The 71,075-nt window shown below is 50.5% G+C and overlaps 1 protein-coding gene across 1 annotated transcript; it reads right to left on the bottom strand.

The window, feature by feature from the left end:
* Positions 1-29,143: 29,143 nt before the first annotated feature.
* LGI2 (leucine rich repeat LGI family member 2) lies at positions 29,144-57,457 on the bottom strand. The gene is made up of 8 exons (XM_041753379.1): positions 57,217-57,457; positions 55,480-55,551; positions 53,433-53,504; positions 51,325-51,396; positions 46,097-46,168; positions 45,206-45,375; positions 39,203-39,367; positions 29,144-30,933 (listed from the first exon to the last, which is right to left on the bottom strand). The coding sequence occupies exons 1-8, from the start codon at positions 57,414-57,416 to the stop codon at positions 30,116-30,118; spliced, it is 1,641 nt and encodes a 546-aa protein (XP_041609313.1). The 5' UTR covers positions 57,417-57,457; the 3' UTR covers positions 29,144-30,115.
* Between the last annotated feature and the right edge of the window lie 13,618 nt (positions 57,458-71,075).

The raw sequence follows: 71,075 nt of genomic DNA, 5'->3' as shown, positions 1-71,075 counted from the left end.
CTAATAGAGTCTCGAAGGGACTTGTGGACAGCCTCAAAAACAATGCATTGGTCCATTGTATCAATGCTATCATGCCAATTGAGCCCAGTTAACGAGAAGTAGAATAGTATCGTGGGACACCCCAAGAGATGGGAGATAAAACCTATAAAGCATCAGGGGCTGCCACATTGGTGAACATTACCAATGTTCAGTGATCTGAGGCAGGATGGGACCTCCTGTCACTAAGGAGGAAACACAAACTTGTTAGGCCTCTTTGGGTTCTGGAGGCGGCATATTTCACACTTGAGAAAACCGATACAATCCAATTCATGACATGAGCTGGAAAGCTTCTTGCGTTGAGTGGAGCCCAGAGCATGGCGGGGTTCTGAAGAAGGGCCTGCCCTGAAGTGTGAGCACCCCTGCTGTTCATGCTATGTAACCATGGAGAAGAAGTCCCATGTCATTAGAGGGACTTGTGCAAGAGAAAGATCTTTGTGGAATCTCTGGTCCTGATGGCAGGGACACAACACAGACCCCTAGGGTTCTGGAACAAAGCCATGAGGTCTTGGTGACGTTCAAAACACAGCTGCTCATGTGTAACTGGGCTCTGGTGGAAACTGACTTGCTGGCCGTGGGACATCAAGTGACTGTACGGCCAGAGCTGCCTGTCATAAACTAGGTCTGTCAACCAACCAAGCCATAAACCAGACAGACCTAGTGACAATCCACTGTAAGACAGCAGTGGACCTCTGGGGGCAGAGGGTACAAGAAGCTTCACAAACAAGTGGCCCAGGTCTCACATCGCCTATCCGTGTTTCCTCGGTTCTCCTGCAGCCCCCACCTCAAACTTCGTGTAGAGTCTCTACAACTTCCTGAAAGAAGAGCAATTAGTCCAAGCCCAGGCCACTGATGCACTGACTTGGTATGGACACGTTGGCTTAAAATGGACCATGGCCACAAGACAGCCCCACTCCGCAGTGGCCCTGCAAGTGGCAAGAGAAAATCCTCCCTTGGCCAATGTCGCTGGCAATAGGAGACGGAGTCAAGGGGACACATGTTCTCATTGACTTAGATCACGGCTGCCACCGCTAGCCCGGAGGCCAAACCCAGCCCCATTGCCTGTTTTATAATAAAGTTTTATTGGAAACCAGGCGCACCACTCACTTTCACAGTGTGTGTTGGCGCGTCTGTGCTACGGTGCTAGAGCTGGGTGCTTGTGACAGAGGCCGCGTGCACGGCCTGTGAAGTCCATGGTAGGTACTCTCGGGCCCTTTACAGCAAAAGGAGCCGACTCCTGACTCGGACAGTTGAGAAGAGGACTGGAGGGGGCAGGACTGGAAGACAGGGAACAGAAGGGTTTGGGGAAGAGGCAGGTGTACGGAGCCCTGAGAGCGGACACCAAGTGTAGTATCTTTGAACAGCCCCTTAAATTCCCCGAACTGCAGGACCCACTGCGGGAGAGACAGCAAACAGCCACGTGGACCAACGTCTCCGCCATCAGACTGCAAAAGTCTGTCCTTGGTCAGACTTCTAGGGATATCGTAACACCTACGACAGCCCCTAAGGAAGGCTATAAAAAGATTTGAGTCATATCGAGTAGGTTCTCTGAGCACAGATTCCCAATCTTTCACAGATTTGAAATCAATCACAGAAGCATTCCAGGAAAATTCTCAAATGTTTAAAACTAAATTGTGTGGATCAGAGGAGAAACTGAGTTAGGAATCTTTCGAAGGGATTGGAACTGAAAACACGACAGAGTTTGTGACGTGTTCCTAAAGCAGCTCTCCGGGGGGGGGGGGGGCGATGGGGGGTCGGCGGTGGGGAGACCCATAGCACTCAGCACGTGTGTCCGACGGAAGACGGGTCTCAAATCAATGATCTCAGCTTCTTCCTTAAGGAACTTGAAAAGCAAGAGCCAATTAAATCCAGAGTAATCCAGAACCCTCCCCTTCCCCCGAGGAGGTAAATATTTTAGGATTCTATTTATAGAAAACTCTAGAATATGCAAATGAATCTAAGGTGATAAGCAGCAGATCAGTAGTTACTTGGGGGTGGGAGAAAAGGGACAGTAAGCGGAGGTGTATGAACGGGCACAAGGCAACTTTGGGGGGTCATGGAGACACTTGCTACCTTGCTTGCGGTGATTAGATTCGTGGGTGCAAATGTGTGTGAAAATCTATCAAATCGTGCACTTTAAATGTACGTGGTTTCCTGTCTATCAGCTATCCCTCAATAAAACTAATTATCAGGAGAAAAGGCCCTCTTTTGGTTGAACTTGGCGCTGTGGATATGGAAGCCAGAGCCTACTGACAGCCAGCTTGACATTGTGGGGCGAAGACTTGCTTGAGGGGGAAGCCAACCTGGAGGGGAACAGAACTGAAAGGCCAGACAAAGACCCCATACTGGTGATCCATCCAGCACCTGGATCCAGCTGTGCCTGAAACCATCCCTGGAACTTTTGCCCAGTAGACATTACATCTGTGCGTGTGTCTGTGATGATGTCAGTCTGAGCTTACTTCACTCTGCTGCAACCCAAGAGCTCACCACATTACCCTCCAGGGAAGCCAGAGCGGCCCTTCCTCATAGGCACACGTCTGGGGGGGGGGGGGGGACTTTCGTCTGGGGCCTCAGGGAGGGACCGGTGCCACCTGTCTTCTGGCTGGGACACCTCCACCCCCCACCCCGGCTTCTCCTGGGGGCCCACAGCGGAGGCCTCAGAGTTCGTGCATGTCGCTGCTTCCCCGCCGGTCACGCATCTGCCTTGGAGGAGTATTTTTAGCGACAAATCGAGTGGTTTGCAAGTAAACAAACGCCTGGAACAAATCCTGGGAAGGAGAGCGCCGCGCAGCCCGCTGTCAAACTAGGTCAGCCTCAGGCGCCGCTACTTTGGACAGGGTCCCGAAGGTGGCGGCAGGTGCTGGCTGCTTCCCCGCTGATCCCCAGCTGCGGGTGAGCCTCACACCCCAGGGGCCCGGGCCTCCGCTGCCTGCGCCCCCCCGCACCCCCCTGCACCCCCATCCCCACCCCAGGACCCGGGGGGACAAAAGCCCCCTGCCCCCCCCGGGGGGCACCCCCGCTGCTTTGCCCCATCAGTGAGCCCAGGAGATGCGGTCTTTGCAGGTGGCAGTCGTGTGGGCTGGAGGGCAGTGACCCCTTCCGAGTCGGGGGACCCGGAAGGCCGCCAGCTGCCCTGCTGTGCCCACAGACAAGTGGACTTTCTGCCTCTCCCTGGCTGACTCACCCTAGGGACTTAGGGATCTAATTCCTGGCCGCGGGGCGCACTCCTCTCCCAGGGTCTGAGCTGCTTAAGCACCTGAGGGCGGGGGAGGGAGGTGGGGAGCTGTCGGGTTGGGTCTACACCGCCTGCACACAGGGGGCGCCCAGGAAGGGAGTGGGTGCCCGAGCCGCATCTTCTGGTCTTGGGCTGCAGGGCTGTGGGGCTCGGGGTGTCCCCGCCTCAGAGGGTGTCCAAGGCCGTCGGCCCACCAGGGCCTCTGGGAAGCTTCCCTGAGTCTCTGGGGATCTCCAGTCTCTGGGCTCCCGGGCGGCCCCCCGGGGGGTCAGGGCTGGCATCTCAACAGAGACATCGAGGAGCTCAGGAGGCAGGGACGACTGATGACACCTACCCGCTGCTTGGAACCTTCTGGTGGCTTTCCCTGGCACTTGGGAGGAAATCGGGCCCTCACCACGATCTTCAGAGCCGGGCACCTGGCCTCATCCTGCCAGTGGTGCTGCCTTCAGCACCGCCCGCCTCCACATTGCTCAGGCATTGATTGCTCTGTCTCCCGCTGGTTCCTCAGTCTAGAACATTCCGCCCCTGGCTTTTTGTAGGGAACTGGCTCCTCCTCTCACTCAGGGCTCAGCCGGGCCCCTGTCTCCTCCGAGAGGCCCCCTGGTGCCCCCTGCCCAAGGGGGTGACCCTCCCTCCGTCTCTGACCTCGCTAAGCCTGTCACCCTCCGAAATGATCTTGTTCCCTCGTGTGCCTCTCTTGTCTGTCCCCCAGTCCCAAACTCAAACGCTTGTCCATCTTAGGGGAGGAGGGGAGACGGGCGGTGACAAGCAGGGGAGCCCCCCTGTTCAGCCCGTGCTAGCGTTGGGCTTTTCAGTCCTCCAGGACCATAAATGACCTTTTCTCTAAGGTCAGTGTGATGTTCTTTTTTTTTTTTTTTAAGGTTTTTATTTATTTATGAGAGACACACAGAGAGAAGCAGAGACATAGGCCGAGGGGGAAACAGGCTCCCTGTGGGGAGCCCGATATGCGGGACTCGATCCCAGCACCCCGGGGTCACGCCCTGGGCCCTAGGCAGGTGCTCAACTGCTGAGCCCCCCGGGGGCCCCAGTGTGACGTTAAGAGTACCTGGTACTCAGAGGGATCCTGACTCACGTCGCGGGCCCCTCAGAGTCATCCCAGGGCCTGCTGAGCAAGCGAAGCGACACGGGGAGCCGGGCAGTCCCTCGCGGAGCCAGTCTGCAGTTACCATTCCCACTTGGGTCCCGTGTGGCGTCCGGAACTGGGTCTGGGAGGAGAGAAGTGTGACCCTAAGGAGGGGTGGGGGGAGGTGGGAGTGGGTGGGGGTGGGAGGGTCACCAGGACACGCTTGCCCAAAGTGTGCCATCATCTGGCCTAGGCTGGTGCTGTGTCCTGCCCCAAGGTGTCACCAGCAGCATCGTCAACTGTGCCGTGTGGTTCCCACGGGCCCTGAGGCACGGGGGGCGTTTGGAGGTGATGCCTGAGTGTGGGGGCCTCTGGCCGCCGAAGGAATGCGCGGCCTGTCCAGGCTCGGGTTCACTGAGGGCCCAGACCAGGAACAAACCCCTGTTTTAATTGTACAACTCCGGAGACAGGCATGCGAGCTCCGCAGGACGGGAGCTGTGGTTTCTGCCCACCTGCCCCTCATCACTCTCTTTTTCTTGGGGGGGGGGGGATCTCTGTGCACCCCTGTCCTGCTCTCTAAAACCCCAGGGGTGGACATGTGCCTCAGCACGGGTGTCAGGTTACTGGGTCAAGGGTGGGCATGGGCCCAACCAGGCGAAGGGCGATCCCTCCACAAGGCTTTTGCTGTAACTATCAGGAAAGCGGTATTCTTCTTCCCTTGGGAGTGTCAAGCTGGCGGGATGGTGATCCTCTTTGCCATCCCGGGGGGCGGGGGTGGGGGGACAGCCTCCCTGAAGGTGACACCAGGCACAGACAAAAGCCGAGTGAGAGGCAGAAAACATCAACATTTACTCCTTGATCCAGCTATTCCTGAAACCATGTTCCTTCATTTTATAAACCAATATCGTCTCTCTCCCTCTGCTCCACCCCCCCCCACCTTCTCTCTCTTTCTCTCGATTTAAGCCATCCTGAATTGAGTTTTGTCATTTGGGGCCAAAGAGATCCTGAACAATATCATACAGGAATCAAGACACATATTTAGCAACTACTTGGTGTCAAAGAGGGGAAAAAGCAAAAGATGATGGGGGCCCAGATGAGACACAGGTGTGGGACGGAAGCCCATCCCACACTGGTACTCGGGGGCCAGTCCCACGAACCCCGAGGGGTAGAAAACAGCCCCCATACTACTGTCCCTAAGGTAGAATCGATGCGGGCACGAGGACCCGCCGGCTCGGCCTCGCAGGAATGTTGACCGAAGGATGACACGCACACGAAAGCATCTTGAAATTCTGAAGGCCGAGGCGTTTGCAACGCCAGTGGCCTCCCTTGTGAGGGACGGGGTGTCGTTGGGAGGGAGGCCCGTGGGGTCTAGAGCAGTGCGGAAAATCAGATCAACCTCGAACCCGGTGATGGGCTGCGGGTGGGAGGTCCCAGTCTTTTTTGGCTGCTGCCTCTAATCTGCTCTGCAAGTAAAACGGCGTGTCCTCCCCTTTCCCACGATGCCCCCCATTTATGACCCACTGCCTTGCACGGAACGGGGTGGGCTCGGTGGCCCGCGTGCCCACCGCCGGGGGAACCCTGGTGGCGTCGCTGCGGGTCCCGCCGCTCTCCTTCCCCGGAACCCCCCACACGTGAAGGGGGGCCCGCTGGCTTCTCTGGCTTCAGGATTCGCGACAGAGTGAGATTTGCCATCTGCGTCCATGTCCCCCTTTCTGAAAGCAGTGAGCTTTGTTCTTAGCCTGGGCTACCCACCCCCCTCCCAAAAAAGAGATCCCGAGACAAGGATTTGGGTGCAAGTGATCTGGGGGAGGAGGGATTCCAAATAGCCCTGTGTGGCAGTGGGGTGAGACCATGAAAGCACGGATGCCCCCACAGAGCAGATTGATAAGCTCGCTGGAGGTCATGGGGGCTCAGAACCTGGGGGTAGCATTTTGAGAAAGGGTGTGGAGCATGTCCCAGTGGGTGAGTGAGTTGGGACATCTATTAGCTTTCATTCCTTGATGTTGAGGGTCGATCTTGAGATACAACCCTCTGGTATTTCCAGCTTGTTAAGGACGCTACTGGGGACAGAGAATGCCCTCAGGTGGAAAGACATGAGGAAATGTTAGAGCACACGGGAAACATCTGCAAGGGACCCTCAGGAAAGATAGGAACGGGGGAAATGGGCGGAGCACAGGAAGTGGGTGGCACATAGAAGACAGAGGAGAGGTGGAAGGAAGCAAGATCTTTGGTGATGCTTCTGATCTGCTGGATCAAGCCTTACCTGAAGCCTTACCTCTAGGCTTCTTATTGACCTGCACCCATAAATGTCATATACGTTTAATCTGGTTTGACTTGAGTTTTCTCTTATTTATAACATAATTCCTCCTAACTCATTTCTTTCCCAGCTCTGTTCCCGTAACTGAGAAGACTCCCTGTGGCTTCAAAACCAGGAAACCAGGCCGATGGGTAAGCCATGCTGTCTCTTCCTTCCTGAAACCGGAACGCAATGGTAGGGGAGCGAGGAGCTACACGAGCCGGTGGCCGAGTTGTTTCTGTGACCCGGTGGCCACGCCAGCGAAGGGATCTTACGCGAGGACCCATCCAACCCTCTGTAAACGCGCTCAGCTCCACGTCCCAAACCAAATTCTACGTCTCACGCGGGGCTGTTTATGCCAGAAAACGAACTTCACACCAAGAATCTCCCTCTGGGAGCACAAAGGTTTTAAAGTTTTCTTTATTTTATTTTATTTTTTTAAAGTTTTCTTTAAACAACAAAGAAGCATGAAGGCGTTCGCTTATGTGCGACGTGAAATGATGACTCCCACTAATGAGTTACGAGAAGCATCCAAGGAGGAAGGTAAAGGTGGGGTTTCTCCCCACGTTCACACTGTCACTGAGCTTCGGGATCGGGACATCCAGACCCAAGGCCACCCTGCGGCTCCCGGGAAGCCTGCCTCTCTAGTAACTGATCCTAAACCCACCAGCTGGGGTCCAAGGCCGCCCCTGCTGGCTTTGGGGGTAGGTGGGAAGGTGGGAAGGCGGGAGGGGACCCGCGCATCCATCCTGGATGTGGCCATGAGTGGGAGCTCCCACGGGTCGGCTGTTCCCAGGAAGGGACTCCAGTCCCGGCCCTGGAAACGGACCAAGAGGAGTGGATTTAGAAGGCGTCCTTCTGGGGAACCTCAGCATCTCCTGCCAGCGCACCGGGAGCCACCACCGAGCGCCTTTGGTCCGCTCAGCGCGTCCCTCTGGGCTCCGACAAGCACGGTCCTAGTGAATCTAGGTCATTCGATCCGGCCTCAGTTTATCTCGGGAGCTGCTCCTACGTTTTACAAGGTGAACTCTGGAGCCACGATATTAAAGATTCAGAAAACGGGGAGGGCGAACAGGGGGCCCAGGGAATCGGCGGAGCCCCAGTACCGACTGGCCAGGCGACAGCTCCGACGCCCGGTTCGCCCGGTTTGTGAAGATGCCACCCTCCACTCCTGGCCCCACACTCGTCTTCGTCTTTCCAACCCCCCTTCGAATTGATTCTCTTGCTCTTTCATTAGCATCATTTTGCCAGGGACTTCGCATCATGACGAGATTGCGGGTGATGACGGACTATAATTAAGCTTAAAACGGATTTTTCTTGTGGGGGGGGTGGGGGGAGAGAGCGGGGCCCTTCTCTAGCCAAGACTCCAGACTGCCTGGGCTGCAATTTGCGCTGCTGTCCCAAGGGGTCCTTTGTCGGCGTGTGCGCCCTGATGATGAGCACAGAGCCCACGTCGGGGGCGGATGCCTCGTCCCACACCCGGCCCAGAACCAGCAGAGCGGAGGCCCGAGCAGCGGAGTCTGGCCTGACGCCGATGACAGGCCGCACCCCGCGGTCGTGCCCCTCAGTGTCAGTGTCCAGGCCGCGATGGCGCCGGGGTGCATCTCTTTGTCGCCTGCGCCACGCTCACTTCCAGGACACGGAGCGGAACGGGGGTGAGTCAGGCCGGAGGTGGGGAGAGTCGTTCTCCCGGGGTGCCGCCCGGGTAGGCCTCGGCAGATCTTTGGAGACGGAAAGCGCAGCCCTGACGCCCGGAGCCTCGGAATCGGGACGATCCCAGACTCAGGGATAACCTCTAACAGAGAGGGTCCAAGTCACGCGGGCTGTGCGAACCCAGGCCACCAGCCTAACTTCTCTGGCCTTAGTTTTCTCATCTGGACAATGGGACGGCTACGCTTCCCTGCTCCCGAGGCAGATGGGAGGACTGATGGCACGAAGCGTGAAGAGCCTGCAGGTACATATGCGCGTAGTAGATGCTCACACATACCCCTGCACACGCACATATACACATACACACTTGTAACACGTGTATTTATTACTGGGGGACCCGGGTGTGTGTCTGCAGTTTCTTAGAGGCCGGGAGGTGACATCCGGGCTTGACTGGCTAATAATAATAATAACAACAATAAACTGACGGTGCTCCCCATGAGCCAAGCACTGTTCTGAGCACTTTGCACGTACGAAAGCCGTGGTGCTCACCAGCGGCACTACTGGCAGTCAGCAGCTTCACCCTCCTTGCGAGCGTCCTGGCCTTGTATGACCATCCGGGGGCTTCCAGGCCCCCAGTGTGTCTCCTCGCCAAGCGCCGGAGCACACCCCCACTCACGACTTCTCCGACCCCCCCTGCATCCTTAACCAGCCCCCCCCCCCCCGGGCGAGAGCCGGTTTCTCCAAGTCCGGGCGGGCGGGGGCTGTGCAGGACCGAAGCTGGCCGCAGTGTGGCTGCGGGGCACGGGAAACGAAGCTCGTCCAAAGCGGGCAGTGTCATAGGCTGCACTAGGGTGCACATGGATCTTGAAGTCTTGGCGTGAAAAGAAACCCCTGAAGAAGCTCATGAATATTTTAAAATATTGATTACACGATGAACTAATGATGCTCCAGATCGTGGTATTAGCTAAGATCTTTAAATTCATTTCACTTATTTCTTTTTACTCTTTTTTTTTTTTTTTTTTTAATTTTTTTTTTTAAATTTTTTATTTATTTATGATAGTCACAGAGAGAGAGAGAGAGGCAGAGACACAGGCGGAGGGAGAAGCAGGCTCCATGCCCCGGGAGCCTGATGTGGGATTCGATCCCGAGTCTCCAGGATCGCGCCCTGGGCCAAAGGCAGGCGCCAAACCGCTGCGCCACCCAGGGATCCCTCTTTTTTTTTTTTTTAATGCAGCAACCAGAAGGCATCTAAGTCGGCCTGCAGGTTGTGCTTGTGGTTTGTGTTATATTCCTATCTGGACGGTGCCGCATGGACGGGGGCACATTGTGGGAGGGTTGTGAGCCCCACCGGTGTCCGAGCAGCTGCAGCAAACACTGCTAGACCAGCCCAGCCAATATCTGTGTTTCTTCTGTACTCACAAAATCCTGAATTAGCTCTTCCTTGGCCTCCCAGGCAAACCGGTTCTTGCCAGAAGGGTACAGAGGGAAGCTGACTGGGTGGGGCCTCTAGGAAAGCCATCGGTAACGTGAGCACAAGGGGACTCGGCTGGCGTGTGCTTCTTACCCGTTGCTCTCCCCCCTTTTCCTACCTGGAATGCAGACACCATGTCTGGAGATAGAGCAGCCTCCTTGGAACCAGAAGGGTTGACAGCCACACTCTAGGAATGGTGGGGGAGGAAGGAGAAGGGTCGCTCGAGCAGCATCACGGGCCCACCCTGCCCACCCCCCAGACTCCTCTTCATGATGTGAGCGGAATGAACACCTCTTTGGAGTTGGCCCTTGCAGTTGGGTTTCTGTTCCATGAGTTGACCACGAGCCTAACTGGTCATCATCGGTACATTGTGGAGTCAATGCCACGGATATTTAGCTGTTGCCATCTTGAAATTCTCAATTTTTTATAAAGATTTATTTATTTATTTATTTATTTATTTATTTATTTATTTAAGAGAGAGAGAGAGAGCAGGGGGAGGGGCAGAGGGAGAGGCAAAGAGTCACAGCAGACTCTGTGCTGAGCGCCGAGCCCAACACGGGGTTGGATCTCCCCACCCATGAGATTATGACCAGAGCTGAAACCAAGAGTCAGACGCTTGACCCACTGAGCCACCCAGACACCCCAAAATTTTCAATTTTTGGACAAGGGGCACTGCATTGTCATTTTGCACGGGGCCTTGCAAATTATGTAGCCAGTCCTGCTCCTCCATAAAATGGGAGCAATATTTACCTCTGGGGGTTGGGGTGAGAATTACCTGAGAAACCGGCCCTTACAGGCTTAGCCCAGTGCCCGGAAGTAGTATGCTCGCAGCAGCTGATGGCTGTTCCCCGGCGGTGCAGGTGAATTTTCTCGCAGCATCTTCCCCGGCTGGCAAGCTGGATCCTGGCCCTGCCTCCCTCACCTCCACGTATTCAGAGCCCATGTAGGGACCAGTCTGACACCCACTGCAGCGTCAAGGTGGTTGGAAACCCTAGGCAATCAAGAATTCCCAGTCTTTTCCAAATATAAAGGCACGGTGAACTTTTCTATGACTTTGACGCTGTGGATGGAATTTCCTAGAGGACTTGGTGGTGACAAACCCGGGCGACGTGATTAGCCAGAAATGCCCAGGCTCGCAGCAGCAGCTCTGAGCTGCCTCCGCCCGCAGGATCACTGACCCCTGTCTGCACTAGGAAGAACTGAGGTTTGCAGATCCAACTGAGCCCCCCTGAGCCCTCCTGATTGTACCAGGGCCTCACCTCTTATCCCACCTACTTCTCCGTGGCCCCCTGAATGGCTTTCCATGTGTGCAACGGGGTATATCGGGCAGGATTCGCCCTGCACCTCTGTCCTCCTGCCTTGGGAGGACATGCATCGGGAGGCCAACCTACAGGGCACCCCCAGAGGCTGAGCGCCCCCAGGAGTGGGCAGCGGTGGATGCCTGTAAGGCCATCACTTGGCTAAGAGTGTAAAGGCTTACGTTTCATCCCCTGGGGAGGCGGCCACTTGGAAGGATCTAGTGGGGCAGGCAGCAGCCCCCAGCACACAGCGAGCTCGTTTCCTCCCCCTGCTCCTCTCTCCTGCCCCTGTGGGTCATGCTCCCTGAGAGGAGCCCCTTGCAAGGAAGGCTTTGTCTCAGGCCCTGGGGAACCAGGGCACCCGGCTTAGCCAACCCCCCCACCCACCTGGACTCTCCTGAAATTCATTCATTCATCCATTCATTCATCCATTCATTCATAATAACTTACCTCTACATGTAGTATTTTTAAAACTCAATATAATGTTCTAACCGTATTTTAAAGGAGAAATAAAAGGAAGTTATATATATATATGTATATATATATATATACATATATATATATACTCCAGCTCCATATACATATATATAGGTATACACTATTTTTCGATTCGTATATGTTCAGGCAATTTTACCAGGAGACTGAGGGAGCAGTGTAGATACGGCGCCTTTGTATAGATTCACCGTGAATGTGACCTAGCTCTAAGAACCGTGGAAACAGGGTCAGGGGACTTGGTGCTCTGAGCCAGGCCTGCCATTAACCTCCTGTTAGGTCCACCCAGGTCCCTTTCTCCGGGCAGCTGTTCTCTCAAGGATAAAATGTGTCATTGAACTGTAGGCTCACCAAGGACCAGTCCTGCTCTATTTCTGTATGGTTTTCTGACCTTCTGACCTTCTCTGGACACTTGTTTTCTCATTCTGGCCTCCCTGCAGCTGTTAGATGAGCCATACCCAGTTGAAATAGTAAAGTTTATATGGAGCATGCAGTCCTGCCCGTCACTGATGGAAGGGACAAGGGCTTGTCGTCATGGAGTTCATACCTGGGAAGGAGGTGCAGGGTGGGCGACAGACAACAAGCAAACAACTAGACACAGTGTGTGCCAGATAGTAAGAGCAGTGGAGAAATGCAAAACAGGTAAGGGGTTTTGAACCATGGGGGGATAGGGAGCAGGGGAGGGCTGCTAAGGAAACAAATTCCTTAGGATCTGCATCCCATTGCGTTGTCTCTAAGGGGCAGCGCTCTCTGAACTGGCTCCCATTTGGAAGGCCGACTGTTTCAGTTCCTGCTGCGTAGAGAAAGGCCTCCACAGATAGTGGCTGAACACCATAATTATTTTATCATCTTGCATGGTTTCTGTCGGCTGGGAGTTCGGGGAAGTACTCGGCCAGGTGGTTTTGGCTTGCAGTCTCATCAGCAGTGTAGTTGGATGGGGTCTTGGAGCTGTAAGAGCTGTAAGAGCTGGAGCCTGGAGCATCAGGTGTGGGGGGGTGCTGCTAAGCACCTCTGTAATGTGGGCTCCGGGTCTCCCCAGGGGGCTTTTCTATGTGCGAGGGTGTGCGCTTCCTCATGGCTTGGAGGCTTCAGTCACTAATATGATGGCACAGGGCTCCAGGTGAGTGTCCCAGCAAACTGGCCAGAAGCCATAACACCCTTTGTGCTGCACATGCCTTAGGGAGGCTTCAGGAGTCTTCTCTCCTCATGTGGATCTACTGTGGTATCCCCCCCAACTTGAGATTGGTAAGAGCTGGGACCAGATTCCAACCAATGGAATATGACAAGGCAACGGTCTTGGGCATGGGTCGTTCCCATGATTATGTTACATTGTATGGCAAACTGTAGGGATTTTTTTCAGATGCAGTGAAGGTCCTTAAGCCATGTGACTTTGAGTTCATCAAAACGGAGGTGATCCTGAATGGGCCCTGGCAAATCATGTAGAGTCAGCTCGGAGGAGACCTATACCTTCCTGGAAGTGAGAGACCCTAAGGGACAGAGACTCTCTGTCCATTGCTTGGTGTTATGGGCTGAACTGTGTCCCCTAAACTCACAAATTCATACATAGAGGTTTGAACCCCTAGGACCTCAGAATGACTATTTGGAGACAGGGCCTTCAAAGAGGTGATTATGATAAAATGGGACCATTAGAGTGGTCCCTAAATCAATTCATCTGACGATCTTTTTTTTTTTTTAAAGATTTTATTTATTTATTCATGATACACACACACACACACACACACACAGAGAGAGAGAGAGAGAGAGAGAGAGAGAGAAAGAAAGAGAGAGGGAGGGAGAAGCAGACTCCATGCAGGGAGCCTCATGTGGGACTCGATTCTGGGACCCCAGCATCACGCCCTGGGCCAAAGGCAGGTGCTAAACTGCTGAGCCACCCAGGGATCCCTCATCTGACGATCTTATGAGAAGAGGAAATTAAGACACCCAAAGAGGACCCATGTGCAGAGAGAAAGGACCATGTGGGGACAGGGCAACAAGGCAAACAGAGGGCCAAACTTCAGAAGAAACCAAGCCTGTTGACGCTTTGATCACAGGTTCCCAGCTTCCAAAACTGTGAGAAAATAAATTTCTGTGGTATAAGCCACATGATCTGTGGAATTTTGTTACGGAGGCCTTAGCAAATGAATAAACTTGCCTCGGAAGAAGTCGGCTGCCATAAATGCTGCAGTCACAGGAAATGAATTCTGCCAAAAACCCGAGGACGCTTGGAAGCGGATCCTTCCTGAGTTGAGCCTCCAGATAAGACCAGCACCCAGCCATCGCCTTGGCTTCCTCTTTGAGAGACCCCCAAAGGGAGAATTCTGCAAAGCCCTGCCTGGGCTTCTGACCCACAAAGTAAGTGTGCGATGGTAACAGATGCTGTGGGAAGCCAAGTGTGTGGTCATTTGTCATGCAGCATGGAGACCACACCCACCTTTTATGATCCAGCCTTGAAAGTCACAGCACAACCTCTGCTGTGCTTTATTTGGGTGCAAGGGAACCAACCATAAGCCCACCCAGATTCAAATACTGGGACTGGAGGTTTTAACTGCAGCCAAATTTGGAAAACACAGCCTGTGGCACCTGCATAATTGAATTTTAATTCATGGCTCATATTTGAAACTGTGTAGCCTGCTTTCAGCGTCCCTGTCATCTTCACTGACACTGCGGGTTTTCTCCAACTGGTCCTCACATGGCCTTCTCCTGAGGCCCCTTTGAGCCTCCGTGGAGGACGTCTGTCTCTGTTCCTTTGAGGGGACACACACCAGCTGGCGTCACAATACCTGCATATATTATAAAGCAGGCTTTTCGAAACACACTGCCTCCATTTGATGACACCTCAGTCGGACATTTTCTCATGATGCCTGGATAGAAACATTTTTTTAATTTTTATAGATTTTCCTTCATCCCCAGTTTGCTGCTCCTGGTGGCTGGATCCATTGGTGGAGCCTGGGAAAGCCCCATCCTAGTGTGTGCCTTGGTACCCGGGGAAGCGGCCTTGGAAGTAGGCTCTCCATCCACGAGGCCCCTGTCCTGGGGGTGCGGGGGGGAGGGGGCTCCAGTTAGGAAGGGCCTGGGAGGACATTCAGGCCAACCAGACATCTGGGGCTCAGTTCCCTTCTACAACATCCCCACCTAGTGGACCTGCCGGAGTGCTTCTCCGGTGGGGATAATACCTTTCAGTTGCCCCAGGGAAGGAAAGGGCAGGTTCTCTCCGGAAGAAAGAGGCCATTCATCAGCTTGAGTCTCTAAGCTGCTTTCCTTGACCTCTTTAGCAAGACAATAGCCTTGACAGCCAGGCGCTGTGTCAGAAGAGGAGGATTTTCTGAATTCCTCCGATGTCATTACGATATTAGAGTTTGGCTGGCTAGATCTCGAGTTCTACCTAGAGACAGAGGAGAAAGAAGCCATGGGCTGAGGCGGGGACAATGCCAAGTCTGTTCCTTCCACTTTGGGAGATGACAGCAGGAAGAGGAGAGAGACGGGGGAAGCAGGGGGCTGGCCAAGGTCCTGAAAACAGGGTGCGCTGAGGAGGTCAAGGGGAGAGCCAAGAACTCTGTGGAGCTATGCCACGCTTCCCCTGGGCATCCAGGCAGAGGCTGCCGGGATCTAGGAGAGGCCCACCACGCAGCCCTTCCCAACATGGTGCAAGGAGAGGGACAGGAAGTCTGGCAGAGCAGCACACTGGGCGCCCCCACCTGAGATCTCAGGGTTTATGTACCTTAGTGAGGAGACCAGGGGGTGCTGAGAGGGCTGGCAGAGTGGTCTGCTGGGGAGATAGACCACTACAGGTAAGCACCTAAGGCCGAGACCCAGTGACAGGCCAGGCTCCCAACGGCTGACTCATCTTGACCACTTAGTTCCCATGAGGTGTTCCTCTAAGCCTTTTCTGTTTGTTATCTCTATTAGGCTCTGAATTCACCTTGTGTGGTAGGTACTACTGTGATCCAAATTTTGCAGATAAGGAAACCTGTCTGAATCCCCTCAACAAGATGAGATAGAATTAGCCAGACCTTGGGGCGCCTGGGTGGCTCAGTGGTTGCTTGGTGTGTGTGTGTTGGGGGTGCACTGGGTGGCTCAGTGGTTGAGCGTCTGCCTTTGGCTCAGGTCCTGATCCAGGAATCCTGGGATGGAGTCCCACATCGGGCTCTCTGCAAAAAGCCTGCTTCTCCCTCTGCCCATGTCTCTGCCTCTCTCTCTGTGTGTGTCTCTCATGAATAAATAAATAAAATCCTAAAAAAAAAAAAAAGAATTTGCCAGACCTTAGTAGTCCCAAGGCCACGGAGCAGAGTAGAGGCTGGCCAGGGGTATCCAGAAAATTCTGCATATATGCAAGGAGCCTTCCTACCAGACTCCCACCCCCTACAAGGACCCCAAAAGTTGTCCTGAAGGAGAAGCCAAGATGGAGGGAATCTAAAACACTGTGCATTTTACTTGCCACAGCCTAAATGATCTAATGAAACTATTTTAAATTGTTGGACCTAACTGAGTTTACTGGATTGGCCAGCATTTACTCATTACCCACCCAGTGGGGAGGGCTCCATACAAAATGTTAGGTCAATTAGAGGAGTACTACAGAAGCTTAATTTTTTTCTCATGTTTGAGGGGAATACAAGTCAATCCATGACTCGACCTTGTTTCTCAGCCTCGCTTATATCTAAGGAGCCACTCGGTCTGAATTGGAGAGTCAGAAAGTTCTGGGTCTGAGCTCCAGCTGAGCTACTCACTTGCTATTGGACTTTGAATGACTTAACTTTCAGGGCTTCAACTTCTTCACGTGTCAAATGAGGAGCACAAGTAGATATTGTTTAAGCCAGAGGCCAGTAAGCATTTTCCAAAGGAGGCCAGAGAGTAAACAATTTAGAGTTTGCAGGTCACAGAATCTCGACTGCAACTCTTCAGCTCTGCCCCTGACACACAAAAGCAGCTGCAGACAACACATAAATGGATGCGTGAGGCTGTGTTCTAATAAAACTTTATTTGCAAAATCTGGAGCCAGATTTGACCCAAGAGTCTTAGTTTGCTGGTGCGTGGGTTAGAGCATAGACTACTCAATAACAAAGAGAACTTCAAATATTAGTGTCTTAGTTAAGACAGAAGCTTAGGGACGCCTGGGGGGGCTCAATGGTTAAACGCCTGCCTTCGGTTCAGGGCATGATCCCGGGGTCCTGGGATTGAGTCCCACATCGGGGGTCCCCACAGGGAGCCTGCTTCTCCCTCTCCCTATGTCTCTGCCTCTCTCTCTGTGTCTCTCATGAATAATGAATAAAATCTTAAAAAAAAAAAAAAAGACAAAAGCTCATTTCTCTCCTCTGTTAACCGTCAGGAGGTGAGCCACCTTTGGGATCCAGGCTCTTTAAGGAATATTTCAGGAGTAGGAAGGACAAGGCTGGAGGGCTGGAGCTGAGCAAGCAAGTGGAATAGGGTAGGAGAGGAAGTCAGAGAGGCTCTGTGTGTGCATGTGTGTGTGTGTGTCTGAGAGAGACAGACAGGGACAGAGAGTGGTTTCGGGTCTCAAAGGCTGCTCTTGGCCATGGCTTCTGCTCTGCGGACAGATAGCATCCCTGACTTTTCTTGGAGCCGCCTAATTTGAACTACATTTGAACAGGATCCCTTCAGCCACTATGTGGAGAACAGACTGGTATTCAGGGAGGCAGTAGGGGACCCGTGAGGTGGCCTTTGCAATCATTGAAACAGGAGACAATGGTGACAAGGAGTGGTTAGAGTCTGGACATATTTTTAAATGGAAATGGGCTTTTTTTTTTTTTTTCTGGGAAGATTCATGACTTTATTCAGCTTACCCAAAGGTGATCCTCCAAAAAATTACAAGTCACTGTGTAGGCCTGACACATTTGGGGTGTGACCACAGGTTCAGGGAGCCACTTGATCCGGCAATCCTCATAGCAAATGGGTCCACACGAGCAGGTGCCAAATCTATTTTCTTAGACTCTGGATCCCCGGTGCTTAGCACAATGCCTGACACATAGCAGGCCCTTAAACAAATGTTTGTTGAATGAATGAACAAAGGAACAAGCGAATGAAAGAATGAATGAATTTCCCCAACAAAATGCAAACATGCAAGATGGTGCTTTGTGTAGCAATTAACACAGAATCTGCCAGAAAACCAAGTGCTTGTGTTACCTTCCAGGCAGATGCACAGCTCTAGCTTTAGAGCCGCTGCCCAGGGAGACCCAGAGAGGAACAGAGCCAAAATAAGACAGAGGGATTGACACAGCTGGCCCAGCCCCCGATCAAGGGGCCACAGCTTCACGGGCCTCCTGGTTGTGCTGCAGTAAATCACAAAGCCCTAGGCTTGGACAGACTTAATTACTTGGAAGCGAGATGGTTAAAGCTGCAAATTCCAAGGGGCTGCCATGTTCAAAATCTTCTACTTCAAAGACAAAGCCGAAGCAGGAAATTGCCAGGTCGGCAACCCTTGGGCAACACACGCTGTGGCGGTTAATTTTATGTGTCATGGGGGTGCCCAGATATATGGTCAGACATTATGTCCCATGCGTCTGCGAGGGTGCTTCCGAACAAGATTTGCATTTGAATGAGTAGACTGAGCAAAGCACTTGCCCTCCCCGATGCAGAAGGGGCCTCATCCCATTCATTAAGGGCCTAAGTAGAACAAAAGCCTGAGCAAGGGACAATTCATGCTCTCTGCCTGATGGTCTTCATCTTCTAGCTGGGACACTGGTCTTCTCCAGCCTTTAGACTCAAACTGGAACTTATGCCACTCACTCTCGTGGGTCTTTGGTTACAGATCTGGGGAGTTCTCAGCCTCCATAATTGTATGAACCAAGTTCTCATAACATATCATCCATCATCTCTCTCTCTCTCTCTCTCTCTCTCTCTCTCTCTCTCTCTCTCTCCAATTGGTTCAGCTTCTCTGGAGAACCACGGCTAATACATTTGCCATTACTGGGCCTTGGCTTCCCACCTAAAACCCAACGATGTTGGAACAAGAGGCCTCCAAAGGATTTTAGGCTCACATGAACCAGGTCTCTGGAGCCAGGTGAGTTTCTCAACCTCTCTATGCCTCTGTTGCTTCATCTGTGAAAGGAGGAAAATGGTTGGACCTACCTTGCACAATTGGGTGGGATGAGATGAAAGCCCAGGCACAGGCTCTTAGAAAGCATCTGGCACTGGGCAAGTGTCACGTGAGGGTTCAATATAATTAGTATTTTCAGCATGACCTTGGGCAAGTGACGTGAGCTAGCTGAGTCTCGGCTTATTCATCTGTAAGAGAAGATAACGATATTGGCCCTGCCCGTTGGCTATAAGGATCAGATGCAAAAATGTGTAAGTGATGTAAACGATACAGAAATACAGACTAAAATGAGAATGGGGATCATTCTCCCCAGCCACACTCGGAGCATCTTCAAGATGGTTCAGTGCAATGGTTAAAAGTGTGGGTTCTGCATTAGGGTGGCCAGATTTACCAAATAAAAACACAGGATGCCCTGTGAAATCTGAATTCTAGAGAAAGAATAAATTTTTTTTAGCATATGTCCCATGCAATATTTAGGACATTCTTACACTAAAAAAATACTTGTTGTCTCTCTGAAATTCAGATTCCACTGGGCAGCCTGCATTTTCAACCCCCTTCTGGAGGTGAACTAATTGTGTTCACATGCCAGGTCTTATTCGCTGTACAAACTCAAGCAAGTCACCTGACTGCTCTGGGCCGTGATTTCCTGGCTTTGCCAGTCTTCAGCTGTGCCACCAGGGAAGCCCTCAACCCCTTTGTACCTTTATTTTCTCATCTGTAATGTGGGGTGAGGAGGATAATCATGAGAATAAATGAATCAATGCATGTAACACTCTGCCCAGCGCTCGACAGATGCCAACCATTGGTCAACCAGCATTCTTCCAGCAAATGCAAATTGAGAGCCTTTTTTGGGTAGGCGACACACTGGGTGCCAGGGAAACAGTGTGACCCGCGTGGACCCAGCCTCTAACTGGAGGGCTTCCTCCTGCCATGGCCTCCTTTAACCACCCATGACTTTAATGGTTATAGAAATTTCATGTCTTTAATTTTCCTAACAGCCACCGAGCGTTTGTTTGAACTCACTTATTATTCCTTTGCAAATGTCCACTTTTCCATTCCCCTGGGCCATCATGACTATAAATCATTGTCTTGTGATTCCATGCTTAGAAAGAGCCAGGGCTAGAACCTACTCATTGGAGGGTTTTACTGGGTTATTTATTGTGACAGAAAATGCAAATGGGTTGGCAGTAAACATAAGGGGAAAAAAGCTACCTCAGCAGTATGCACAGAACGTAAATGCAGATGGAAACGGTGGGGAGAGAGTGTCATTTTTAGTAAGTGGAGCAGATACTCCACTTTGCTGAAAATATGAAATGCCAGAAAATTCTCCTGACTTCCTATGCTACTGAAAGATACTTGAAGTTGACCTGCTTCTTCCTTCAGAATCCCAGAATGACATTATATTTCACTGTATTTGGTGCTCTTCAATGTGAAAAGGCGGATAACGTGGCACATAACACACCAGAAGGGGTTTGTGGGGGAGAACAGAGCTCGGCTGGACTCCACTAACTTCCATCACCCACAGAGAAGATCCTTCCTCAGGGCTGGCCAATTTCCCTTCTCTACTGGTCTATTTCGTGCCAGATCTTTTCCAAGTGGGAAAAAAATACATTTCCCTGGTCTCTGTGGATGACTTCCAAACAGAGGTAGGAAATAGGGAGCCCTTGTTCCCCAGGTCTGCTCGAGGATACAGAAACATTGCCGTGTCCTGAGTTGTTGATGTCAGTGGGGGGGGAAGGCTTCTTTCCTACTCCCGAAGTCTCCTTGCAGGTGGAGGAAGCCCCAGGGGTGTCATACTTCCCACGCCAACCTGCGCCCTTCCCTCTCTCCACTGAGACTGGGGCGGGGGGGATGCCCTGATGTGACGGGTGGGTTAGTGTGGAGAAACCCCTCTTCCCCCTCCTGCTCAGCCTGCGAAGAGCCAATGTGTCCCCTGCTCCTCCATACGGTACGTCTGTGACCAGGTATGTTTGTCTGTTTCAGGGTTCAGGGTTAGAAGACCCACGTGCCTGCAGATGATGAGTCACATGTCTGATGAAAAATCCATGAAGAGTAAAGGTGCTATTTTGGCATTTTACTCTCAGTGGGTACAGTTTTCAGATGGAGAACAGGAGCTTGTGTCTTAGTCTAACTGGGCTGATATCACAGAATACCATGCATTGGGTGGCTTAACAACATTTATTTCTCCCAGCTCTGGGGGCTGGGAGTCCAAGGTCAGGGTGCTGGCAGATTTGGGGTCTGGTGAGGACCCTCTTTCCTAGCTCGCAGTTGGCCACCTTCTCCCGTATCCTTGCATGACAGAGAACAGAGAGAGAAAGAGATCCTGTGCCTTCCTTCTCTTCTTCTTAAGGGGCCCCTAATCCCATTCATGAGGGTATCATCCTCATGACTTCATCATCCGCCAAAGGCTCCATCTCCAAATATCCTCACTTTGAGGGTTAGGCTTCAACATATGAATTTTAGAAGAAAGAAGCATTCAGCCCATAGCGTCTAGTGACAGAGTTACCTCCAAGCCCAGAAGTTGACAAAGCTACATCTGAGGTACCATGGTTGGTCCTCAGAGCATCACTATCCTTCTCTATGTTAGTCACAACCCATGAAACACAGGCCAGAAGCTTCACTGTCACTAAGAAATCTTCTTGGGAATGGTTAAGGGGGCTAAGGCAATCACATTCCCCTTCCATAGTCAATTCCCAGTCAAGACTCTGCCTAAATGCCTTCACCCTCCCCTGAGTACTGTGGAAATGGTGCCTGTCCTCAAACAATATGTATGGAGGGGGAGGAATTGTGGGGTGTTGTGCTTATATGTTTGTGGTGTGTGGTGTACGGTGGTGTGTGCGTGTGTGTGTGTGTGTGTGTGTGTCTGTGGTGGGGGGTGCAGTGTGTGTGTTCGTGGTAAGGAGTATGGTGTAGTGTGTTTGTGCGTGGTGAGGAGTGAAGGGGATATGTGTGTGGTGTGTGGTATAGTGTTGTGTGGGGGGGTGGTAAAGGGGGTGTAGTGTGTGGTATAGTGTGTGTGTGGTAAGGGGTGTGGTGTAGTGTGGAGTGTGTATGCATGGCGGGGTGTGAAGGTGGTGTATGTGTGGTGTGTAGTATCGTGTGGCATGTGTGTATGGAGGGGGGTGCAGTGTGGGGGGTAGTGGGAGCATATGTGTGTACATGTATGTGTGGTGTACGTGGGGGGCGGGAGGTGGTACATGTGTATGTTGGTTCCTAAACTTTCTCCAACCAAGGGTTCACTTGGCAGCAATCTCATCCCTTCAAGCCATTGAAGATCGTGTACGGGTCATTCCTCACTGCACAACTTACTCCAAAACTAAGCAGCATAAAACAGTAAACACTTATCATCTCAGCCTCTATGGCCAGGAACCTGTGAGTGGCTTAGTGGCACCAGGTTTCTCGTGAGCCTGTAGTCAAGATGCTGGCCGGAGCTGCAGTCATCCGATGGCTCGACTGGGGCTGACAGGCCACCTCCCAGGGGCTTGGCTCACATAGTACTGACTGTTGGCAAGAGGCCCCAAGTCCTTCCATGTGCACTTCTCAACAGGCTGCATGAACAGCCCCACAGGACGACGCTGGTGTCCCTCAGTAAACTATTGAAGAGAGAGTAAGAGGGAAGCCTCATCACCTTTGAAGACCTATTCTCAGAATTTACCAATAGATGGTTTTGCCACATTCTATTCCTTGGAACCAAGTCAGTAAGTACAGCTTGCATTCATGGGAGGGAAATCAGTCTCCACCTCCACAAGGCGGGGCATCAAAGAATTTATGAACATATTTTAAAGACACCATGGGTGCATCACCTGGGTGGCTCAGTGGTTGAGTGTCTGCCTTTGGCTCAGATCGTGATCCTGTGGTCCTGGGATCAAGTCCCACATCAGGCTTTGTGCAGGGAGCCTGCTTCTCCCTCTGCCTATGTCTCTGCCTCTCTCTGTGTGTCTCTCCTGAATAAATAAATAAAATCCTTAAAAAAATTCTACACTATGGTGAAACTGGGTTGCCTGGGTCGTCTTACTTAGGCTACCTTCATGTTCCCCCAAAATTTCCACCACAAATGTAAAATGGCAAAGCACTGTTTTTAAAGCTTGTCCCATGGTTTTGTATCTTCTTTAAAACTTTTGTATTCTCAGGACCTAGCACAGCACTCTTCACATGTGTGTGTGGTGGGGGGAGGGACTGGAAAGAATCAAGCGAAACAAGTAATTTGGAGGGACAGAGGAACTATGTAAACTTGAAATAAAAATATTTTGGGGCTGCCATGAGTCCAGAATTCTTAGTTGGCTCAGAAGAAATAATGCAGGAGATCCATGTTAAATCACTCCTGGAATGAACAGAGTTGAGCCTGGGGGCCAGGACAAGGGTCAAGACTACTATTTTCTCTGGAGGCCCCAACCTTACTTTCACATGCTCTTCCACCCACACAACCCGTGAAAGCAAACAGGGAGATGACAGGACTAACTCAGCGGGGGACACAGAGGGGGACCTCTCAGCCCTACTGTTGGAGATGCCGCTTGGGACTCTAGGTCAGTTCTGGGGATGATGCATGAGCTGAGATGGGGCCTGGAGAGCTGGACAGGTTTCCCTCTGCCCTAAGAATTGTTTCTTGCAAGATGAAAGAACTTAGCCATATTTTTTTTTCCTCTTGGTTTCTAGTAGGCTTCCCAGAGTAGACACCTGGAGACATGCAGGAGAATATTCTCCTTCAGGGCTCACATACACATTTCAGAAGGTGCTGGGAATTTGGGGGTAGCACTTAAAATCCTGTAGGCCTCTTTCTGTGTTCCCTTGGTATGTTTGTCTGGCTGAAGGCAGAAGTTGAGTTTTAACAAGGGGCTCCCTGGACCAGAGGCCAGAAGGTGGGGCCCACCCAAGGCTTGTAGCCTCAGCTCTGCTACCAATTTGCTGGAAAAAGTCATTTGTGCCAATTAGGCTCTGGTTAGTAAAGGGTTGTCCTGTCTGGGAGGCAGGTAGAGGAGCCAATTGTAAGAACAGGTGATCAATGAAAGTGACACATTACTCATGCCTCCAATTCTTCTTAGACAGTTAGTCCTCAATTAGTCTCTGAGAAATAGAGAAAATAACTGTACTTGCCTTGCTAATGACCACACGGTCCGGACTGAGCAATTTACACAGTATTTTAGTTCCAAGATGAAATGTGCTGAAATATGGGGATTAATGAGCTTCTGACTTGCAGGTTTGGAAAAATTCAGTTCTTTTCTGTTCTCCACAAATACAAAACAATGATTTCGTGGTAAAACAGTCATGGAAAGGAACCAGGCCATTCTCCCCTCTATCCTAGTCAAAAGAGAACTTTCTCTGGCCCAAAGTGATCCTTCCTCCTCTGAATTTATTATCTGTATTCACAGTTCATATTTCACTAGAATGCACCAGGCACATGTCAATGGTTGTTTATAGTTACTATCTATCTGATTAGCTGGGCATTCTTTTTGGTTGGTGCCAATGATGGATGCACCCTACCACCAACCCCATGAGTTCTTTATAATCCCCTCCCTTTGAGGGACTGCAGGTCCTATGATCTGCTTCAAACAGAATAGGGCAGAAGTGATGTGATCTCATACCTATGACTGCTGATGACCTTGGAGAAGCCAACATCTACGTCATGAGAGACATAGCATGTGGCAAAGGCCACTGGAGCAGAGCTGAAAGAGGCCTTCTAGTCAAGAGTCAGAAAAAAAAATGGAGCCCCGAGTCCCATCATCACAAGGAAATGAATTCTGTCAGCAACCTGAATGAGCCTGAAAGATGATCATTCCCCAGCTGAGCCCTCAAATGAGAACACGGTCCGGCTGATGCCCTGATTGCCTCCGCATGAGACCCTGAGCCGAGGACCAGCTCAGCTGTGCCGGGACTCCTGATCTATGGGGACTGTGAGCTAATGACCATGTTTTGTTTTAAGCCACTATATTTGTGGCCATTTGTTACGAAGCAATAGAAGACTAATTCAACACATACGCCATACCAGGAGTTAGATAATTGCTTTATCACCACTACCTGTTTCTTTCATTGCACAATTAGCCACACACTGCTTTGTAATGCAGAAACACTGGACCTAGCGTTGTAACTATAGCTTCCTGAAATTACGACTTTTCCTTTTAACAAGCTTTAAATCTCCTGAGGGCAAGAACTCCGCTTTTGAACTTTTAAAAATATTTTATTTATTTGAGAGAGAGAAAGCACAAGTAGGGGGAGGAGGTGCAGAGGGAGAGAGAAGTAGGCTCCCTACTGAGCAGGGAGACCAATACAGACTCGGACTCGATCCCAGAACCCTGGGATCACAACCTGAGCCTGAGGCAGACACTTAACTGATGGAGCCACCCAGGTGCCCCTCTGTTCTTGTACTTTTTAAAAAGGTCCAAGGCATCTCAAAGTAATACTGACACACAGTAAGTACACTGTCATATGTGACTTGAGGTTTTGACCCTTCATTTGTCCAAGGAAACCAAATGGGTCTAAAGAGATAGAGACAGGAAGCAAACTTTCACTGCACACCTGCTGTGTACCAGGTGAGAGCCCAGACATGTGGAGAACAAAAGTCTTGCCCTCAATTTGTTCGTGGTTTAACCCAATCAATGGAATCTTGTAACCTCATCTTCTCACCATACAGAATCAGAGGATGCCCAAAGATCCCCAGAGTTCTTTGTCAGCCTGTCAAGATTATGACTCTGCAGATCAGGGAAGTCCCTCAGGGACTTTTTAGTGACTTTTTAGTTTGCAAGTAGAAGCAAAAGTCTCAAAAAAAAAAAAAAAAAGTCTCCTGCAGTGCCCATTTCCCATTTAAATGGGTAGTAAGCCACAAGGATAAATGGGCAGACTCCGCCCTTCCACAATAGCCCAGTGCCCTCAACTCTGTGACTCAAGCAGGCATATCCATATTCAAGCAGACCAGAGATCAAAGCCATATTAGGCATGAGCTACTTTTTATTCATAGACTTACAAGATATATCGAATTAAGAGGCATGTTGTTTGTTAACTGTATTTACCAAAAAGAGCTAAATATATATTCAGCCTTAAAATGCATCCATTGTAGCTTGCATACTGCAAAATTTACTTTCATATACATATAAACTATTCTTATTTTACCTAAGTTATGCATCTAAGATACATAAAAATGGTACCAAATGGCATATTGGCTTATTTTATCACAGTTCTTATACATTCCTGATAGTCAAAGGGATGGATAGGGAATGCATAGTTTCCTACCAGAAAAAAAAGTAGATTCTGATACAAGTAATGGAATAACGTAAGGATAAGAGTACCTGGCTAGGTTTAGATCTCAGTAGCTTTACAACACAATTACGTCAATTAGCATTACAATTGGCTCTCTTTGTTAATAATTGTTAATTTGCCTAGTCGTCCATCCTCTACTTGCCTGGCTGAGGCAAAGGAAATCACGATGACCTTTCTTCTAGTTTATTTCTACTTTCCCCAAAGAGTTTCCTCCACAGCCATCTGCCCTGCTTTTCTGTCCATTCCCTTTACACTGTCCTACGTCTGGCCCACCTTCCTCACTGTGTCAACAACAGATTATTGCATTCCACTCCGGAGCTCTGCTCAATAGAATCTTTGGCCACTGCCTAATTAAAGAATTCTCTTCCAAAACTGCAAGCGGAGGGGCTGATACCTCTGCAGAAGAATCCGGAAGCCTGGGCTAAGGAGATTTTCTTTAGGTGGCATGCAAATAGACTCCCCTCCTGCAGACCTTCATCTCTCTTTCATTAAACCCACGGTCAGAGAAATTTCCATCGTGAGTGTTCCTGGCAGCCAAACCTCCTGCATCCCACGCTGATTTCTTTCCTAAAAATACACAGCCTCTCACTCCATGGGGAAGAAAAATGCAACACTGGCATTTCCAGCGTGCTCCCCAAAGGCTGATTATGACCTGGAGCAATTCATCACCGCTCGTGCATTCGAGTTTTTAGTTGCTCCTCCCCCATAGAACTCTTCTTGTTTATCTTGTGGACGTTGTGACAAGAACCAGATGTGTCTGGACCCCAATATCCGCACCCCATCGCTGTTGGTGTGTGGGGGGGGGCGGCTGTAGGTAAGAAGCAAACCGTGCCAGCTAGAAACACTCTTTGGAATGGAAAATTATCTGAAACTTCTGGAAGACTTTCAAGAGTGTGGCCTTGTGTGTAATAGTAGTCCCATAGTGTTTAATTGCTAAAGGGACCAGTAGATGAGATGGTGTCTATTCAGCACTATTTTCCTTCTGGCTACGCATATTTTGTTGTATATTTTTACTTTATCTCAAGGTGCTGCTATATTCTGAATCATGATAAAAAGTCTTTATTTGGAAGGCATGTCAGAGTGTCACAAAGAAAATACGAAGCCTGCTTGTGCGGGGGGGGGGGGGGTGGTGGTGGAAGGGGACAGGGTCTGCCTTTGCCACTCACTACTGGATAATCTTGAGCAGGCGACTGACTTAGATTTTTGCAGCGGTTTCATTCTCTCTGAAATCAGAATGCCTGCCTGCCAATAAACTAAAGAACTGTTTATGAACAAATGAGATGGACACAGATGCACACTGAGAAAACATAAGGCTTTGCTGAAATGCAGGGTGGTCTTGTTACCCGTTGCCCGAGAACACCATGCCGTTCACACCTAAGGCTTGCTTTTAGTCTCGGGGAAGATCGGTTCCTGATCCCACACTTTAAGGCTGTGTGGCGTGGCCACTTGGCGACACGGAGGGACCCATCCCAGCCACAGAGATTGTGAAGAAGAAGCAGGCTGACAAGAAGGAAACCAATGGGTGATGGGAAGGAATGGACGAGAGCAGCCCTTTCGGGGACTATCTCCACAGGGGATGGTCTCACGTGTCCCTCTGCTTTGGCTTTCTGATGTTGTTGGGGTTTTACTTTGTCTTACATTATTACTGGAAGGAAAAAAAAAAGCTTCTTGCAGAAATTGTTTAAAACTTGAGGGATTCTTGGGATGGAGCAGTGAGATTAATGAAGCAAAGCTTCCACCACCTTGCGCCAAGAACATCTACACCCTTTTAGCAAGTCGGCCAGAACAAATATCTCCTCCCTCAGCGCGGAGAGGCTTGTAGGCTGCAGACTGATTTGGTCTAGTTTCTTAAAAAGAGAAAGAGAACCTGACTGCAGCTGCAGGGACTACCCACCCTCTTGCCCTCACCTCACCCCCAATTCCTTAGATGTGCCTTCCACCCGCCAATGTCTCACCTGGACTCAGCAAGCACCCCTACCCCCCCGCCCGGCACCCCATGTTCCCTGGTTTTCCAGATTCTAGGCAATGGTTACCAGCATGGTGAATGCAGATGGTTTCTCCAGAGGTGAGGCCGGGGAGCTGATGCCCTGTTCCGTAGAGGCAGCCCTGTGAAAAGATGCCCCGGTTGCCTTCTCCACAGGAGGCTGGAATCGGGAACATCATTTCGACCTGGCACAAGTGCTAGCACTGTCTAAATGTCCCCTACATTGTTTGCCAAGGGCCTGTTTTTCCGCCCAGGCTTGTCTGAGGGGTTCCATGTGCCAGAAAGAATTGTTGCCCATCTTAACAGCCAGAGGAATAGCAGGGCTGTCCCACTTTCAGCCTCCGATGTGGGGATACTGGGCATTTGTAGTCAATTCAAATCAACCAGGAAGGCAAAAGAATGCAGAAGAGTGATTTTTGGGCTTAAGAAAATGAAAACAAACCACTTTTCTCCTGTGTGGTTGGTGCTTAGTAGGAAAGTGTCAAGCAGCAACGCTACTATGTGTGGGCTACTTATAGTTCATTAAAATCCCCGGTGTCCTCGGCTGGAAGCCCTCAGCCTGCGGCCCAGATCGTACCCAGGAGTGCTCTGGCAACCTCGATGCTATTTATGGCCTTGATAGGCACTGCGCAAACCAGAAACAACACCACGCTCATATTTGTAGCAAAACATCTCCCTACTCATGACTTGGCAAACGATTGCTAAAGAATAACACTGCACTGCAACACGATCGTGCTGCTTTGGGGGCTCCGAGAGACGTTGTCGGGTGGCTCTCCTAAAACCCACTTCATGTTCTCTGAAGAGAACCAGCTAGTCAGGCACAGCATCCACTGGGGAGCTTCCACCACAAAACCAGAGCCCCCGGGGCTTCCCGACAATCCACACCACAGAAGCCCATTTTGAAATAGGCCCTCAGCCCCCTGAGCGCAGACGTGGTCTGTGGGATCCAGCGTGCCTAGCTCCAAAGCTGGGCCCTGATGATCCCCCGCCCCCCGCTAGCCTATTCAGGATGAGCCCCACGTCAGCGTGTGAGCCCCTGGGGGCTTTCCTTGGGGAAACTACTGGGAAAGACAGGGGCGCTGGTGTCATGACCACTTCACGTTTTGCAATTTGGTGCCAGAGCCCCTCCAGAAAGGGCCACGCTGGGAGCAGCAGCAACAGCACATCAACAAAGCAGGACCGTTGTGTGAGCACAATGGAAGGCAGGTGGGCAGGTGGGGAGCCTGGTATTCAATGACTCGAAATATGACGCTGCCCCGAGGGCACAGGCATGCACAAATCAAAGGGCCACCTCTAGGTTTCAAAGTGCATCGAGACTTGTGTAAAGTCCTCTTTGATTCCACAAAACCTTCCCTCAACAATTCTACCAAATGCCCATCCGATGGAAATACCTGTCCTACTGCTTTAAAGGACGGGATAAAAAAGCACCATTCAGTCTTTGGCCTGTCTGCTGGTTACCCACAAACTCAAAGAACGGGTTCAGGGAAGCAGCTGAGTCATGGAGAGCATCTAACAAGCAGTATTGCTCGGGCCGCCACGGGGTCGGCTTTGAACCCCAGGGACGAGGGGAGAACACCTTTGTCTCACTCATGGGCCTGCAGCCCGGCTGGGCCTGGGCACGTGTCAGCAGAGTATTTTCTTTGTGGCAGAGGAAGCCACGTCCAACATTATTTCGTTGACGCCGCCCCCGACGAGCATCCCTGGGAGCCAATGAGATGGCCAACGTTCTGCTATTAAGGGGGGTTCGGGGAACTGAAATGGCTCAAAATAGCATTGCTGAGTGTTATCAGATTTTTAAACGAATCATCAGCAAATCTTTTCCGCTGACTTTGCCTTGAAGAGTTCTTACCAAAAAAGATGGCTAAGATGGAATGAGGAGGGCCCCTAGCGCGTTGGGTCTTTTTTTGTTTTTGTTTTTGATTTCATCCTAAGAGCCGTTCCATCTTATCTGATTTCCTCCTTCCTCATTTGAAAAAAGAAAGAAAGAAAAAGAAAGAAAGAAAGAAAAAAGCACATTACTTTCCTAGATGGTAAGAGTTCCTGTGGTACTCTCTTCTCAGAGAGAACAGGCTTGAAGATGCCTTTCCGGGTGGGAGACTGGACATGTCATGCAGTTAGCCAGTAAGTGCAATCCCTGATTGAGACGTGAGTTCTAACATTTTGAAAACTTCTATTTCCCCAATGCGTCCTTAATTTGAGAGCTCTGAACTTGGCTTTCCATTTGCTTCTAAGCCAGGGCTACGCATCTTTAAAGGCCCCCATCACCCCCTTCACAAACTTAAGTCAACGACTATGTGCTCGAAAATCTTTGTTTTCCCTTTGAAACTGGATGCAAAAAAGAAATCTCTCCTGTCAGTGGAGACCGCCGTGAAGCAGCGAGGGGCCTGCACGTAAATCTCCTTGAATTTTTTGAATAGCTGCTTCTCTTTATCCCACTGGTAGATCTGGGAGAACGTATAGTCACTCCCCAGGGCCAGGTAGTGATTATCTTTAAAAGAAAAGGGCTGCAGGGTCATGGCCCCCCGGGATGGAAGAGCCTGGATCTCCACAAACTGCTTACTGTTCCACCTCATGACCCGGGAGTCCCCGATGAAGCGGGTGAGGGAAAGGTAGAGGGCATTCTGCATCCTAAAGCTCTTCACAGCCAGGACATCTTCCATGTTGGGGATGTCGCTGTGGGGGACGAACTTCTTGGAGCTTTTATTCCACTGGAGGATGATGGGGACCTGGGAGCGGCTGGACAGGATCAGGTGCGACTTCCCGTCTATGTCCACGAACTCCGCGTCCGTGTCCCTGAACCACTCGTGCAGAGACTGGTAGGAGTAGAAGCCTTTGCTGTTCCATTTATACACGGTGGACAGGCCGGCTTTGGAGCTGTCGGCGATGATGAAGAACGTCTCGTCCTCGATCTGAAAGAGCTCGATGTCGTTGGGCTTGGAAATGCGGGAGACTTCGATGTCCTGGAACTTGACAAACTTGGTCCAGCTCTCGTCGTACTTGTAGATGTGGGAGCCGCCGAAGAGCTGGGCCACCACCACGAAAACCTGGTCGTCGATGAGGATGGCCTTACAGCCCACGATGGACTGACCTGTGCCCCAAGAGAAACGAGAGGGGATTAGGTAAGAATGGCCCTCCGGGGACGGCTGGGTGGCCCGGTGGTTGCGCATCTGCCTTGGGCTCGGGGTGTGATCCCGGGGGCCTGGGATGGGTGAATGGATGACCAAAATGTGGTTTATACACACGATGGGACACCGTTCAGCCTTCGAAAGGAAGGAAATCCTGACATATGACCCATGATGATATGGATGAACATTGAGGACATTATCCTAAGTGAAATAAAGACGGTCACAAAAAAACATAATATATGACTCCACTTATATGAGGTCCCTAAAGAAGTCAGATTCATAGACCCAGAAGGCGGCCAGGGGCTGGGGGAGAGGAGAGATTGGGGAGTTAGCGTTTAACGGATACAGAAATCTAGTTTTTCGAGATGATAAGGATTCCAGAGTGTTTGCACAACATTGTGAGTGCACTTAACGCCCTGAGCAGTACCCTTGCAAAGTGGTGAAGATGGTTAACTTTTATGTTATACATATTTTCCCACAATCAAAACATTTTTAAAAACAAAAGTGTGGCCGCCTTCGGTCCAGGGCGTGATCCCGGAGACCCGGGATCGAGTCACACGTCAGGCTCCCTGCATGGAGCCTGCTTCTCCCTCTGCCTGGGTCTCTGCCTCTCTCTCCGTGTGTCTTTCATGAATAAATAAACAAAATCTTTAAAAACAAAACAAAACAAAACACAAAAATGTGTCTGCACAGAAACAGGTCAGGGCTGGTCTCCTGGCCTCCGGTATCTTTAGAGGCAGGAGTACCATTCAGGAAGCGCACAGACCCACAGGAATGGTCTTCCTTCTAGTCAAAAAAGTATTTCCCACCTCGAGACAGTGGAATGAAACAAATGGGGTCCTCTTTGGGGCATGGGGACACAGGAGGGTAAAAAGTAAGGAGTCAGGGCTCAGAGACAGGAGGGGAAAAAGATGCAGAGCGGGGCTCTTCAGGACGTTTGGCCTCTTCTGGGTTCCAGAGCCCAAGGAAGCCGACCTGAGGTGGGGGGGGGGGGCATTCAACCTTGCGACTCTAGACCAGGTGGCCCAGACGTTGACATGCAGCCCGCTCCTTATAAGCTTTCTGACCCGGTGCCAGTCAACTCTCTGCACCCAGGCTCCCCGTCTCTACAATGAGGATGCTATTAGCACTGCCCTTCCAGGGTTGGTAAAGACTAAGTGACAAAATTCATGCTTGGTGTTTTGAGAACCGACCCCCCCACCCCCCAAAGCAGGAAGTGGTCAACAATGAGCAGCTGTCCTTCCTGGATCACTGAAATAATTGTCTTGGTAACGGAGAGACCTAGCCCCATAGCAGGCGCTGTGTAAATACCTGTAGGATGACCCGTGACCCGGAGGATGACCCGGCTCAGGAGGCCCCCACCCAGAACTCTGCTGGAGAGGGGGAGCTCTCCTGTCCAGACACCTCCCACCATCTTCTCCCACACGGCACCCGGACCCCCAGGCCTTCCCCTGACCTCCTCTTCCAGCCACCAAGCAATAGGACCACTCACATCACAAAGAGTATGGACCCTCCATCTAGGCTATTGGATTAAAAGTTACTTTTCTTTCCTTTTTTTTTTTTTTAAGGCACTTCTTTTCCCTGATTTTCTAGGCAATTTGGACCAAAGTGAATTTGGTCTGCAAATTACAAGGATAATGATCCTCCTCCTGACCTTAGTATTAACTTTGGGAGCAGACAGCGGGTGGTTTTTAGAGTGATGTTTACTGCTCTCTTTCACAGATTTTGGTCCTTCTTGCAAGAACTTGGTTCCTTTCTTTTGTTTACAGCTAATTATTCCTTTTTTTTCCCTGAGTATAAGCTTTCAATGTTCACCAAAAAGCAAATTTTAAAAATAATAGGTAGCATTCACAGCATGTCCTATGACCAGGCATTATACTAAGCACTTTACACGTATGTACTAACTTAATCCTGACAACAACCTGGTAAGACCAGTATTATCATCATCATCATCACCATCCCCAGTTTATAAACAGCAAAACTGAGGCACAGAGTAGGTAAGCAACACTTATACAAGGCCCCACAGCTCGTACGCGGTTGAGCCCAGGATCTAAATCAGGGTAGTCCGGCTCCAGTCTATGCTGAGCCACCAACATACCAAAAAGCACAAAGAGAAAAATCAAAATTACTTGTACTGCAAAGCTGAAAAAGCACTTAACGTCTTGATATAGTTCCTTAATCATTAATCTATCAACATACATACTCAAATGTGCTTCTCAAAAATAAATTTGGGGAGCACCCGGGGGGCTCAGTCGGTTCAGCATTCACCTGCAGCTCAGGTCATGACCCCAGGGTCCTGGGATTGAGCCCTACATCAGGCTCCCCACTCAGCGGCGAGTCTGCTTCTCCCTCTACCCCTCCCAACCATGCCCCCCACCGCTGCTCGTGCTTTCTCTCTCTCTCAAATAAAGCAATAAAATCTTTGAAAACAAATAAATAAATAAATTTGGGCTTATAGGATGCATGAGCATTATACAGCCTTTCTTTCCCATGTGACCATTATGTTGTAAACATTTTCCCCTGTTCCTGCACCTTCTACAACTTGATTTTTAAATCCTGTACAGTAGTCCGTTGCATGGCTGTGGTCTATTTTTAACAAATCCCCTATTGTTGGACACTGCAGTTATTTCTAGCTTTGCATTATTGTAAGTAACATGTTTCCTTGTAGGGGAGTCTTTTTTGAAAACCAGCTGGCGGTGTTCTTAAACAGGCATCGCTGGGGATAAATGTTGTGCACGCCTTTAAGGCTTCTGGATTTCAACTACCAAATGGCTCTTGGGAAGCTGCACTGACTCCCACCCTGCCAACAGTAACTGAGGGTGCATATTCCTGGTCCCCTTCCTGAGCGGCCTCCCACGGAGGTCCCTGCGGCCCGGGACGTCCTCTGGGCCTGCCTGTTTGTCACAGCTCAGGGGCCTTGCGAGAAAGAATTCCTTTCTTGGAGATGGTCTGGAACACCTCTGTCCAGCTGAACACTTTTAGTCTATGGAACTGTGCGGAGCAGCAGAGATCATCGTGTGTGTGTGTGTGTGTGTGTGTGTGTGTGTGTGTGTGTGTTTTAATGCAGGAAGAGAGGTTACAGGCTGGAACAAACCTGGCACGGCGAAATCAAAAGGCAAATAAAATAAACCAAAAACAGGACTGCTGAGCAGAGATGTAGAGGCGAAGAAGGAGAAGACACCACGTGCAAACCCTCGGGGTGAACCTCACCGTGGCTTCCTGCGCCCCCCTGGAAGCGGGGACCCGGCCGGACCGGCCCTTCTGCACCCGGCTCCCCAGGACGGTGAGGAAGCCGCGGGGGCTCCTCCCGCCCCTCAGAGCCCCAGTAGGGCCAGGCAAGGGTGGAGAACACCCTGCCCGGCCCTTGCAGACTCCGGGATCACTCCAAGATCAGACAAGATGACAAATGAGCCACGTGTGGCCCGTGAAGGGAGGACGGGCCGGTGTTTACCTTGGTCCAGCTCACGGCGAGCGGCTGCAGGGCCGAGCCCCTGCCTGTCCATTTGTCATCCGCCCGGCATGTGTGTGCTTAGGGCTCCCCTTCACACGGGCCTGAGCTCCAGCCAGCCCCCTCCCCGCGCTGTGTCTGGCCACCTCTTCCCGGCGCCCCCGGAGCAGCCCCGACCCCAGACCGGCCCCTCCTCTCCTGTGCTGATGGAGGTCAGGGACAAGTCTAACTGATGTGAGAGATTTAGGGTCTGCGAGCGGGGAGAAGGAGGGCTGCTCCTTTGTCACCCCTGGGTGACAGCTGACACTCACGGGGGAGTCACTGTGCCCGGCTCTGGGCGAAGCGTTACAGACGTGAGCCCCATCGAATTCTCACAGGTCTGACCCGATGGTGAACCCACGGTGGGATGAAGTGGGAATTCATGCTACTTCCATTCCACAGGTGAAGGGCGCTCGTGGAAAGTGAATCCCACAGCCAAGGTCACCAGCTAGAAAGTAACTAACGTGGCCAAGGTCACCGGTTTTATAAAAAACCAGCCTGACGTTGTTGGAGCTCGAGGGCTTAACTGCCCCCCTGTTGTAACTTGTTTCTCAGGCTTGGCTGTGAAGGGGACCCGGGGGGCTTCCCATGGGCTGCCCACTGCCCGGAAGGTTGAGAACAAGGGGGGCTGAGGAGTTCCCAGAGACTAGCAAGGCCCAGCCCTGGCCCTGGCCGCTCCCACGGCGACCTCGCTGCCGGCTTCCTACCCACCACGGCTGCAGCCTGTGTAGGGCCCAGGCCAGCAGCGCTGCGTGGATTCCTGCAACAGCCCCTCAGCTAGGTGCTCTGCCTCGACCTCCGTCCCCTGTCCCCAACACAGGCTACTCCCAGCCCTGCATCCCACGCCAGGCCCCTGCCTCGTCCTGGGCAGCCCTGCTGACCTCGGCGCAAAGCCCTCTGCAGTTCTGCGGAGCACTCGGATTAAAAACCCAAGTCCTCCCGGGACCTGCAAGGCACCCCCGTGTTCAGTCCTTCTTGCCCCCCCTTGACCTTGTCTCCCACAGTTTTTCCTCTGGAGCATTTTGTTCAGGCCAAAACGGGCCCCCGGAAGACCCAAACCAGGAAGACATCCTCTCGCCGCTGGACCTTTGCACTTGCTGTTGCCTCTGTCTGGAATTCTGGAATGCTTCCTCCCCATGCTGTCCACATGGATCAAGCCCTCCCGTCCCACTGGTCTTCAAACAACCTTCTTCATGAGGCCTTACCAGACACAATCTAAAATGTCAACCTTCCCACGGCCTCCCTACCTTCCTTCCCTTTCTTAGGGTGCTGCTATCTGATGCGTTATCTGTATCATAATTCTTTGTCTTGTTTATTGTCTTTCGCTCCCATTATAATACAAACCCGTTGAGGGTGGAGGTTTTCATTTGGCCTGTGAATGGCTATGGCCCTAGCACCTCGACTGTGCCAGCTCTGAGTAAGTGCTCAAGAAGTCGTGAATGAATGAATAAATGAATGACTTGATGAAAGCAGGGATGGGACCAGGTGCAGACTGTCAGGAGGGCAAGTGGAGGACAGTGTTGTCTCTTCCTACCAAGGTCAACCTAAGAGAGGAATAGGCAGTGACAGGCTCTGGGCTCTGTCCCCAAAGTGATCCAACAAAACATGCCTGAGCCCTGATCTCTTTGGGAAGGTGGGAGAAGGAAGCCGGTGTTAGTTAAGAAGTGCTTGCTCCCTAGGAGCACGTGGAAAAATGCTCCCTATCACCTGCCATCAGGGAAATACCAATCAAAACCACAATGAGATCCCACCTCACACCACTAGGAATGGTTAAATTTACAAGAAAGAAACAACACGTGTTGGCGAGGATGCGGAGAAAGGGGAGCCTCTTGCACTGTTGGTGGGAACACAAGCTGGTGCAGCCACTCTGGGAAACTGTGGAGGCTCCTCAACAAGTTGAAAATAGAGCTGCCCTACGACCCAGCAACTGCACTGCTGGGGATTTACCCCAAAGATACAGATGCAGTGAAGTGAAAGGGCACCTGCACCCCGATGTTCACAGCAGCCATGTCCACAATAGTCAGACTGTGGGAGGAGCCTCGGTGTCCTTGGACAGATGGATGGAGAAGCTGTGGTCTATGTATACCGTGGAATATTCCTCAGGCATCAGAAAGGACAAATACCCATCATTTGCTTCGACGTGGATGGAACTGGAGGGTATTATGATGAGTGAAGTGAGTCAATCAGAGAAGGACAGTCGTCAGATGCTCTCACTCATATGGGGAATATAAGAAATAATGGAAGGGATTATAGGGGAAAGGAGGGAAGCTGAGTGGGGAAAATTAGAGAGGGAGACACCTGACTCTGGGAAACAAAGGGCTGCAGCAGGAGGAGGAGGTGGGAGGGGATGGGGTGACAGGGTGACGGGCACGGAAGAGGGCACTTGATGGGATTAGCACTGGGTGTTATACTATGTGTTGGCAAAAATTAAATTTAAAAAAATTTAAAAGAACCGCTTGCTCTGTGCCTGGCACTCACCGATCCTCACAACGTCCATAGGAAGTACACGCGCTGCCCATTCTACAGAGAACGCCGAGCCCCAGAGGCCGCAGCCCATATTATATCTCAGCACCTGGTGGAGTCGTGGGAGTCCCATCCCCGTTCATCAGTGCTCAAAACCTGAGCTCCTTATCATCTCTATGCCACCTTCCTACTGAGCTGGGCTTCTGTCGGCCCCCTGCGGGCAGGCAACCCACCCTAATCCCTCAAGGGGCTCTTGGGAGTTTCCAAGGAGACAAGCCAGTGCCTGGCACCTCACAGGCCCGCAACCAGCCTCAGCAACAAGCACTGGTGTGGAGCCTCCCCTCCCCCAACCTGCCTGGGCATGAAGCAAAGCTTCCCTGTGGGTGAGTGGGAGGAGAGGCAAAGCTGTGTGTGGTCTGTATGTGCGTGGGTGGGAGGAGAGGAGGCCAAGGGGCCAGCCCCTTCATCCCTCACCTAACCTCTACACCTAGAAAAAGAGGGAAGTGAAAAGCAGGTGGAGAGCATGTCTCCCCCTTCTCCGTCTGGCCTGGGTCCAGGGGCCAAAGGCCTCAGCTTCCTGGGCAGGTTCACCTGCAGCCAGTGCTCTGGGCTGCCTGTGTGCTTGGAGGGAGCAGGGCTGCTCTGGGGAGCGTGAGCTCAGGTGGCCACACAGCAGAGGTTCACCCACCAGGGCATCTTCGGAACTCCTGGAGTGCTTGGGGCTCTCACAGACCTCTCCTTGCAGTGGAGATTAGGCTCATTAGCATCTCTGCTCAGGCAGGGAGTCATGAAACCATGCTCTCCCTGCCTCCCTACACCCCTGCACCTGCTGCAGAACCGCTTTGCACCTGAGAGGTTCCTACAGGCCTCCTCACCCGGGATTTCTACGTGATCTGCTTCTCGCCACAACAGCAAATTATGGCTCTAACTCCAAAGCAGGAACCACTAAAGGAAATCCTCTCCCGGGGCGACAGTTGGGCCACTGTGGTGCTGTCCGTGAAGTCAGCATTATTATCAGAGTGCACTTGATAAATTTGAAGTCTTTAAAAGATTAGTCTGACTTTTCCTACCTATTTAAAAAGCAAGTAAAAAACAAATTTAAAACAAAAAGCAAGTACACAGCCCATTTTTGGTAGCACAAAAACACTGGGCTCCTGACAACATAGAAAGAGGCATTAACCAGGTCTCAACCCAAAGGCATGAATTGAGAGAGCCATTTGTTCTTATTTTGTCTGTATTTATTAAAAGGAAGCAGTGATCACCGGGATCCGGCAAGGGGGTTGCAGGAATAAGTCATAGAGTGTGCCTGTGTGTGCGTGCATGGATGGGCGTGTGCCTGTGTGTGCATGGGTTGATGGGTGTGTGCCTGTGTGTGCATGGGTGGGTGTGTGCCTGTGTGTGCATGCATGGATGGGCGTGTGCCTGTGTGTGTGTGCACAGATGGGTGTGTGCCTGTAGATGCATGCCTGTGTGCATGCATGGATGGGTGTGTGCATGTATGGATGGATGTGGTCTGTGTGTGCATGCACAGATGGACATGTCCCTGTGAATGTATGCATGGATGGATGTGTGCCTGTGTGTGCATGCATGGATGCATGTGGTCTGTGTGTGCATGGATGGTGTGTGCCTGTGCATGCATGCATGGGTATGTGCCTGTGTGTGCATGCATGGATGGACATGGTCTCTGTGTACATGGATGGATGTGTGCCTGTGTGTGCGTGCACGGGTGGGTGTGGTCTGTGTGTGCCTGTGTGTGTGTGCATGGATGGGTGTGGTCTGTGTGTGCATGGATGGTGTGTGCCTGTGTGTGCGTGCATAGATGGATGTGGTCTGTATGTGCATGGATGGACGTGTGCCTGTGTGTATGCATGGATGGACGTGTGTCCATGCATGTGCACAGGTGTGCATGAGCACATGTGCCTGTGTGTGTCAGCATCTTAGTTGCGGCCTTTGGCTGCCCTAAGTGCTCAGGATTGAGGGGTTCTCTGGTGACTTCTCCCCACTACTGGAAAATGCCTCCCACTATATGCGACCCACACTTTCACCCTTTTCAAAGGATCACAAACAACAGATAAGACCCCACCCCACGTTTCTGTTCTCACCAACAACTGGCCAAGTCAAGAAGGAATCCGAGAGAAGAGGGTGGGCTGGAATGCCTTCCCCGATTCTCACCAAGTCAGGGCCACGCTTTCCCTTCTTGGGATGACAGGATGCCGCTTCTCTCACCGGCTTGAGGCCACAATGAAATGAGGTCAGTACATCTGATCAGAGTCACAACGCACCTGTAATATTGTCATAGCTCCGGAAGTTCATTTCGATGTGGTCCCACTCCAGCACCATGCAGTTCTCCATGCTGGGCTGAGCGATGGCCACGTACACGTCATTCTTGGAGTTGAACGTATCCACCGAAACTGACTGGTAGGGCAAAGTCTGATGGACAACAAAATCTGGGAATGGGTATTTAAAAAAAAAGTCTCCATGAGATCCCACGTGGGAATTATCCACCACCAGTACCCTGCTTCCCTTCGTAGCACTGGTTCCGAAGAGGACCGGGGTGGAGGGGGTGCAAGGGTAGTGGGTGTGTGTGGAGGCTAGAGAACCAATGAAGAAAGAATAAAAATAAAACAAAATAAACCAACACCAGTGGGGCACCTGGGAGGCTCAGTCGGTTAAGCATCTGCCTTTGGCTCATGTCATGATCCTGGGATCATGCCCTGGGATCGAGCCCTACACTGGGCTCCCTGCTCAGCGGGGAGTCTGCTTCTCTCTGCCCTTCCCCTGCTCATGCTCTCTCTCTCTCTCTCTCAAATAATAGAAAGAAACCACTAAGAAAGCCTAAAGTAAGTTATTTCTTCAGCTAGAGATGCCTCAATGTACACTGCTTCTTGGCAGGCCAAACACACGCAGGGTAAAAGGAAGGCGGATGTCTGGCTACGGGAAGTGGTTCCTCTAAGAACACCCTGGCTTTGCCCACCTCCTGCCCACCCAGCCCTCGCCCTGCGTGCCCAAGCCCCAGGTCTTCTGCAAAGCCCTCCCAGATCCAATGCACAGGACTCTCTCCTAGTCACTGGACTCCCAATCCAGCGCTGCTGTTTAAATCTTACTCTTGGCGATGATGGGCCCTCCAGCACAGCGACTTCAGAGTCAGCTTTGGGGAACGATCTCAGGGCCTCGAACCTTCCGCAGAAAGCTGAAGCTCAGAGAGGGCATGCGCCCAGCCACAGGCCACACAGCCTGCATCCCGTGTCTCCTGAACCCAGGGCTTCCTGAGGACAGGCCTGGGTCCCACCCTCCGAAGGGCCTTCCACGGCCTAAGCCCTTGGTGGCCACTCAAGAAATCATTCTGACTGGGAGCCTCCTCCAGATGTCACATGAGACAGGCCGTAACGGGGGTGGGCCAGTCAGTGGTGAGCAAAGGCAGGACAGTGCAGGGGGACAGAGGCAGGGAAGGAAGGGAGAGACGCTGAGTGAGCAGTGGGGAGGTGGGAGCGGGGAGCGGGGGTGAGAAGAGCAGCTGCCCAGGTGTCCGCAGGTCCGGGCGGAGAGGGGAGCAGGGCCGAGGGAGTGAGAGCAGCAAGAGGTGCAGGAAAGAGCACTTTGCCTGGAGTCGGACCCCCTGGAGTCCCTCACTTGAGACCCGGGCCACGCTCTTTCCCTTCCAAGGCCTCAGTTGACTCATGGGCCACCTGGAGGCACGGTTCCTACCTGCCACGCTTGATGGCAGGGCCGCACTGGAAATGTTGGCGGAAGCGCCCGTGTCAGGGCTTAGCTCTAGCAGGTGCTGCATAAATACAGAACTGAGGGCTGAGAAAGGACAGTCTGCCTCCACCGCGCTGTCTCTTGAGGACCTGCCCTTCGCACAGCATCGGCATCGCTAGGACGACCTGGCAAAGCTGTGACTCCAAGGTCTTGCTGAGTGACCTTGGGGAAGCTATTTAACCTCTGTCTGGCTTCCTCTCTTCATCGTCTTATAACCCTGATTCATTTAGCATCGTGCGTAGCACACAGTGGCTGGCCGATGCCGGTCCGCTCTTGGAGGTGTCCCCAGCCCTATTCTGAGCGCACGGTAGGTGCTTAATAAATGCTTTGCTGGTGGAGGAGTGTGGGAGGGCTGGGGATGAATGAATGATGTGCACAGGTGCAGGGAGACGAGGAAGAAGCAAAGAGAGGGGAGGCCGCCTCTGCACCCTGATGGCGAGAAGTAGCCGAGGGACAGCCAGCGAGGACAAGTGGCAGGAGCCGCTCACCCCCCACGGCAGGGCAGGGAGCATCGGGAAGGGCTGAGGCTTTCGGTAGGACGGGCTGGCCTCCAGGGGCCCGCCTGTATCTGTAGCTCTATGACCCTGGGCGAGGACCTTGGGTCCCCCTCAGTAAAAAGAGTGTGACCCCTATTCCGTGAGGTCACTGTAGAGACTAAGTAGGAGAGTGTAAGTGTTAGCAGCAGAGCCTCACAAATGGGGAGTTTTATTTTGGGGGCTTTTTTTGTTATTGTTTTTTGTTTGGGGGTCTTGGGGGGAGTTTTATATAATAGTTTTAGGTCCTAGCTTTGTATGCTGTAGAGCCATGAGCATGCTGGGTAGCTGGGAGAACTCCTGGGAAGAATCATTAAGGCCCCCCCACCCTGCTGATTTCTCAACCCCCCCCAATACCCAGTGCTGCTCCATCAATAAGGAAAATCACACAAATCTCAACCTGTAGATGAACAGAAAAAGGGAAACGGTAGCTGTCCTCATCTGCTTCCTTTTCTCTCTCCGGAACAGGACTCCGAGAACACGGCTGCGTCCTTTTAATTCCGAGACAGCCGCACACCCCTCTACCCCTCGGGCTGCCTTCTGCTAATGAGAGCCCCGAAGGTTGCAAACACTCCTGCCTCTAACCCGAGTCTCCCGCCTGCACTCTGAAGTCTCGGAAAGATGAGCATTTGCTGAAAAATGCAGGCTCTTTAAAGGGCAGACCAGAAAATTTCAGATTTTTTATTAAAAAAAAAAAAAATCTCAGAAAGCTGCCAAAATTAGACAGCACTTTACAAATCTAGCTTTCAACGGTTCTATTTTCATTTGTTTTCCCAAAACATTGGTTTCATAATATTTTCTATATGCTGACTATCTGGCACAACACAGCCTGTTAGATCATTTGGATTATAAGTCTAATTCTTAATAGGAGAGTCCTTCTCCCCTTCCTCCCCCCCCCCCGCCCCAACCTGAAAAAAAGGAGGAGGAAGAGGAAGAAACAGGAAGAAATGTCTAAAAGACAAAGACTGGTCGCTATGTATTGGGTGGGGTGGGGGGGCGGGAGGAATTTAAAGATCCTCTCCCATCTCCATTTTAATTCATCTTTCACGACGGGCAAAAGCACATTCGTCGTGCAAAGATCTCCAACAATACACATTGATATGACATCAATTTCCTAGTGTTAAAGTATTAATGGCATTCTCTGCAAAAAGCGCTGCCACTTCCATTCACATTGGATTAAGTTCATGATGTCAGTAGGACGCTTACAATTTAGGCCTTGCTCCCACTGGAATCAACAGATTTTTACATAGCTATTTATAGCACTTGCAGAAAATAAATTATACATGACGCCGATCCTATTGGGAGAGAAACTGCACATTAATGCATTATTTCTCTTTGCATTTCATCAGCCCAGAAATGGGGAAGCTAACAGGACAATTAGGATGCAAAATTCACTCCCTCCAAGGAATTTAGTGAATTATCCACCTAACACGGGGAAATCATGAGTAGGTAACAGGGATTTTTGAGGTGGTTAAAAATAGACTTAAGGGAAGACCGTGATTAATCTAGAAGCTGAAACAGTCCAGCGGTGGTGCTGCCTGTTAATTATACCCGGCGCCAGAACACAATGGCCAAGAGGATCTTCCTCTCTCTGGGAAGAACAGGATTTTCCTCTCCTTCCTCTACCTGAAGAAATTACTCCATTCCCGAAAATCTGAGCTAAGAGAAAAATAATGCCCTCAGAGAATGTGCTTCTTCCCAAAAATGTAGCGAGGATGCCATCATAGTACCAGGGCTCTCAGATTGGGCCTTCCCACCTGCCACCCATCCTCCCAGCCTTTAATCGAGCACCGAAGGTTAAGGCTTGATAGGAGAAGACAGGAACCAAAAAACAAAACAAAAAAACAAAACAAACCAAAAAGAGCAACCTTCATGATTTATTAACTTAGTTCTTAAAGGGCAGGGACTATATCTGGGGGTGGTCACAGCTTGGTTACCCCATTTATTCTTGATGGAGGAAACCATGAGCAGAAGCTAATTTGTTCATGAGTCTAAAGGGATAAAACAACAGCAAAGATAGAATCATCACCCCCCTGTTACCAGGGAGCAGCGCTGACTACCTAAATTTTAGTAGGAAGGTTTCTAGCAAAGCAAATGCATATGAGAGGATATCCTAAAATGTTAGGGGGGGTGGGGTGCTCACGCTGCCCCATCGGTTCTGGGTTTAGGACAGGTTTCCAGACCTGGCTACCTTGGTTCCAAGCCCCCCCTTCTACTCCTCTGACAATTCTCAGAGCCCAGATCATTTCCACAACCGTCCCCAGGGCCCTAACATCAGAAATCATGTTTTCTCATATAAATTATTCCCTGTTTCCGGGCCCTCGGCATAGCCCATGTCATTTCTCCCAGAGACTGGCAAAGTGTTCAGGCACTCTGGCCAGGTATGAAGAAAACAATGAAAGAGGGGCTCCCTTCACTTGGAGGTTTAGGGAACTCTCCAGAAAAAACGGGAGAAGAGACACACAGGAGCCCCAGTGAGCTGTGGTCTGGCATTTCACACCAAATGGCCTTGAACGCCACCTTTTGGTGCAAATGTCATTGAGTATGACCTCTGATTTATTGCACTGCTCTACAATATAATAAATAACCTGCTCGTGGCCTCCACTGGCCAAAGGGCACCTGCCAATTACACAGCTGAATGAGCCCCTGGTCCATGCTGGAAGTCTAGGGCAGCCCACAAGCCTGCAGGTTTTCTCCCGGCAAAGAGAAAATTTTGTAAAGTCCCCTATTTACAAAGATATCTAGAAATAGTTTTTACTTTGTGAGTTGTTGTTTATTTATTTGTTTGGTGGGTGGCAGTAGGACTGGCCTAAATGTCACAGTTTGTTCTTGGAGGGATTTTTTGTTTTGTTTTTTTTGTGTGGTTTTTTTTTTTTTTTCCTTTTGAGTTTCTGTAACTGTTTTCGGAGTCTCATGCCTGCTGTTCCCACTGACATGCCTTGAGGCTTTGTAGATATCAACTCTCAGCTGAAATGTTTATTTTTATAAGTTTGGTAAGCAGGTTTCATACTGGGGATTGATCTGCTTTCCTTTAAAATCTGGCTTTAGAAGCCGTGGAAGCTCCACATAGGCCTTTCCGGCAGAGACACTCACCTGCTCTCTACGAGATGTGACAGTGGAGGCAGTTAGTATTTTAACTTTGCCTTGTAACCTGTGAAATGTATAAATGGAAACCTCGAGGCAGGCCCTGGAAAAAATGCAGATTCAAAGTTTCTTTGCATTTTTCCTCAGTGTGAGGTTTTTTTCTTTAGATAACTGGTTGTTCACTTATATTTCTGTTTTGCCATTGGTTATAATCCACCAAGTTATCTCTTTTTAGGTGGAATGACAAAAGCAATTCACGGATTTTAAAGGCTGGTATTTAGGGACACCTGGGTGGCTCAGTGGTTGAGCATCTGCCTTCGGCTCAGGGCGTGATCCCGGGGTCCTGGAATCAAGCCCCACATCGGGCTCCCCACTTCTCCCTCTGCCTGTGTCTCTGCCTCTCTCTCTGTGTGTCTTTCATGAATCAATAAATAAAATCTTAAAAAGATAAATAAACAAAGGCTGATATTTATTAGCTGAATTTTCGGTAAACTTCATATTAGTCAATCAGGAGAAGAGTGTCAACAGTGGCTCAAGAGAGCAGGAATGCGGCCTCTTTATACTGACTTTCCAAGAAACCTGACTTGTAAATGTGCTTATGCCCAACTCACCCGTTTATAGCTTTTGGCCCTTAAAAATTTTTTTTTAAATTTAAAAACCCTCAGAGAAATTAGAATTTTGTAAAGAATCAGAATTAAAACAAAGGGCAGTTAACAAAAATCCTTCCAAACTGTTGAGATAATATCCTCACCGCATCGATTCATTTCTTTTAAGCGCTTAAACATGGCCTAAAATAATTTGGACAGAACACCTTTAAACTCACTTTTCTCCATTCCCTGTGGATGTTCTAAAAGAAAAACGAAGGGATTATTCTCCATAACAGTCTTCAACGACAGAGGTTCTGAATACCTGTAGTGGTACATTCGTAGTCAAAGCTGGGCACATCATTTAGCTTCTTTTCCTGATACTCTGGTGGACCGATGCAGAGGACATCGGAGACAGTGGAATTTGTCATCTTCAACCACAGATACAACCACTTGGCTTTGCAGTCACATTCAAATTTATTGCCCCTTAAGTCACTAACAAAACACAAAACACATAGATGGAGAAACAGATATGCCTGAAAAGTCTCAGCAGTCATATGAAACTCCAACATTATTTAACATCCTGATGTATTTACTACCCCCACCCAATAAAATGTAAAAAATTTGCGTTTAATGCATCCTATTTCTTGTACTTCTCACTGACTTTATTTAATGATCTTCGGTGCCCATGATTTTAAGTAGAGCCCACAGAGAGCTCTCAGAGCTCACGTATCACCACTTTTTCACTCTCCTGAAACTGTCGCCACACCATGCTGGAAATGGGGAGGAGGTGACAGGGTTGACGGAAGAACTACCCCCCCGCCCCCTCCCCACACGTGCAGGTTCTCACAAGCAAAGTCAGGACATTATAGGAAGATGGCTTTCACGAACACGATCGAAACTTTAAGATCTTGTTCAACCATGTACAGTAAGAAGTGACAAACACTAGAAGATAAGGCAGAGGGACCTGCTGTCTTGAGAAAGGAAATCTCACACCAGCAAGCTCATCTTCCCTGGCCTAACGCTACCAAGTGTATCCCAACGAGGCAAGACCTAGCACAATACAAACTGTATGCTGTTTCCCCCCATGCACTCTCCGTTACCGACTTCTACCTACAACATAAAAGAAATGCAGCGATGGGGCGAGGGGAGCCTAAAGACAGGATTAACTGGAGCCCAACGACAAGCACACATAAACTTAATTTTCCTTACTTACAGTTCAATCAGAGAGTCTAAATCACTGAAGACATCCCTTGGGAGCGCTTTTATGTGGTTATTGGCCAAAGAACTAGAACAAGAAAGTCATATTTTAATGTGGTTATTATCCTCATGCCCTGTCACTCCAAAGGCCCTTAAACAAAGCTAATGATTTAAAACAGAGCTCTAAACCTCTTCAGCCCAACGCCGTTGAATTTCTGGCTCTGATCATCGATACCAAGATCAAGAAATGAGTTTTGTTACACAAAGACAGCACTACAGATGCTGGAGCACAATGTAAGGTTTTTCGCTGTGTGTTTTAAAAAGGCATTTCTTAAACTCCTTATTTATATACACTTATCAAACTTTGGATGGTATCTTCTGTTTCTCAGAATAAGAGCCAAAGTCCCCTTGATGACACGCAAGACCCTCCATTGTCAAGTTACCCCCATTCCCATGTACCTATGGGACTGAATCTCTGACTACTCAGAACACCCACACTGGCCCCTTGCTATTGCTCGAATAGTCAAGGCACCCTCCCACCCTGAGGCCTCTGAGCTAGTGATTCCTCTGCCGGAACATTCTTCCTCCAGATACCCACACAGCTCACGCCACCATCTCTTTTAGGTCTGTTCTCCATGATCACCACTGCCCTGACCTCTACTACCTCCCTTCCCTGCTCTGTTGATCTTCACTGCACGACTGTCCTTGGCATACTACATATTTTAATTACCTGTCTGTTTCCTGGCTGTGTATCCTCCCTATACGTGAGTGACACGAGGACAAAGGGGTTTGTGTTTGTCCACATCTGTATCCCTAGCATCTACACAGTGCCTGGCCCAGAGTGGGTACTCAATAAGTCTTTGTTGAGTGAATGAATGACACACGTAAGTGAGAGAGATACAAGGAAAGATGTACAGTCCTGTCCAAGAAGTTCCCTCACAGTCCATCAGAGTGAGTTCTATTACTTGTGACCCTACGAAGGGATTCCGTAAATACTCTTTTACATAAAGATGCTCAGCCCTAACCCCATGATAATATAAAATCTTAACAGACTATAATGTTCAGGGTATAACCGACTGCGATCAATTTCTCTTTCTCATTAACGCAGGTTGATCAGAAACCATTTGGCATTTCTGCTCTTAGTGTTGAAGAGCTTCCCAAAATGTCCTAGTCTGCTCCCCCTCTCCAGGAAGAACGAATATTGTCAACTCTTTTTCTGATGATTCAGGATCACACAGTGCCCTGTCATCATCCTGCTGAAGATGAATGTCCATGTGCTGGGCTGTTGACGTAGAAAGATGCGGGGTGTTGAAAGACGTACATGGAGTCTGTGCTTCGCCTCCTGGGGCATCATGCTCTAATGTGAGTCAGCCAAGAAACTGATGCCTACTTTTGTGGGTTTTTTTTTACACGGGTGAGTACAGACGGCAAGACTCATAAATGATAAATATGCAGGCAATTCAGCATCAACCTCTTTAAAAATATATATGAAATTAGCCTTTTGTAGCATCCTGGTGACCCACTCACTGCAGAAAGAGGAATTAAAGAAATGGGTCTTCCTCCCTCCTCAGCAGCAGCTCACAGAGAAAGCCCTGAGCCCATGGTAACCTAAACATTCTTGCTGTAAGAGACCAAGAGAATATGGGGAGACCTAATCATTTCAGAATTATGTGCTTTTCCACCTTGGTAACAATAAATGGATTAAAATACAATCTCATCTATTATTTCACCTTTCTTTCCTAAATGATTAGTACATTTTTAAAGATGTTGGAAAACAGGCTGAATGTGTAATCACACTGAACATAACCTAGGAGTAGCTACCTGAAATTTAAAAAGATGTCTGTCTTGCTTTTTTGCTGGTTGATGGTTGCTTTTTCTAGAAAGTCCAAACAATTGTTTTTAGCTATTAGAGATTAATCATTTAGCTAAATATTTTTAGTTAATTAAAATGTATTATACTGAAGTGACAAGAATATATGGAATGGTCAAAGCCAAAAAAAAAAAAAAAGAAAGAAAGAAAGAAAAAAAGCAGTAGGTTGAGCAACCTTTCCAAGTGTTCAATTTAGATTTCAGGAAGCCAAATTATTTAGATGGACTATCCGCCCCACTCATGCTAAGTGCATAACATCTCACTTTCCACTTCATTTTGTCTACAAATTTATGGCACTTACTTCATTTCTGAAACTACTTAACGGCAACCTGTCCCTTGGGCTTTATAAGACTGCTGGAAAACAAATGTCCTAGATTTTAGTTACAGATTGGGACTGCTTCTTCTTCGATGCTTTGAAACCTGATCTATGTTTCTTGAGAATAAGAATGTGAGCCTGTAGGTGTTGGGAAAATCCATAAAAGATAAAAAACAGATACTTAAGCAAATTCCAGATAGTGACTTCTTTGCTCTCTTTGCTTAAGTGTTTACAAAAACAGGGAGGAAGTGGGGAGGACTGGTTCATTCGTTAAACAATCTATTAAATGCTTTAATTACTACCTGCATCTCCAACCTAAGGAGTCAATTTTAAAAGTCAGTTGACTTGCCCAGAAGCAGACTTGGTAAGGAAAACACAACTCAGTGAGGAACTAACTCATTGATCAATCAGGGAATCAGAAAGAAGGTCTTGCTGGCCTTCAGCCCTGAGCTAGACGCTGGGAGAACAGAGTTAATGAGCCATGATCCGCCTGGGCCCTGCCCTCAGGGAGCTTTCATTGCGGCTGGGGAGATGAAAACTGACATCATGAAACAGTACCAGCCAGTACGGCCACTGCAGCTGGAAAGTGCTGGGTGCATAGAGCCAGAGCAAGGGCTACGGGATGGCAGGGCGGAGATTAAGAAGGCTCCATTGGGGAGACAGAACTTAATCTGCACTTTGAAGGAAAAGCAGATTATAGGAGATGGAAGATAGAAGAAACAACATCCTGGGCAAGGGAAGAGATGTGAGGAAAGGCCCGGCAATAGGATGAGTTGGGTGTGCACAAGAGATCAATGTTCTGCAGACATTTCAGGAAATGAGCCCCGAGAGCTAGGGAGAGGCGGCTCCGGAGGCTTCCCTGCAGGATGGCAATGCACACTGGGATGGATGCATTATTGCAGTAGAAGTACTCTGGACCTGGGGCACCTAGGTGGCTCAGTCCCTTAGGCATCTGACTCTTGATTTCAGCTCAGGTCATGATCTCAGGGGTCATGAGATCAAGCCCCGTGTTGAGCTCTGCGCTGGGCATGGAGTCTGCTTGATTTCCCCCCTCACTCTTCCTCTATCCCTTCCCTCCTTTCCTCCCCCCATGTACATTCTCTCTCTAAATAATAAAAAAAAAAAAAGTACCCAAGCAAAGGACTCTTGCTTTCTACATGTCACACAGAATAGCAGGTGCCTCTTAACACGTATGTACATGTTATATACACGTGTGTGCACAAATAACAAGCATGCACACACGGTTATGTACACACACAGGGTATCTGCCCACGTATAGAAGTCTATGCATCCCTGAGCAAACATGTGCAAAGATACATGCATGGTCACACCTGTGTTCAGACCAAGGACCCATAGCCAAATGAATAGTCAAATGAAAATTGACATCTGTGCTAACTCAGCTGGTCACATGGACCTTGCTTAGGTTCAGGATCTGCCCAGAGTTTTGTTAAAAAAACAATGCCCCTCATTCCTGACTTCTGGGAACCAGATTTATCTGGCCACAGCTGTTCCTCTCCAGACACCCACAGCTGTCTTCTTAGCAGACCCTGTCTGGCGGCTCACACTGCCAAGGCAACTCAACAGTCCATGGATAAAATCGAAGCTTCTTAATGAGCGGAGGAACTCAAGGATGTTGCTGTTGATGATGACGGTGGTAACCACGCCAACCATACCTTGAGCCCTCAAGCATTTACCACAGGTAATGGGCTGGATGCTTTGCAAGTCAGCATTAACCCACCATGTTCGCCAATCCTATGGGGTCAGTATAATCACCCCTTATCTTCAGGATAAGGAAACTGAGGCTCAGAAAGGCTAAGCAATGTTCACAAATCATGTCCTTGAGATTTGAACCCAAGTCTACAAGACTCCAAATCCCTTATCTTACCCTCTACAGGAATATGGGGATTTAGTATCTGGGTTCAATCTGAAAAAAAAAAAAATGAAACAAAACAACAACAACAAAGTGAAACTTTTCTGGAAAGGGAGGAACACCTAGAGCAATAATGGCAATGAGAGGTTACGCTCTCTCATTGATGAGAATGAGAATTGATGGTGCCAATCCAGATGTTTGTACCTCCCACATTCCTCCCTCATCTCCGTACTCCACAAGCTTTATTGAACTCAGGCAGGCCTTCTGCTTGGTCGGCTTCGAGAACCAAATGCTCGTGAGCCTGTTGACAGACACCTTTGCCTGTCTCGGGGTTTGATGTAAATGATTATCTCTTCAGATGGGTATCAGCCTGGGCTCCACCTGCAGAAGGCTCTATCACCCCTGCCCCAAATCCCCACTTGAAGGCCTCCTATTCTCCCAATATTCTTTCCATGACCGAGATGAGACAGGTTATCTTAATCACAAACTATCTATCAAGCACACGGGCCCTGCTCCTGACTAATAAATTTCTCCTCCCAAGACAATGACTATTTTTACATTTCCGTAAACATGGCCACAATTTTTTTCCACTTTTCTAAATTTGCCAAGTGTGCATACTTGCTTCATTCCGATATGCCAATTCAAATCAATTTGTTTAATTTTTTTTCCTCCAGAAAGCTATTAAAGAAGCCAGAGAGCTTAGCTTAAGCTGCAGATTAATCCAACATAAAAGAAAAAGCCATTTGCATTCAAATGAGAGGAGCCACAAAAATGTCTCTATTCCACTTCACCCTAATTTTGAGCCTGCAGTCAACATTCTTCAGTGACTCCTGGGAGCCTCAGTTCCCAAATCTGTAAAATGGAGATGCGTTAAGTGTGGCGAAAGATAAAGAGGAGAAGGCTCACGAAGCACACAGCCTGGGCTGTCTGCTCAGAGGGCTCCTTGTGTCACACGTACACTCACATGGTCCATCAGGGCCATTCAGGATGATGGAACAGATAACGAAGCCGAGTGCATGAGTAATGCCATCCCATCAACAACCCAGAAACCTCTGGGGCAATGTGGAAATGAGTTTCCTTGAGAAAATGCTAGCAATATGGACAACAGAGTCAAGAAAGAACAAGGCACCAAGAAGTGGATCTTCCTCTACCCATTAAAGGACTCACAACGTTTTTCATAGGACTTACAGGTGAGTCAGGTCACGGAGGCCACGAAAGGCATTTCTTGAAATGGTTTCTATTTTGTTCCCTTCGATAAACCTAAAGAGAAGAGCAAATCATTCAGCTGGATTTTCTCTACTTAATATCTCTTAAAAAAAAGAAAAAAACAACGATACTCGGAACAAAACCTAAAAGCATGCATGAATTTAAAAAAATTCATCTCTGAGGATCAGGTCAGCTGCACCAGATGCCAAGTGGGAGCGGGGTTTGTGCGCAAGAATGCGTGCACACAAGGCCATGCTCTGCACTCCCTCCAGCAGCGGCATGGAAGTCTTCACATTCAGAGCTGGCAACGTGGGTCACAACATCTTGGGGGGTGGGGGGGTGGGGCGTGCTGGAAAAAAGAATGCCCTGTACAAAGGCAAGAAATTCTTAAATCTCTGCAAGGCTGGAATGCCTCCAGACATCTTCCCCACTCCAACCTTCTTGCATTTCACAGCGCCCGGCTATTAATACTTTCATTAATATCATTGTCTCTTGAGGGGAGCCCATTGTTTTATATCTCGGTCTTAAAGTTCTTGCGGAGGGAGAATTCCATTAAGCTCAGCTTCTGGCAAACTTGACTTCAGCATGTCCTGCACGATCTAATCCTTGAACAAATGGGGAATGAGGCAGGGATTCTCGCAAGCCACTAGGAAAGAGGAAACATAATGAAGCTGAGTGTGGGCCAAACTTCTTGCTCTGTGTTAAACTGGCTTAGGGCTTGCACACAGGACCTTGCCGGGATAACTCTTGACCATGCTTTAAAGTCTTTATGGGAAATGCATGAAGGGAATGCGCTCCAACTCTTCCCTAGGACCACAGGGAACTAAATTTTCGTTTACGGCATCCCATTACATCAAATGTAAGAGGGTCTCTCAGGAGGTTGTCCAAAGGAGAGGCTTTGCGACACGAGGCCATTCATTAGTGAAATGGTCCTTGATTCTTGGGCTGATGTCTGTTTTTGTTTTTGTTTTAATCAGGGGTCTGTTCAGCAACAGACTTCAGTACAGACAGATAAGCGAACTTCCCCTCAATAACCTTGGCAGTAAGATGAACCACTCACAGGAGAAAACCGATAGCTTTACATCTGCTACCTCCATCAGCCGTTCGTGGGCTTTGCTAGAACCTAGTTGGGCTTTAGCGCTGGAGTCGTAGCCTGCTTTCCGTATTCCGTATACTATCAGGCTGCTATGAAACTATACCTATTATGTGCACCCTGGAGAAAAAAAAAATCCTTCAGAGACATCTTTCCTAAGGACATAGAATCAGCAGTTTTCTTAGACTCAGGATGTGTTTAGAATTCAAACATCTACCTGTTAACCTCAGATAAGAACGCAGAGACAAGGCTTTAAAAATCCCTCTGAATGCTAAGTAAGGAAATCCCATCTGATAGCAGGATTAATATTATTACAAAGTTACAAAAGACAAGGATGAAAGCATTTAAGGGGGGAAAAAAGACATGAAGTGGGGGTGGGGAGAGGCAAATGGGAAACGAAATCAGAGCAAGGGCAAAGCTCATTGCTAGGGGAAAAAAAAAACCCCTGCAACATCTGAAAAAGGAAGAAAAAAAGAAAACAAAAAATAACCCTCTTCTTTTAAAGAAGAAAAAATAAAATTAGGCTCTCAGCAGCAGCTCACAGGAGATACTGCAAAGGGGATATAGGATCGCCCAATTAAAAACGTGGAGGGTATCCCCATACAGGGAGACTTCTCTTAAAAATGAGTAACCCTCCGAATCCTTCAGCTTTATTTCTGGCCGATCAGCAAATCCATGCGTAGTTATGAGAGGTAAAAATATCCAACGCAATTTCCAATTGTGCTTACTACACACCAAATTAAATGTCAGCAGAGAATGAATAGGCTATCTTTCCTTCTTTGTTTGCTTTCACCCGCTTTGTCTCCAACCTTCTCCTGTCCCAGCGTGTTTATACACAAGTAAACTATAAAAAGGTCAGTGCTGAAAAGAGAATGGGGTTTTCTCCATCTTCTCCACCCCTAAGCTCCCTAAGAGATGCCGTTCCTGCCTGGAAAGCAATACAGCAGTTCTGTGGACGTACCAAATGCTCAGCAAAGGGACAAGGCACAGAACTTACAGGTACTCGAGATGGAAAAGTCCAGCAAAAGCATCATCCCGGATGACGGTGAACGAGTTAGAATTCAGCAATCTGGAAGCACAGGAGAGATTTCAGCACAGAGATGTACATCTTGACTAACATAGGGAAACCCTTTCTGTTTCTCTCACTGTCTTTTGATCCAAGGCAAACATGGGCTCTTCTCAGCCTACGGCTGGCTCATGCGGTGCACAGCCCAACTCACGGATGGCAAGTGGATTCCTCTGGGCTAGATTTTCTGGTCACCCCCACTGCTCCTCCCTTTCTTCCCGTGGGTCTCGGTAAATAAGACCTGCTAACTGCTATCTCAAAACATTCTAATGCTCAGCACAACTGAGCAGCCAGTGAATGATTCATCATGCACAAGCAATCATGGACTCAGAGATCTAAAAGGCCCTAATCCGACTCTTTCTTTTAGGGAAACTGGTGCCTAGAGAAGTTAAGTGACTTGACCAAAGTCACAAAGCTGAGACCAAAAAAATAAAAAATCCTTTCTTCTATATTATGCATTCCCGTGAGAAGTAATAAAAAAAAGTCTAAGAAATGTTGAGAAGACTCTTTATCAGCACATAGGTTTCCATTAGGCACCACTTCAGTCTATTTGGTGAAATACCTAAAACTGTATTTCCAGCACAAAGAAAGTATATTTTAATAGAACCACAATTTCCAAGAGATCACAGACTTTAAAATGTTAAGTACAATGTTCTAAGTAAGGTCCATAACGTTCCAAGAACAAAAATATCAACATAAAGTCTATTTAGGATGAGAAGTGACCTCCCATAGGGTATTTCCTCATATTTTTCTGTAGTACATTGCTTATTTTTAATCTCATCTCAAGTCTGAGGAACAGAATAAACAGAATGAGCTATGTACTCATGACCTTGCCTATCACTGACTTGCTTTTGAAAACTGCTTTTTGGACATTTCTTTTCATCAGCAAACAATAACTGAACTGGGATACCAGGCATGACACGAGGACTCGCCAAGAGCGGCTGGACGCAGAGCAGTTACGAGTGTGGGTTAGAATTCTGGCTGAGGGCGGGCGGCGGGTAGGGGAGGGGGCTGTGTGGCTCAATCTGTTGGGCGGTTGAGCATCTGACTTTTGATTTCCTTGATTTCGTTCAGCTTAGGTCATGATCTCAGGGTCTTGAGATGGAGCCTCTCGGGGCTCCACGCTCAGCAGGGCATGCGCTTGAAATTCTCTTTTTCCCTCTCCCTCTACCCCTCCCCCAACTCACGCTCTCTCTTTCTCTCTCTCTCAAATAAATAAATCTTTAAAAAAAAAAAAAAGAATTCTGGCTGGGACTTTGCACAAGTTACTTAACTTCTCTGAGCCTTAATTTTCTTGTCTGCCAAAGGGAGAAATAAAAATGCTCTCCTTGTAGGGATGATTAAATAAAAATTTCCATATAAACATATAGTATGGGGTGCCTGGGTGGCTCAGTCAGTCGAGCATCTGCCTTTGGCTCAGGTCATGATCTGAGGGGTCCTGGGATCGAATCCCGCATCGGGCTCCCTGCTTAGTCAGGAGCCTACTTCTCCCTCTCCCTCTGCTGTTCCCCCTGTTTGTGTTCTCTCTCTATCTCTCTGTCAAATAAATAAGTAAAATCTTTTTAAAAATGTATAGTGTGTTGTCCAATAGTTTCCATACTCGGTCAACTGAAAATACTTCTATTTCCAGAGATACATTAAGAGTCTAAAATGTAGGGTTTCTTTTCACGTGAGGTGTTTGAGAAACACTTGATCTAGGTGAAATTCAGATGACCATTCAGTGTAATCCTGTCCCCAGTTACCAAACACGGCTGTTGGGATCTAGGATAAAGTCCTTGAGAAAACCTTTGTCAAAAAAAGGACAGAGACACTGAGCAAAGACCCTGAGACTCAGCTGGTGGGGACACCATGGGACAAGTTAACACCGAGAGTTTACTGGGGTATCTGAGGAAGGAGTGACGCCAAAGAGGCAGAGATTGCTCCTCCCAGGACTACACCTTGAGGATGCCCGTTTTCAGAGAGAACTTGCCATACTCACAGCAGCTGCAGGGAAGGCAGATGGGAAAACATTCGGTCCTTGATTTCCAAAAATGTTCCATTTACCAGGCTCCTGGAGGCAAAAGAGAGCAAAAACAAGGCCTAGGGTTGTTTTTTGTTGTTGTTTAGTTTTTAGAAGTGATTGCAGGATGGGCAACCGGTCTCATCCTCCACCTGTATTTCAAGCTCCTCCACTCAGGAACGAGGCTTTAAATAGTCGGCCAGGAGCTTCGCAGGGGTAGAAACGAGAACAGTCAAGCCATTTTCCAACGCACTGGATCAATATGAAAACTAGTCTGAATAATAGAAACCTTTGCCATCAGTCTAGCGCCTTCCACAGACATTATCTCAGCAAGTTGAAATCAATCCCCTCGCTTCCTTTTCTTAACTACAGGAGGCCCTGGCTGAAAATGGATAATTAGTTCACCTCTGCCCATGATTCTGTTTGTGTAGACACAGCAGTAATGTCAGCAGGGGAAACTCCCGGGTAGGATCAAGCATCCCCCTTGGGAGCACATCTCTGAAAGACACTCAGAGCGCTTCTGATTAAATGCACTGTGAAAGCCTTGGGGGAAAAACTCAAGAAACACCTGAACTTGAATGTGCCGTGGGAGGCAATGCCATCTGCCAGATAGAATGGTCAATGCGGGGGGGGGGGGGGGGGGGGGGGGGGGGCAAGCCGTTGGACTCCTGTCGCCCCCAGGCCCCCTGTCCTTTCTGGCCACCGCAGGACCTCAGCACATTAGTTCTAAATGATTTCTGTTAACATGCAGATCAATTAAGCAGCTGCTGTTCTAAAGGATTTAACAAGGGGAATTCTAATTTCTGGAATCCTCCACGACACTTGACTTAGCCACGTTAGGAATCCAATAGGTCCTGTGTTCCTGCCGGCAGCCCCTCCTGAGTTTCTCTGAATGCACACGGGACCCCCTTCAGCCCTGCACCTTGTCCGAGGTGGGAGGCAGGGCGGGGTAGCTCAAGGGACACGGGCCACTCCACCCTGGGACTCCCCGCCTCTGTGACTGAGCGAGCACGGCCCGGCTCCCTGGCCTGGCAGAGGAAGTGCTTTCGGCCGCCAACACTTCCCAGCAGAACAGACAGGGCCCGGTCGCCCCCGGTCGCCCCCGGACTGCGGTTAGGAGGGCGGCAGTGGGGCTTGAGAGGCTGGGCCAGGGCAGGTTGAAAGCACCTCCTGGCAGGTGCAATTCCTCCAGGGCTGGAGAAGCAGCCAGCATCCTGCGCGGAGGGGCAGGGGGCGAGAGGCCGCGCCGCCCTGCAGCCCCGAGCCCCGCCAGGCGCGTGCTGCCCCTCGCAGGCCGCCCGGGGTGGCCCCACTGGCAGGGCTGCGAGCCTGTCCTCGGCTCTTCCCTACCTGCAGCGCGGGCGGTCCGGGGAGGCCAGGGGGCGGCCAGCCTCGCCCCGCGGCCCCGCGGCCCCGCACACCCGCCCCTGGTCTCAAACTTTAACGCGCCCCGGGGTCCCCTGGGGCGCCACGCGCGCCCGCGGGTCTGCATCGGCGCGAGCCTCCGCACCGCGGGACGGGGCCGTCCGGGGCAGGTGGCCCGCGGGCCACACTCCGGGAGCGCGGCCGCAGGGGCCCGCCGGGGCTCCCCCACCCCCCCCCGCCCCGAGGCTCCACCCCGTCCCGGAGCGCGCGCCCGCTCCCCTGCGCCGGGGGGAGGCCGGGCCGCCGCGGGGGTCGCGCGGGCGGCGGGGGCGGCGGGGCCGCGGCACTCACAGGGAGCTGATGTCGCCCGGCACGGTCCTGGGCACCCAGGAGGAGCCCACGCAGATGATGGACTCCTTGGTGCAGCTGCAAGTGGCGGGGCAGCGCGCCAGCCGCCTCACCTGCGCGCCCGGACGCACGAGGCTCGCGGCGCCCAGCAGCAGCAGCAGCAGCCGCCCGCGCCCCGCCCGCCCGGCCCGCCGCAGCGCCATGCCCGCCGCCCCGGCCCCGGCCCCGGCCCCGGCCCCGGCCCCTGCCCCAGCCCCGCCGCCGCCGAGGGCCCGGGCGCCGCGGGACTGCCAGGCCGAGCGCACCCGAGCCGCGCGCCGGCCCCGCGCCCGCCCCCCGCGCCCCCGCCCCGCCCCCGCCCCGCCGCGCCGCGCCGCGCCCGCCTGACATCAGCGCCCCCGCCCGCCCGCCCGGCCAATGACTACGGCGGGCCCCCCCCCCCCCCCCCGAGCGCCCCGGACCCGCCCGGAGCCAGCCGCGGGGGAAAAGTTGGGCGACCTCGGCGGAGGGGCCGCCCCGGCCCGGGACCCCCGCGCCCCTCCCCGCCCTGGCCCGGGGCTCCGAGCGCGCGGGAGGCGGCGGCTGCCTCCGCCGGGACCTGGGGCGCCCCCGCCCCCCCAAAACGTAGACCCAGGAGCGGGGAGCTGGCGGGGCTGCGGCTGCTCGGGAGGACCCGTGGCGAGCGGGCTTCGCGGGGGACCCGGGTCAGCCCCCCGCCCCCCCCCCCCCCGCGCCGAGGGGATGGGGCAGAAACGCGGCTCGGCGGTGCCCGCTGCGGGGGGGGGGCGCTGGCCCCAGAGCTCCAGAGCCGCCCCCTGCTCCCTGCGGGCCCCCGGGCCGCGCCCCCCCCCAGGGACCGTACCCCCCGGGCCTGCTGCCTCTCCCCCTCCGCTAGCCTGCAGCGGCGGGCCCGGCCATCTCCCCAATTCACCGATGGGGAAACCGAGGCCCAGGAAAGGCCCGTCGCGGGCCGGCGGGGGGGGGAGCGCAGGGACTGGGACCGCCCCCCCCCCTGCGCGCCGCACCCTTCACGCGCTGAGCTGGGGTCCTCCCGCAAGGCGGTGCGCACTGGGGGAAGCAAAGAAAACGGCCAAAGAAGGACCAAAAACAAGGGCCAAGAGCCCAAACTGCTCAGGCGACGGGATCAAGGGCACCATCCAGGCTACTAACCCGGAGGAAAATCATTTTTGTACGTTAGGGTGCACCCAGAGGGGCGCCTCTTGGTTTGCGCTCAGGTTCTGATCTGAGGGTTCAAGGATGGGGCCCTGGATCCGGCTCAGTGCGGGTGTGGAGCCTGCTTCAGATGCTCCTGCTCCCTCTGCACCCCCCCCCCCACACCCAAATAAAATTAAATTTAAAAATCTTAAAAAAAAAAAAAAAAAAGCAGCAGCAGCAGCATGCCCAGAAGAGGTAGCGCCTGCTAGAAAAGGTTATTACCATTGGAATCATCAGTTATCACTGTCTCTTGAACATTTGGAGCACAAATTGGGCTGGCCACGGTGGGAGGGGACGAGGGGACAGGCCAGAGGGATCCTCAGGGAGCTTGAAGTCCAGCTGGGCAGATGGCCCTAAAGAAGGGACACCACGTGGTCCGTGGGGTTACTGTCCCAGCAAAAGCGACTCAGGAACTGGAAGCGACCTTGTTATAGGTGACCTGGCGGAGGGAGCTGGACACTCATTGCAGGGCACTGCTTATCCGGCCCCTGCAGCCACGGCAACCAGCCTACATGCAGCATCATCTAATTCCCGCATCTCCTCCGGGAAGGGGCTCTCCCCCATTTTATAGATGGGAAACCTGAGCCCAGAGATGTTCTTCTCTGGCCCAAGGTCACACAGGACACCGGCAGGAGGACCCTGCTCCAGGCCCCGCGCTGTGTCGGGCCCTCACTGCTGTGGTGGCAGGCATCCCACAGACGCTCCACCCGCCGGCCCAGCCTGGTGCTGGGGGCTGAGCACACAGACACTCGGGAGGGCCACAGGCGCGAGGACCCACCCCGGGATGTGTGTCCTGCACGTCAGAGACACCTGCCTCAGGAGGGTTGGGCTGCTGCTTTATGGAAAGGAGGGGCGAGTGCCTTCCTGCTGCCCCAGGCAAAGAAACTGGTTCTCAGCCCTGGGGGTGCAGTGAGGGGGAGAGGGTAGAGAAGGAAAAGCCCCTGTCCCCAGAGCTAGACAAGTCTGGGTTCGCATCCCAGCCTGCCGCTCACCGGCTGTAACTGGAGGCAAGTTACAGCCTCCCCAAGCCTCGGTTTCCCCACCTGTAGAATGGGAGCTGGTCGTAACCACCCTTGGGAGTGAACCGCGGTCAAAAATGTAAGGCACCCGGGACACCCGAGGGGCTCAGTGGCAGAGCATCTGCCTTTGGCTACGGGTGTGATCCCAGGGCCCGGGATCGAGTCCCTCATCCGGTTCCCTGCAGGGAGCCTGCTTCTCCCTCTGCCTGTGTCTCTCATGAATAAATAAATAAAATCTTTTAAAAAAATGTAAAGCACCCAGTGCCACACCGGAGGTACTGGGTATTTGTCCCCAGGGTCTATGTGATATTGTGGGTGGGGCAATTCTCACCCAAACCCTGGGACTGGAGGGATGGAGGCCAAGAGGGGCTCTAAAAGGAGATGAATTTTCCTAACTTTTGTGCCTCCATTTTCTTCAAGGACAAGGACACAGTCTAGCACAGTGGTTCTCAATCAGCGGTGACACCTGGCAGTGTCTGGAGACATTCTGGGTTGTCACGGTGGGGTGGGTGTGACTGGCAGCTAATGGGTAGAGGCCAGAGATACTATCAAACATCCCGCAGTGCACAGCAAAGAATGATCCAGACCAAAATGGTCCTGGTACCCAGGTGGAGCCACCCTCACCTAGTGCCCCAGAAAGACCCTTGGCATGAGGAATTCTGGAAAGACAGATTCTAGGCCTGGCCTCTCTATTCATAAGCAAGCCTTGGTTCTTATGGGTCCCATCTCCAGCCTCTATCTTTTCATCTGTAAAATGGGGATAATGAGACCCCAGTCTGTCTTTCCTACGTGAATGTGGCGTACCACCGTCATTACCGTCCTTACGCTCCCTAACCTGAAAAACCAGGAGGTTCCTGATAGGGAGAGTGCAGAGAGAAGCCCCGGGTAGCAGAGCTGGCAGGGGTGGAATTTGTTTCGGCTCCGGTAGAGACACCAAGTGAAAGCTTGTAAATTATAAGGTGCAGTTTATAAATTAAGATATAAAAATGGAAATGCAGATTACTTTGGTTTGGTTCCAAGATCTTCAGTGGTTAAAAACAAAACAAAACAAAAAAACCTTAATAGACCATCCGAGAGACACAATCTGTTTCCAGGAAATAGCAAGAGTTTTTCAAAATGTAGAAATCCTTGTTCAGATGTACCCTTACTCCAGCTGCGCCTCCGTGACACGAGCAGGCGTTCCTACGGGGCCGGGTGGCAGGTGCAGGCAGCCCCAAGCGTCCTTCACTCATCCCCCTTCTCATTCAACCACCCGGCAGTTCCTCTGGTCCACGTTGATGGAAACCCACGAGCTGCTGGGTTGGAGGTAGGCGTGAAGCCGGAGAAATGTCAAGAACGCGTCCCAGGTTTTAGCTTGGACCCGTGGCGGGTGGAGGCACCACTTCCTGAGACGAGGAAGCCGAGAAGCCGAGAGGAGAGAGCTTGGCTGGGAGAGGACATCAGCAGTTTGGTGTTGGAGATGTTGACTCTGAGATGTCCAGGGGGCAGCTAAGCGACCAGCGGGGACGGCAAGGACAGGACAGGGGCTCGGGTGGGAAATCTTCACACCCCGGATGAAACCTCAGTAAGCCGTCAATGTAAAGTTGGTTGATTTAATGAATGAATGAGTGAATGAATGACAGTGTGAACATAGAGACAGTAAAGAGAGCATCTCTCTCAGGTGCAGCCAGCAAGGAGCACTAGAACCTCTTACAGAGGAGTGTGAATCTAAGAATATCACAGTCTGGGCATCTGTTTTTAGACCAAAAATAATCTTCAAATCCTAAAGCCAAACTGGAAATCTTGTAAGGATCTCAGGGACCTCATCGGGCTTCTGATCCCCCTCCCCGATTTCCAACCACGCTCCACCTCCACCCCCAGCCCGTCTACTCCTCAGGGCTGTAGGCTGTGGAGAGGCTTCCCTAATGTCAAACTCTCGCTCTGAGGCTTGCTGTCACAACCGAAGAAAAATTATTCATCCAAACCTCAAAAGCACTTGGTTTCAATGGCCACAAATTGGATTCCCTAGAGTAAAAAATATAAAACATCTCGTCCGTTTTTTTTTAATCAAAGCGTGTGCCAATCCCTCTCTGACCACATCGCCCCAATATGCCACTCTTGTGGTTGGCCGCTGGTCAAATGTGGATGCCATTTGTGCCTTCCGTCATCTCCTTTCTTCATAAACTCAGTGGGTATTACGAGTCTGGAACTCATTCCAAATTTGCCCCGGCCTGGCTTCTTCAATCCAGGCATGTTCTCGAAGGGCTGTCTGCAGCTGTCTCATGCAGTTTCCTAAATCAGCTGATAAAACGTCCTAAGGCCCCTGGCCATGGTTTCTGGTGACCCTCGCCACCACCGGTGTGGGATATTTCTCACCCAGCATCGGCTGTCCCTGCTCATGACAGTAGGTCACAATTTTGTTTTGGAGGGAATGGGTCCTTCTCAACATTCAAACCGTGTGGCTTATTTGATGAACACTTCCATCTCCTGTTGCACATATCAAGAGGAGAGCTTTCCAGAACATTCCATCCTCCCAGCCTCAGTGACTGGCGTAGCGAAGAACACATCACCCAGCTGGAGCAATCAGGGCTTTTGCTTGAAATACCGAGAAACAGGCTCGCGTTCCCACTGGTCTAGGAGTTGTGGTCACATGAGCCTGAGAACACGCATATCCTGAGAAAGGTGTCCACCTGAGAGAAAGATCTCGATGGCATTGGCTGGGCTTTGGATCAAACCATCCCAGTCAACTCTTCAGTGATGTGGGACTCTAGACTCCCTCATTTGCTCAATTAGCCAAGTATGGGTTTCGCTCTGTTGCAACCAAACGAATCTTAACCAGGCCATTCAGACATCGGGCAACATGCAGGTTCTCTAAGATGAAATTAGGAAGCAGGTAAAACTCCATGTCCCCAGCTGTGCCCCTCAATGCTCTTTGCCCTCATTCCCCAACTTTGTGATTTCCTTTTTCTTTTCTTTTTCAAGGAAAATTTTTAATTTTTGCATTTTGGGGGGAGGGTCATTTTTCTTCTTGATCAATACTGCCAGAGTTTTGTCCATTTTATTGGTTTTCTAATAACTGTTTTATTCGTTATTAGGAACCAAGTTATGCCTCTGTTGATTTTCTGTACTCTGTCTTTGTTTTCTCCCTCATTACTGTATGCTCTCATCTTCATCATGTGTTCTTCTACTAATTCTGAAATGTTGCGCTCTTAAAAAAAAAAAAAGTTAATCAGTTAGAGTAACTTTATTTAAAGAGTCACTCTATGAGAGTCACTTGTATGGGCACCAGTGTGCCCGAGTCGGTCTCCCACTCCCCACCCCACCCCCAATTCTTGGGCCTTCAGACAAAGCTGAATTACACTAACAGTTTTCCTGGGTCTCCAGCTTGCAGATCATGGGACTTCCCAGCCTCCCAAACTGCGTCAGCCAATTTCTATAATAAATCTTCTCATACATATCTTATTGGTTCTGTTTCTCTGGAGAATGCTGACTAATGCATCTCTTTATTTATATTTACAAGACAGACTGCCTGAAGCTCCGTTTCTAGTTCCAGGAGCGTGTGCCCATCTTTGAGCTGGGCTGAGTTGATTAGAAGTACGTCTGTGAGTCAGACCGTGGGTCTGTGAATGAAGTTCATCCCCCTAAGACAAAGACTGTTTTCTGTGTAACAAACTTCCACAATCTCAAATATATAAGTCAGTATAATAATTTTATGGGAAATCTCTTTGCTCTTCTTAAGGAACAGATTGAGACAGAAACTCTAAGAGGACAAGTTACCAAATGAGTAGAGATTTAACTAAAATGCATAATAATGGGTCTGTAAATATCCTCTAAGCTCTTCTGTTATCCATAAACAATGGTTAATTCAAGGCTTTGCATTCTCAGAGGATATATATCCTCTCAAGATTCCTGCTTTTGAAGCCTGTGGCCTCTGATCTCAACTTAATGTTCATCAAGGCTAAATTAAGGGTATTTGGGGCTTATAATTTTTCCATTCTATAGCATCTGAGTTATTCTGTGATCTTAGGCCTCTCTGCTCAGCTGACCCCAGCTCAGGTTGAAATGTGTTCTGAACCAAGTATCTGAAATGTATCCACATTTGATCCCAATGGCTGTTTATCTGTTGGCCTGCCAACCCCAGGGACCTCCGTGTTTGAGCATAGCTCTCAGACGTAAGCTAAACACCAAGGGGGAAATTTCAAACAGAATCTCTAAAGTCAGAAATGAACTGTCTTCCTCTGCTACCTATGGGCCTCCCTATGAGCCTCCTCTTCACCCCACCCATGTCTTCCAGGAAGAGCTGTTCTGAAGAAAAGTGTCCAGAACTCCCCCTCAGAGCCCTCCCAATGCCTCCCTTTCCTGCACTCTTCAGAATCTGGTGCTAAGAAGCGCCGAGACAGCGGAGGCATCATGGAATGTGTTCTTTGAGGGCCTGATTTGAATCCCAGCTTCACTATTTATCACCAATGAGACCTTGTCAGGTCATCTTCGAGGGGCCTTATTTCCTCTCTGTAAATGGGAGAGGACAATGCCCATCACCCTGGGTTGCTTGACTAATGAAATCAGTTGAAGGATGTGAAAATTCTTCCAAGTAGTACAAGTTAGTTAATTAAGTTGTTCACGGAGGACCACAAATCACTGTAGCTATAGACACAGCTATGGAAATAGATTCTCCTCAAGAAGCTTAAAATGTAGGAAATAAGACATTTCTATGTCAAAGTAGCCTGCTAGGACCTCCAAAGTGTCTTGGTTCTTCCCCAACACTCTTTTCCTATAGTCCCAAGAAACAGAATTCATGCATTTATCTGAAAGCTGGAAAGACTGGTTTAATCGTTCAGGGAATATTTACTATGTGGCTCTCATGGGCCAAGGACTGTATTAGACTCCAGGAGCATGGTGATGGACCGGAAATGGTGGCTCAGCTGTGGATTCCTGCTCTCACTGGGCTGCCCTGGGCATGCAGCAAATCCAGGTGGGCATCGTGTGCACTTGCATTAGTAGCCAGGGGGCAGGAGGGTGGCGACTGTAGTGCTCTCCCCTCCCATCATACTCCCCTTACACCAGGGCAAGACCAGATCCAGCATGGTGCTGGCACAGATAGCCATCCCTTAAGCAAACCTCATGACTCCTTGCTCTTGACCACTAGAGCTTAGAACTTATGTGGCTCCTGAAGGCTGCTAATTCAGTAGGAGAGTGGGTGATCCATCATTTAAGGAAGGGGAAGGGGGTGTGCCCACTGGCTGGAATGCTGACCCTCAAGGGTGGTTATTTCAAGAGGAGGGCAGTCGTAAATTCTGAGTTTGCCCTCAGCAGGCCATCTTGGTTCATGTCAGACAAAGGCTTGCCCAAAAGCAAAGTCTGAGGAGGGTTTCTATCTCAAGCACCCCTGTTGGGATATTTACCTTCCCTGGCGGGAGAGCTGAAATAGCTCTGAAGGGCGCCATGATGAGGTCTGACGTCCACACGGCAATTTCACAGTCAACAAGGCCTTTTCATTCCCATTATCTCAGCTGCAGTGCCCTGATAACCCTGCAACAGGAGATGTTTTCAGAGAGAGAAACAGAAGATGTTCTCAGAGAGAAACTGAGGCCTGGACAGGTTAAGTGGCCTGCCCCAGGTCAGGTAGCCAATGACCATGTGCCAAAGACTGCAGTGGACAGAACTGTCCTACTCCATCCCAGTCCCGCTGGAGGTGGAGGGAGTTGGGGCCAGGATTAGGGATGAGTTGGAAATAAACGTATCAGTGCTTTCTACAAGAGTCTAGAAAGCAGAAGCCTTGGCATTCCTTCCTCTCTCTTGCCCAAGTTATTTGAAGATGTCTTTTTCCCCCCTTTACCCACTGTGGGTGGGAATATAAATTGGTACAGCTATTATGGAAAACAGTATGGAGGTTCCTCAAGAACTTAAAAATAGAACTACCATCCGATCCAGCAGTCCCACTAGTGGGTACATAGCCAAAGGAAATGAAATCAGAATCTCAAAGAGCTATCTGCACGCCCATGTTCACCGCAACATTATTCACAATGGCCAAGACATGGAAACCACCCAAGTGTCTGTGGATGAAGGCTTCTCTCTCATGTTGGACTATTGTCCAAAAGCAATGGAGAAGAATATGGCCATTCTTCAAGCCTGCACGAGGCGGGTCTAGAGGATTTTCAGGCGTCTGTGACCTAGAAGATGAACCTCTCCAAAAATCCCTGGCAGCTCCAGCTGAGTGCAAAAGAGCGACAGGCAGAATGAAGGTCCCCTGCAAAAGTCCCCTTGCTGCCAAGGAGGCCTGGCTTGAGGCAAGAGTCCCCGGGAGCCAGGAGAGAGTTGCTGAAGGGTGACAAGGGCAGAGGGAGGAACAGACATAGTCACCCTTGGAGAGCAGGGCTAATCACGGAGCCTCCAGACCAAAGCAGGGCCAGCTGGAAAAACGGCCCGCGGCCACCCCCGCACCCTTCTCCATCCCGCGGTTCCCTGGGGTGTGCACTCCCAGACAGCACTATTTGTTCTTATCTATATATCCTCTGAGAGAAATAATAGGATTCATCAATAATGTCTTGTTTTTGGACTCATTTGGGAAATCAGGAAATTTTCCACAAGAACAGCGTGCTCTCTGATCGATTTTACTATAATATTCTGGACAATGTAATTACAGCTGGATGTCCCCCATAAAAGCCAAAGGACTGTTACTGTGCTTTCTGTTATATGGGCAGGCCACTGGGCAAGGCTTCCAAAGGCTGAGCTCGGTGCTGTCGCCTCAGCTCACTACTCTGTATTTCCTCACGGGCCGTAAACGTTCATGGCTCCGGGAAAATGAGGTCAGGCTTCTTTCTGGCTCCTTCTAAGCTCTCTCGGGACACTGGTCTGCAGTGGTGTGCTGTTTGGAATCTGTGCAAAGGAGAAGCTGAGCTGGAATAGAAAGCGCAAAGGCTTTGGGGGTGGGGGGTAACACCTATAAAAGAAAAGATGGGGAAGAGCTGGGGCAGGAGAGCCATTAGACTACGATGCAGACCCCACGGATTTCAGCCAGCCCTGGCAGGGGGCTCCGAAACAGCGGCCTGCGACAGGGGTCTCCACAGGTGGAAATGGCCATCCCTGGGACCACCCCCCTGCTCAGTCAAATCCAGGGATTTGCAGAGACAAGAGTGCCCTGGCTTGCAAGCCAACGGGGATCCCAAAGGACCTAACAGCTGGAGACTGTCAGCTAAGCACCCTCCTGGGCTCTCACGAGGGGAGATCTGAGCTATGATTCTCTGGGGCTGCTAAAAATAGTGAAAGGGACATTTGGGCTTCGATGGTTGACATGAACTAAGGGGGATGTGGTACGAAACTGTTAGAGAAGATCTCTAGGCCTTTCTGGACCCAAGAGAATATTAGCAGCGATTTCTTTCTAGAAATTTCCTGCCTAGCAGGAGCTGGTATATGTCTCTTATTAGATTCGGTTCTTTCCTTTGTCATTGGGTGAGTCAATATACATCTGTGGAGCACTTTCAAAATCTATCTGTTAATGTGGCAAAGCCTGGGTGAAGGACGAAAGCTGTGAAGTTTGCTGACACTTTAGCCCTGCCTTTAAAGTGCTTGCCCTTAGGGGCACCCAGGTGGCATAGTCGGTTAAGCGGTCGGTGACTCTTGATTTCTGCTCAGGTCTCCAACTCAGGGTCATGATCTCAGGGCCCCAAGACCAGATTAGAGCCCCGAACCCCTTGTTAGGCTCCACACTCAGCGCCGAATCTGCTTGCCCCCCTCCTTCCCCCTCTGCCCTTCGCCCAAATAAATAATTAAATAAAATCTTTTCTTTTTTTTTTTTTTAAAGAGCTGGCACTTAAGCAACAGATAACAGGAGAAATGAAAGAAATCGTATGACAATTGCTATCGAAAGGAATGCCATTTGGGCTGGATCAGTTGACACAAACAGAGGAATTCCATAAAAATCGCTACAGAGGATATTCAGGTCTTTCTGGGACCCAAGAGACTATTAGCAGTGATTCCTTCTTATGCATTCACTGCTTAACAGGAGTTAATAACACAGAGAGCCATAAATGCACGCAAGAGGGAGTGATGTCTTCTTCTTTGCAAGGCTCCCCAGGACCCATTTCCCGGGACAGCTATCGCCTGAGCTGGGCCATGACAAACCGGTAGGGTCTGAAGGGCCAGATGCAAAGAGAGGGGCGCCCTGCCTGGAGGGAACAGAATGAGCAAAGCCATTGATAAATAACAACAGCGAGGATAATAGCACGTTTCTAATGCCTATTTGTACCAGGCCCTTTATAAAAGCGTATCTTACTTAAGACTCGAAGCATCTCCACCAAGGAGGTGTTAGGACCCCACCACACAGGGGGAGAGTCTGAGGCTCCAAGAGTTTAGGCGATTCACCTAAAGTTGCAGAGGCGATGACAGATTCAGGATCCGGAGTCGGGTCATCCAGCTTGAAAGCCCATTCCCCATCCTATGCTGTCCCTAGCGCGGCTGCATTTCAGACCAAAGACACTGTTGGCCACGGAAGGCACCCCACAGGATGAGGCGGGGAAGGAGGAGGGTCTGAGGGATGAGGAAGCGAGGTCCAGCCCGGGAACATCAGGGACCAGGTGGAAACTTGCATCTGAAATGCAGAGAAGCCCGTGGGGTCAGGGAGGGGTGTGGGAGAGACACAGAAGAGATCACGTCCCCTGGGGGCTTGCCCTGGACATCAGTGGGCCTGCGTGGGAAAGTAGGAGGGGCGTGAGACTGCAAAGGTTGGCTAAATGCTTTGTGGCAGGAGAGGAGCAGATGTTTTGCTGGGCTTCTAGTGGGCTAGAGAAATAAGGGGAGGGGGCAGGATGGAGACAGCGAGATGAGGCAGGTCCGCTAGCTAGGAGCCCTTCCTCGCGACTCCCTGGCCTTTGGAAAAACTACCCCAAACACAGCAGCTTCAGGATGAGTGATTTTATTTTTTTAATTTTTATTTTTTGGTGAAAGCCAATGAAAGAGATTTTCCTGCCACTCACCGTGAGTGACACAGAGCCTCTGGGCTCAGAGCAGGGACCCACGGCAAAGGGACCTTGACAACCCAAGCCCTGGGAACTTGCAGCCGTCATGGGTCGAGCTCCGGCCTTTCACAGGCTGGGGACTCATGTCAGATTTACCGAATTCTCCAGGGAACAGGGAGGTCCTGCCCAAGCAAGAACCAGCTGAGGATGGAACGCGAGCCACCCCTTGAGGAGCTGTAACAGAGCAAATCCAGGGAAGGGGACAGCAAAGGGCAAAATAGGGAGAGGAGGGAAGAGCCTGGGGTCTGGCTCTGCCCTGAACCCGTTGCTGGGCACTGGAAATCAGAGAACACCTCTGGGTCTCGTGTCTCCACGAGAAGCTCTGGCTCCCCGACCCCAGAGCTGTCGACCTTATGAGGCTGTGGGCGCTCTCGGGAAGAGAGGGCTGGAGGGGAGCCCCGTAAAGAGCTGCCTGTGCTGGACAGACGTCAGGAGAGGCCGCGCCAGGCCTGAGACTGACAGGGTCACAGGCGAAGGGCCGCCCTGGTTTGGTGGAGGGTGATGCCTTCTGAGGGAGTAAGGATAGACCCAGAGGGCCGCACCCCAGCCTCGGAGATCGAGTGTCCACGATGCCCTTTTTAATAAGTTGTGTCCACTTGGGAAAGTGTCTGTGCCCCGGGGTTGCGGCCCGGTGAGGATGTGCTGCCCACATGGCCGGGCGGCACACTCTGTCCTGGCCGCTGACCCATTTCCCAATGCCAGGTGACAGGAACCCCACTGCTCAAACTCGTGGCTCCAGGGATAATTAGGTTCTGGTCAGGCAGCTCTGTGAAATGATGCTCCCTTCTAAGCGGATGAAGGGCTTCCAGGAGGCGGGGGGAATGTGCTCCCGAGGGGCGGCCGGCCTCCCTTCTGTGACCGTGACTCGGAATGTTCCAGCTGGCTCCCCACGGGCCCAGGCGGCTCTGTCTCCAGCCAAAGAGGACACCGGGCAACTTCACCAGCCAGGGGGCAGGTGAGGGACACTGGGAAGACACCCTCCTCTCTGAGAAACCCCTCCCCGACTCAGGCATGGGGGGCCAAGCCGACACAGGACTCCTTCCTTGTCCTTGTCACTGCTGCCCTTGGGAGGAGTAGCAGCCCGTCCCTCAGTCCCTCATCTTCATTCAGCAGAGGCTCACCCCGCACTTCACTCTCATCTTTTCTTACGTATCCTGTCTCCGCCAAGCCTCTCCCATCTCCACTCATCTGAAATGCAAACTCCGTGACCCTCCATCGGTGCCCACAGCTTTCCCTTCAGAAGCACTTTCCACTACTCACCATAGAATACGTTCATTGGCGGGTGTATTTGTTCAATATTGCTTCTGTCATTAGAATGTCACCTGCACGAAGGCAGAGACCTTGCCTGTCTTGTTCTCTGCTGTCTCCTGGAGGCCTAGCAAAGCTCCCAGCCCTGAAGACTCACTCAGTAAATACCAAAGATCGAGCGGGTGAGCGGATGGCATTGAGACGGTATGTTTCTGGGGCTCAAGGGCGGAGACGGTCGTGTTTGGTTTACTATTCTGGTCCCAGTGCCTCACGCGGTCTCTGACACATCACAGACTCTCAAATATTTGTTGGATGAAAGAAGGAAGGAACGACCAACTTCCATGCCAGCATCCCCGTCGTGTGACTGAGGAAGTGTCCTGGACAGTGTTGGGAGCACCCGGAGTGGGCATGAATGAAGAGGAAAGACCTCAAAGAGAAGTCAGGGAGAACCGAGAATGCTCTAGACTCCCAGAGTCACCTGGATCTCTGGTCTAAGATGAGGAGGCTCCTGTCACACAGTGTGAAAGTCAGTGAGCTTCATCATGGAGAGTGACGCCCCGACTAAAAAGGATAGACTCTGTCACCAACTGGCTCTGTGACTTTAATTACAGAACCTCTCTAGGCTCCATAAATGGTTATTTGAATGAATGAATGAATGAATGAATGATGCTGTAGGAACTTCCAGTAGTTCAGCCTTTCAACAGAGCACGAAGGTGGAGGGGGATGAGATTGACTCAAACATGGTCTTCCAGTGCTGTACTTTTCAGAGTATAGACAAAATTCCTTTGCAAGAAATCAGATATATTTAAAGGCAAGAGACTGAGCTTGGAAATAAATATGTGACTCTTCTTCTCTGTCCCTTCCTTTCATTCTGTTACCTTCTCCAGTTAAGTTCCTGGCTCATCCACATTCTCAGCTCAGAGTGTTGGGTTCACATCCTCCGTTTGGATGGAAGATGGGGTCCTCTTCTCCACAGAGATTAGGTCTGGTGGGTCTGGCTTGGCTTCTGGTCAATAAACTCCTTGTGGGGCTGTTGGGATTGTTATCCTCAATAATCCTGGGTGGCTCAGTGCTTGAGCGTCTGCCTTCTGCTCAGGGCGTGATCCCAGGGTCCTGGGATCAAGTCCCACATCAGGTTCCCTGCATGGAGCCTGCTTCTCCCTCTGCCTGTGTCTCTGCCTCTCTCTGTGTGTCTCTCATGAATAAAAATAAATAAATAAATAAATAATAAATTAATAAATAAATAAATAAATAAATAATCTTAAAAAAATAACCCAATAAAAACAGATCCCATTGGCTCTCGTGAAAAGACGCCTGGAAGTCACAGCCACCACTGACTCATGGGGGTACATTGGGGTTGTGTGTGAGTGATGACGGGGGGAATGTT

This window comes from Vulpes lagopus, chromosome 4 (assembly GCF_018345385.1).
Source record: "Vulpes lagopus strain Blue_001 chromosome 4, ASM1834538v1, whole genome shotgun sequence".
Classification (NCBI taxonomy): Eukaryota; Metazoa; Chordata; class Mammalia; order Carnivora; family Canidae; genus Vulpes; species Vulpes lagopus.
This window is presented reverse-complemented; position numbering and strand designations above follow the sequence as displayed.

What these genes read in the sequence shown, in the direction of transcription:
- LGI2 (XM_041753379.1), bottom strand. Translation starts at nt 57,416, where the DNA reads ATGGCGCTGCGGCGGGCCGGGCGGGCGGGGCGCGGGCGGCTGCTGCTG. An exon ending in TTAGACTCTCTGATTGAACT is followed by an intron (nt 45,376 to 46,096) that starts GTAAGTAAGGAA and finishes GTGTTTTGTTAG; the next exon opens with TGACTTAAGGGGCAATAAAT. An exon ending in CTACGAATGTACCACTACAG is followed by an intron (nt 39,368 to 45,205) that starts GTATTCAGAACC and finishes ACCCATTCCCAG; the next exon opens with ATTTTGTTGTCCATCAGACT.